General features: G+C 46.9%; 11 protein-coding genes across 11 annotated transcripts in view; 8 read left to right on the top strand and 3 right to left on the bottom strand.

The window, feature by feature from the left end:
* Nucleotides 1-28287: 28287 nt before the first annotated feature.
* On the top strand, nt 28288-31548 carry LOC308155739 (histone H3.2-like; the record flags this gene model as incomplete). Its single annotated transcript, XM_080529113.1, has 2 exons — nt 28288-28305; nt 31153-31548. 2 exons carry the CDS (start codon nt 28288-28290, stop codon nt 31546-31548), a joined length of 414 nt encoding a protein of 137 aa, XP_080385239.1.
* Nucleotides 31549-42337: 10789 nt separating this feature from the next.
* On the top strand, nt 42338-42712 carry LOC308175738 (histone H2B-like; the record flags this gene model as incomplete). Its single annotated transcript, XM_080550286.1, has 1 exon — nt 42338-42712. One exon carries the CDS (start codon nt 42338-42340, stop codon nt 42710-42712), a length of 375 nt encoding a protein of 124 aa, XP_080406412.1.
* Nucleotides 42713-46367: 3655 nt separating this feature from the next.
* Nucleotides 46368-47000, top strand: LOC308175694 (histone H1-like; the record flags this gene model as incomplete). Its single annotated transcript, XM_080550258.1, has 1 exon — nt 46368-47000. The coding sequence occupies one exon, from the start codon at nt 46368-46370 to the stop codon at nt 46998-47000; it is 633 nt and encodes a 210-aa protein (XP_080406384.1).
* Nucleotides 47001-48032: 1032 nt separating this feature from the next.
* On the top strand, nt 48033-48419 carry LOC308175723 (histone H2A-like; the record flags this gene model as incomplete). The annotated part of the gene is made up of 1 exon (XM_080550271.1): nt 48033-48419. The coding sequence occupies one exon, from the start codon at nt 48033-48035 to the stop codon at nt 48417-48419; it is 387 nt and encodes a 128-aa protein (XP_080406397.1).
* An 810-nt stretch (nt 48420-49229) lies between these two features.
* Nucleotides 49230-49640, top strand: LOC308155728 (histone H3.2; the record flags this gene model as incomplete). The annotated part of the gene is made up of 1 exon (XM_080529102.1): nt 49230-49640. One exon carries the CDS (start codon nt 49230-49232, stop codon nt 49638-49640), a length of 411 nt encoding a protein of 136 aa, XP_080385228.1.
* A 5325-nt stretch (nt 49641-54965) lies between these two features.
* Nucleotides 54966-55340, bottom strand: LOC308155717 (histone H2B-like; the record flags this gene model as incomplete). Its single annotated transcript, XM_080529091.1, has 1 exon — nt 54966-55340. The coding sequence occupies one exon, from the start codon at nt 55338-55340 to the stop codon at nt 54966-54968; it is 375 nt and encodes a 124-aa protein (XP_080385217.1).
* A 671-nt stretch (nt 55341-56011) lies between these two features.
* LOC308155706 (histone H4) lies at nt 56012-56323 on the bottom strand (the record flags this gene model as incomplete). The annotated part of the gene is made up of 1 exon (XM_080529080.1): nt 56012-56323. One exon carries the CDS (start codon nt 56321-56323, stop codon nt 56012-56014), a length of 312 nt encoding a protein of 103 aa, XP_080385206.1.
* A 1764-nt stretch (nt 56324-58087) lies between these two features.
* LOC308175605 (histone H1-like) lies at nt 58088-58741 on the top strand (the record flags this gene model as incomplete). The annotated part of the gene is made up of 1 exon (XM_080550248.1): nt 58088-58741. The coding sequence occupies one exon, from the start codon at nt 58088-58090 to the stop codon at nt 58739-58741; it is 654 nt and encodes a 217-aa protein (XP_080406374.1).
* Nucleotides 58742-59475: 734 nt separating this feature from the next.
* On the top strand, nt 59476-59862 carry LOC308175729 (histone H2A-like; the record flags this gene model as incomplete). Its single annotated transcript, XM_080550277.1, has 1 exon — nt 59476-59862. One exon carries the CDS (start codon nt 59476-59478, stop codon nt 59860-59862), a length of 387 nt encoding a protein of 128 aa, XP_080406403.1.
* Nucleotides 59863-60663: 801 nt separating this feature from the next.
* LOC308175719 (histone H3.2) lies at nt 60664-61074 on the top strand (the record flags this gene model as incomplete). The annotated part of the gene is made up of 1 exon (XM_080550267.1): nt 60664-61074. The coding sequence occupies one exon, from the start codon at nt 60664-60666 to the stop codon at nt 61072-61074; it is 411 nt and encodes a 136-aa protein (XP_080406393.1).
* A 10284-nt stretch (nt 61075-71358) lies between these two features.
* LOC308155695 (histone H2B-like) overlaps nt 71359-71402 on the bottom strand; it is a gene marked incomplete at both ends in the record, with an annotated part of 375 nt that continues 331 nt past the window's right edge. The window contains one exon of the mRNA XM_080529069.1: nt 71359-71402. This exon is cut by the window's right edge and continues 331 nt beyond it. Coding sequence (XP_080385195.1) covers nt 71359-71402 — 44 coding nt within the window.

The following is a 71402-nucleotide window of genomic DNA, read 5'->3' as shown; positions in this document are numbered from 1 at the left end:
CTCAGCAACCGTAAGTGCCACAGACACGGTTCAGATATTTTCCGAATCGGCTCGGGCCCGCCGAACACATATCCGAGCCCCGACTCGGTTGCGGCGCCCCCTGTGGCCAGAATTCATAACTCCGCTCCTAGCTGTGAGCTAGAGGTCTGGTTTTCACATATGTGGAACATCTTGGTGAGACAAGTGTTTACCCAACGTTTCGGCTTGATCGGCCATTCGTAAGTGCAGAGAATTCATAACACCCCTCCTAGCTGTGAGCTAGAGGTCTGGTTTTCACATATGTGGAACATCTTGGTGAGACAAGTGTTTACTGAACGTTTCGGCTTGATCGGCCATTCGTGGCCCAAACGGGGAGCTTTGAAGTAAGTGCACATATCTTCAAATCATGTCAGACACACACTTTGTCTGACAGGGCTGTGAAAAAGGCCTTTCTTAAAGGGACAAAAAAAAGTTTCTTAAGAGACTCAAAACTTTACGAAACTTTGCAGGATGGTAGAAGGTCATAATAATTCATATTAGGCAAAGTTTATAGGTTAGGGTTGTTAGGGGCCAATACGATACTTGTAACCAGGGAGTAGCTAAAAGGACTGTAGAATTTAGGAAGGGGCTGGTTATCTAACTAACTCTGAGCTAAATAGGCAGTGTAGGAGGATACAGGCAGGGGGCGCCAGCAAACCGTTAGACTAGCAGTTACTATCGTTAGCATTAGCATTAGCATTGGAATTAGCATTAGCATTAGCCTTGGAATTAGCATTAGCCTTAGCATACAAACAACTAAACACACGGTAACGGTATCCCATATGAACAACACATTTATTTACATAACTGATGTATACATCCCCAGATATATACACTCCCTCCCCGCCGGCCACACACACACTCAATCACTCACTCATAGTATCTGGCCTGAACAGGCTTATAGTCCCGGACTGTGGTGCGCGTTGAGGCCTGGTTGGATGGCATGTGCGTCGAGGAAGGTAGCAGACAAAAGGGGGGGGTGACGTAGCAACGCGGAGGGAAAGGGCCTTCTTCGTAGTCCGCGCCGAGGTGTGAAGGGCTCAGGTCCGGGTGGTTCACGGTAAACTCCGATGGAGTCAGCGTTCGGTCGCAGTCCGCTCGTGGAGGCGATGGTTCTGTCCAGTTTGGCGTCTCGCGTGGTCCAACGTTAACAGCCGGCTGCTGGCAAGGCTGTCGAACGGGGACACAACTAAACGGGCTATCACAGCTCTGAACTCGATAATCACTCTTGGTCTTCAGCTTCAGCACGGGGTGCGTGTTACTGAATCCGCCATCTTAGATTGACTTTTCGTTGCTTCTCTCTCGTTACTCTCTCTCGTTCCGATTCTCATCACACACTGACTCACAGACCACTTCCGTCTCTATATATACACCACCGAACCTAGCATCCGGGTCACGGACACACCCCGGATATACTACGTCATCAAACATATACATAAACATTACAATAACAATACATACACCTTCATAAACGTACAGGAATAGTATAGAAAATAATAAAGAAATAACAGGGGCAAAAATAGGGCTGGTTTGGGGAAACTAAACTGGCTCTAAACTGTGGGCCTTCACAACAATACTATTGGACTTCATGCTATCTTCGTATTACAGAAGCTGGACTCCATTGATTACATTGGCGACCTCCTGAACTTTAGGCTCACTTTTGGGACACTTCCTATCTAGCCAGGGGAACAGAAAAAGACACACACCATCAGTGGGATGCCAGCTTTCAGCCAAAAGTGATTTCAAGTCTCTAGCCCAATGTATCACCAAACAGCACTCAATTTAGTCACTCACTACCCCTCCCCACTCAGCCGTTTAACATTGGCGACCTCCTGAACTTTAGGCTCACTTTTGGGACACTTCCTATGTAGCCAGGGGAACAGAAAAAGACACACACCATCACTGGGATGCCAGCTTTCAGCCAAAAGTGATTTCAAGTCTCTAGCCCAATTTATCACCAAACAGCACTCAATTTAGTCACTCACTATTCGCCTACCCCTCCCCACTCAGCCGTTTAACATTGGCGACCTCCTGAACTTTAGGCTCACTTTTGGGACACTTCCTATGTAGCCAGGGGAACAGAAAAAGACACACACCATCAGTGGGATGCCAGCTTTCAGCCAAAATTGTTTTCAAGTCTCTAGTCCATTGTATGGCCCCCTGTGGCCAGAATTCATAACTCCCCTCCTGAGTGAGCTAGAGGTCTGGTTTTCACAAATGTCGAACATCTTCGGTCGCGCCTAGCAGAAAAAACTCGACAGAGTACGGGTGCCAAGCCCCTTACGAATGACCTCGTCGAAAACGGTGCGTCTCTGCGCCTCGGAACGGCCGCGCTGACCGAAAAGCATTTAAAAATAACTCAAATTCAGGCTTCTCGGCCTAGGCACTTCAGGTCAAAGTACCGCTGCGTCGCAACCGTACGAGCCACAGACGCCGTTCTAATATTTCCTGAATCGGCTCGGGCCCGCCGAACACATATCCGAGCCCCGACTCGGTTGCGGTGCCCCCTGTGGCCAGAATTCATAACTCCCCTCCTGAGTGAGCTAGAGGTCTGGTTTTCACATATGTGGAACATCTTGGTGAGACAAGTGTTTACTGAACGTTTCGGCTTGATCGGCCATTCGTGGCCCAAACGGGGAGCTTTGAAGTAAATGCACATATCTTCAAATCATGTCAGACACACACTTTGTCTGACAGGGCTGTGAAAAAGGCCTTTCTTAAAGGACTTTAGCTCAGCAACCGTAAGTGCCACAGACACGGTTCAGATATTTTCCGAATCGGCTCGGGCCCGCCGAACACATATCCGAGCCCCGACTCGGTTGCGGCGCCCCCTGTGACCAGAATTCATAACTCCCCTCCTAGCTGTGAGCTAGAGGTCTGGTTTTCACATATGTGGAACATCTTGGTGAGACAAGTGTTTACCCAACGTTTCGGCTTGATCGGCCATTCGTAAGTGCAGAGAATTCATAACACCCCTCCTAGCTGTGAGCTAGAGGTCTGGTTTTCACATATGTGGAACATCTTGGTGAGACAAGTGTTTACTGAACGTTTCGGCTTGATCGGCCATTCGTGGCCCAAACGGGGAGCTTTGAAGTAAGTGCACATATCTTCAAATCATGTCAGACACACACTTTGTCTGACAGGGCTGTGAAAAAGGCCTTTCTTAAAGGGACAAAAAAAAGTTTCTTAAGAGACTCAAAACTTTACGAAACTTTGCAGGATGGTAGAAGGTCATAATAATTCATATTAGGCAAAGTTTATAGGTTAGGGTTGTTAGGGGCCAATACGATACTATTGGACTTCATGCTATCTTCGTATTACAGAAGCTGGACTCCATTGACATTACATTGGCGACCTCCTGAACTTTTGGCTCACTTTTGGGACACTTCCTATCTAGCCAGGGGAACAGAAAAAGACACACCATCAGTGGGATGCCAGCTTTCAGCCAAAAGTGATTTCAAGTCTCTAGCCCAATGTATCACCAAACAGCACTCAATTTAGTCACTCACTACCCCTCCCCACTCAGCTGTTTAACATTGGCGACCTCCTGAACTTTAGGCTCACTTTTGGGACACTTCCTATGTAGCCAGGGGAACAGAAAAAAACACACACCATCACTGGGATGCCAGCTTTCAGCCAAAAGTGATTTCAAGTCTCTAGCCCAATGTATCACCAAACAGCACTCAATTTAGTCACTCACTACCCCTCTCCACTCAGCCGTTTAACATTGGCGACCTCCTGAACTTTAGGCTCACTTTTGGGACACTTCCTATGTAGCCAGGGGAACAGAAAAAGACACACACCATCACTGGGATGCCAGCTTTCAGCCAAAAGTGATTTCAAGTCTCTAGCCCAATTTATCACCAAACAGCACTCAATTTAGTCACTCACTATTCGCCTACCCCTCCCCACTCAGCCGTTTAACATTGGCGACCTCCTGAACTTTAGGCTCACTTTTGGGACACTTCCTATGTAGCCAGGGGAACAGAAAAAGACACACACCATCAGTGGGATGCCAGCTTTCAGACAAAATTGTTTTCAAGTCTCTAGTCCATTGTATGGCCCCCTGTGGCCAGAATTCATAACTCCCCTCCTGAGTGAGCTAGAGGTCTGGTTTTCACAAATGTCGAACATCTTCGGTCGCGCCTAGCAGAAAAAACTCGACAGAGTACGGGTGCCAAGCCCCTTACGAATGACCTCGTCGAAAACGGTGCGTCTCTGCGCCTCGGAATGGCCGCGCTGACCGAAAAGCATTTAAAAATAACTCAAATTCAGGCTTCTCGGCCTAGGCACTTCAGGTCAAAGTACCGCTGCGTCGCAACCGTACGAGCCACAGACGCCGTTCTAATATTTCCTGAATCGGCTCGGGCCCGCCGAACACATATCCGAGCCCCGACTCGGTTGCGGTGCCCCCTGTGGCCAGAATTCATAACTCCCCTCCTGAGTGAGCTAGAGGTCTGGTTTTCACATATGTGGAACATCTTGGTGAGACAAGTGTTTACTGAACGTTTCGGCTTGATCGGCCATTCGTGGCCCAAACGGGGAGCTTTGAAGTAAATGCACATATCTTCAAATCATGTCAGACACACACTTTGTCTGACAGGGCTGTGAAAAAGGCCTTTCTTAAAGGACTTTAGCTCAGCAACCGTAAGTGCCACAGACACGGTTCAGATATTTTCCGAATCGGCTCGGGCCCGCCGAACACATATCCGAGCCCCGACTCGGTTGCGGCGCCCCCTGTGGCCAGAATTCATAACTCCGCTCCTAGCTGTGAGCTAGAGGTCTGGTTTTCACATATGTGGAACATCTTGGTGAGACAAGTGTTTACCCAACGTTTCGGCTTGATCGGCCATTCGTAAGTGCAGAGAATTCATAACACCCCTCCTAGCTGTGAGCTAGAGGTCTGGTTTTCACATATGTGGAACATCTTGGTGAGACAAGTGTTTACTGAACGTTTCGGCTTGATCGGCCATTCGTGGCCCAAACGGGGAGCTTTGAAGTAAGTGCACATATCTTCAAATCATGTCAGACACACACTTTGTCTGACAGGGCTGTGAAAAAGGCCTTTCTTAAAGGGACAAAAAAAAGTTTCTTAAGAGACTCAAAACTTTACGAAACTTTGCAGGATGGTAGAAGGTCATAATAATTCATATTAGGCAAAGTTTATAGGTTAGGGTTGTTAGGGGCCAATACGATACTATTGGACTTCATGCTATCTTCGTATTACAGAAGCTGGACTCCATTGATTACATTGGCGACCTCCTGAACTTTAGGCTCACTTTTGGGACACTTCCTATCTAGCCAGGGGAACAGAAAAAGACACACACCATCAGTGGGATGCCAGCTTTCAGCCAAAAGTGATTTCAAGTCTCTAGCCCAATGTATCACCAAACAGCACTCAATTTAGTCACTCACTACCCCTCCCCACTCAGCCGTTTAACATTGGCGACCTCCTGAACTTTAGGCTCACTTTTGGGACACTTCCTATGTAGCCAGGGGAACAGAAAAAGACACACACCATCACTGGGATGCCAGCTTTCAGCCAAAAGTGATTTCAAGTCTCTAGCCCAATGTATCACCAAACAGCACTCAATTTAGTCACTCACTACCCCTCTCCACTCAGCCGTTTAACATTGGCGACCTCCTGAACTTTAGGCTCACTTTTGGGACACTTCCTATGTAGCCAGGGGAACAGAAAAAGACACACACCATCACTGGGATGCCAGCTTTCAGCCAAAAGTGATTTCAAGTCTCTAGCCCAATTTATCACCAAACAGCACTCAATTTAGTCACTCACTATTCGCATACCCCTCCCCACTCAGCCGTTTAACATTGGCGACCTCCTGAACTTTAGGCTCACTTTTGGGACACTTCCTATGTAGCCAGGGGAACAGAAAAAAGACACACACCATCACTGGGATGCCAGCTTTCAGCCAAAAGTGATTTCAAGTCTCTAGCCCAATGTATCACCAAACAGCACTCAATTAAGTCACTCACTACCCCTCTCCACTCAGCCGTTTAACATTGGCGACCTCCTGAACTTTAGGCTCACTTTTGGGACACTTCCTATGTAGCCAGGGGAACAGAAAAAGACACACACCATCACTGGGATGCCAGCTTTCAGCCAAAAGTGATTTCAAGTCTCTAGCCCAATTTATCACCAAACAGCACTCAATTTAGTCACTCACTATTCGCCTACCCCTCCCCACTCAGCCGTTTAACATTGGCGACCTCCTGAACTTTAGGCTCACTTTTGGGACACTTCCTATGTAGCCAGGGGAACAGAAAAAGACACACACCATCAGTGGGATGCCAGCTTTCAGCCAAAATTGTTTTCAAGTCTCTAGTCCATTGTATGGCCCCCTGTGGCCAGAATTCATAACTCCCCTCCTGAGTGAGCTAGAGGTCTGGTTTTCACAAATGTCGAACATCTTCGGTCGCGCCTAGCAGAAAAAACTCGACAGAGTACGGGTGCCAAGCCCCTTACGAATGACCTCGTCGAAAACGGTGCGTCTCTGCGCCTCGGAACGGCCGCGCTGACCGAAAAGCATTTAAAAATAACTCAAATTCAGGCTTCTCGGCCTAGGCACTTCAGGTCAAAGTACCGCTGCGTCGCAACCGTACGAGCCACAGACGCCGTTCTAATATTTCCTGAATCGGCTCGGGCCCGCCGAACACATATCCGAGCCCCGACTCGGTTGCGGTGCCCCCTGTGGCCAGAATTCATAACTCCCCTCCTGAGTGAGCTAGAGGTCTGGTTTTCACATATGTGGAACATCTTGGTGAGACAAGTGTTTACTGAACGTTTCGGCTTGATCGGCCATTCGTGGCCCAAACGGGGAGCTTTGAAGTAAATGCACATATCTTCAAATCATGTCAGACACACACTTTGTCTGACAGGGCTGTGAAAAAGGCCTTTCTTAAAGGACTTTAGCTCAGCAACCGTAAGTGCCACAGACACGGTTCAGATATTTTCCGAATCGGCTCGGGCCCGCCGAACACATATCCGAGCCCCGACTCGGTTGCGGCGCCCCCTGTGGCCAGAATTCATAACTCCGCTCCTAGCTGTGAGCTAGAGGTCTGGTTTTCACATATGTGGAACATCTTGGTGAGACAAGTGTTTACCCAACGTTTCGGCTTGATCGGCCATTCGTAAGTGCAGAGAATTCATAACACCCCTCCTAGCTGTGAGCTAGAGGTCTGGTTTTCACATATGTGGAACATCTTGGTGAGACAAGTGTTTACTGAACGTTTCGGCTTGATCGGCCATTCGTGGCCCAAACGGGGAGCTTTGAAGTAAGTGCACATATCTTCAAATCATGTCAGACACACACTTTGTCTGACAGGGCTGTGAAAAAGGCCTTTCTTAAAGGGACAAAAAAAAGTTTCTTAAGAGACTCAAAACTTTACGAAACTTTGCAGGATGGTAGAAGGTCATAATAATTCATATTAGGCAAAGTTTATAGGTTAGGGTTGTTAGGGGCCAATACGATACTATTGGACTTCATGCTATCTTCGTATTACAGAAGCTGGACTCCATTGATTACATTGGCGACCTCCTGAACTTTAGGCTCACTTTTGGGACACTTCCTATCTAGCCAGGGGAACAGAAAAAGACACACACCATCAGTGGGATGCCAGCTTTCAGCCAAAAGTGATTTCAAGTCTCTAGCCCAATGTATCACCAAACAGCACTCAATTTAGTCACTCACTACCCCTCCCCACTCAGCCGTTTAACATTGGCGACCTCCTGAACTTTAGGCTCACTTTTGGGACACTTCCTATGTAGCCAGGGGAACAGAAAAAGACACACACCATCACTGGGATGCCAGCTTTCAGCCAAAAGTGATTTCAAGTCTCTAGCCCAATGTATCACCAAACAGCACTCAATTTAGTCACTCACTACCCCTCTCCACTCAGCCGTTTAACATTGGCGACCTCCTGAACTTTAGGCTCACTTTTGGGACACTTCCTATGTAGCCAGGGGAACAGAAAAAGACACACACCATCACTGGGATGCCAGCTTTCAGCCAAAAGTGATTTCAAGTCTCTAGCCCAATTTATCACCAAACAGCACTCAATTTAGTCACTCACTATTCGCATACCCCTCCCCACTCAGCCGTTTAACATTGGCGACCTCCTGAACTTTAGGCTCACTTTTGGGACACTTCCTATGTAGCCAGGGGAACAGAAAAAAGACACACACCATCACTGGGATGCCAGCTTTCAGCCAAAAGTGATTTCAAGTCTCTAGCCCAATGTATCACCAAACAGCACTCAATTAAGTCACTCACTACCCCTCTCCACTCAGCCGTTTAACATTGGCGACCTCCTGAACTTTAGGCTCACTTTTGGGACACTTCCTATGTAGCCAGGGGAACAGAAAAAGACACACACCATCACTGGGATGCCAGCTTTCAGCCAAAAGTGATTTCAAGTCTCTAGCCCAATTTATCACCAAACAGCACTCAATTTAGTCACTCACTATTCGCCTACCCCTCCCCACTCAGCCGTTTAACATTGGCGACCTCCTGAACTTTAGGCTCACTTTTGGGACACTTCCTATGTAGCCAGGGGAACAGAAAAAGACACACACCATCAGTGGGATGCCAGCTTTCAGCCAAAATTGTTTTCAAGTCTCTAGTCCATTGTATGGCCCCCTGTGGCCAGAATTCATAACTCCCCTCCTGAGTGAGCTAGAGGTCTGGTTTTCACAAATGTCGAACATCTTCGGTCGCGCCTAGCAGAAAAAACTCGACAGAGTACGGGTGCCAAGCCCCTTACGAATGACCTCGTCGAAAACGGTGCGTCTCTGCGCCTCGGAACGGCCGCGCTGACCGAAAAGCATTTAAAAATAACTCAAATTCAGGCTTCTCGGCCTAGGCACTTCAGGTCAAAGTACCGCTGCGTCGCAACCGTACGAGCCACAGACGCCGTTCTAATATTTCCTGAATCGGCTCGGGCCCGCCGAACACATATCCGAGCCCCGACTCGGTTGCGGTGCCCCCTGTGGCCAGAATTCATAACTCCCCTCCTGAGTGAGCTAGAGGTCTGGTTTTCACATATGTGGAACATCTTGGTGAGACAAGTGTTTACTGAACGTTTCGGCTTGATCGGCCATTCGTGGCCCAAACGGGGAGCTTTGAAGTAAATGCACATATCTTCAAATCATGTCAGACACACACTTTGTCTGACAGGGCTGTGAAAAAGGCCTTTCTTAAAGGACTTTAGCTCAGCAACCGTAAGTGCCACAGACACGGTTCAGATATTTTCCGAATCGGCTCGGGCCCGCCGAACACATATCCGAGCCCCGACTCGGTTGCGGCGCCCCCTGTGACCAGAATTCATAACTCCCCTCCTAGCTGTGAGCTAGAGGTCTGGTTTTCACATATGTGGAACATCTTGGTGAGACAAGTGTTTACCCAACGTTTCGGCTTGATCGGCCATTCGTAAGTGCAGAGAATTCATAACACCCCTCCTAGCTGTGAGCTAGAGGTCTGGTTTTCACATATGTGGAACATCTTGGTGAGACAAGTGTTTACTGAACGTTTCGGCTTGATCGGCCATTCGTGGCCCAAACGGGGAGCTTTGAAGTAAGTGCACATATCTTCAAATCATGTCAGACACACACTTTGTCTGACAGGGCTGTGAAAAAGGCCTTTCTTAAAGGGACAAAAAAAAGTTTCTTAAGAGACTCAAAACTTTACGAAACTTTGCAGGATGGTAGAAGGTCATAATAATTCATATTAGGCAAAGTTTATAGGTTAGGGTTGTTAGGGGCCAATACGATACTATTGGACTTCATGCTATCTTCGTATTACAGAAGCTGGACTCCATTGACATTACATTGGCGACCTCCTGAACTTTTGGCTCACTTTTGGGACACTTCCTATCTAGCCAGGGGAACAGAAAAAGACACACCATCAGTGGGATGCCAGCTTTCAGCCAAAAGTGATTTCAAGTCTCTAGCCCAATGTATCACCAAACAGCACTCAATTTAGTCACTCACTACCCCTCCCCACTCAGCTGTTTAACATTGGCGACCTCCTGAACTTTAGGCTCACTTTTGGGACACTTCCTATGTAGCCAGGGGAACAGAAAAAAACACACACCATCACTGGGATGCCAGCTTTCAGCCAAAAGTGATTTCAAGTCTCTAGCCCAATGTATCACCAAACAGCACTCAATTTAGTCACTCACTACCCCTCTCCACTCAGCCGTTTAACATTGGCGACCTCCTGAACTTTAGGCTCACTTTTGGGACACTTCCTATGTAGCCAGGGGAACAGAAAAAGACACACACCATCACTGGGATGCCAGCTTTCAGCCAAAAGTGATTTCAAGTCTCTAGCCCAATTTATCACCAAACAGCACTCAATTTAGTCACTCACTATTCGCCTACCCCTCCCCACTCAGCCGTTTAACATTGGCGACCTCCTGAACTTTAGGCTCACTTTTGGGACACTTCCTATGTAGCCAGGGGAACAGAAAAAGACACACACCATCAGTGGGATGCCAGCTTTCAGACAAAATTGTTTTCAAGTCTCTAGTCCATTGTATGGCCCCCTGTGGCCAGAATTCATAACTCCCCTCCTGAGTGAGCTAGAGGTCTGGTTTTCACAAATGTCGAACATCTTCGGTCGCGCCTAGCAGAAAAAACTCGACAGAGTACGGGTGCCAAGCCCCTTACGAATGACCTCGTCGAAAACGGTGCGTCTCTGCGCCTCGGAATGGCCGCGCTGACCGAAAAGCATTTAAAAATAACTCAAATTCAGGCTTCTCGGCCTAGGCACTTCAGGTCAAAGTACCGCTGCGTCGCAACCGTACGAGCCACAGACGCCGTTCTAATATTTCCTGAATCGGCTCGGGCCCGCCGAACACATATCCGAGCCCCGACTCGGTTGCGGTGCCCCCTGTGGCCAGAATTCATAACTCCCCTCCTGAGTGAGCTAGAGGTCTGGTTTTCACATATGTGGAACATCTTGGTGAGACAAGTGTTTACTGAACGTTTCGGCTTGATCGGCCATTCGTGGCCCAAACGGGGAGCTTTGAAGTAAATGCACATATCTTCAAATCATGTCAGACACACACTTTGTCTGACAGGGCTGTGAAAAAGGCCTTTCTTAAAGGACTTTAGCTCAGCAACCGTAAGTGCCACAGACACGGTTCAGATATTTTCCGAATCGGCTCGGGCCCGCCGAACACATATCCGAGCCCCGACTCGGTTGCGGCGCCCCCTGTGGCCAGAATTCATAACTCCGCTCCTAGCTGTGAGCTAGAGGTCTGGTTTTCACATATGTGGAACATCTTGGTGAGACAAGTGTTTACCCAACGTTTCGGCTTGATCGGCCATTCGTAAGTGCAGAGAATTCATAACACCCCTCCTAGCTGTGAGCTAGAGGTCTGGTTTTCACATATGTGGAACATCTTGGTGAGACAAGTGTTTACTGAACGTTTCGGCTTGATCGGCCATTCGTGGCCCAAACGGGGAGCTTTGAAGTAAGTGCACATATCTTCAAATCATGTCAGACACACACTTTGTCTGACAGGGCTGTGAAAAAGGCCTTTCTTAAAGGGACAAAAAAAAGTTTCTTAAGAGACTCAAAACTTTACGAAACTTTGCAGGATGGTAGAAGGTCATAATAATTCATATTAGGCAAAGTTTATAGGTTAGGGTTGTTAGGGGCCAATACGATACTTGTAACCAGGGAGTAGCTAAAAGGACTGTAGAATTTAGGAAGGGGCTGGTTATCTAACTAACTCTGAGCTAAATAGGCAGTGTAGGAGGATACAGGCAGGGGGCGCCAGCAAACCGTTAGACTAGCAGTTACTATCGTTAGCATTAGCATTAGCATTGGAATTAGCATTAGCATTAGCCTTGGAATTAGCATTAGCCTTAGCATACAAACAACTAAACACACGGTAACGGTATCCCATATGAACAACACATTTATTTACATAACTGATGTATACATCCCCAGATATATACACTCCCTCCCCGCCGGCCACACACACACTCAATCACTCACTCATAGTATCTGGCCTGAACAGGCTTATAGTCCCGGACTGTGGTGCGCGTTGAGGCCTGGTTGGATGGCATGTGCGTCGAGGAAGGTAGCAGACAAAAGGGGGGGGTGACGTAGCAACGCGGAGGGAAAGGGCCTTCTTCGTAGTCCGCGCCGAGGTGTGAAGGGCTCAGGTCCGGGTGGTTCACGGTAAACTCCGATGGAGTCAGCGTTCGGTCGCAGTCCGCTCGTGGAGGCGATGGTTCTGTCCAGTTTGGCGTCTCGCGTGGTCCAACGTTAACAGCCGGCTGCTGGCAAGGCTGTCGAACGGGGACACAACTAAACGGGCTATCACAGCTCTGAACTCGATAATCACTCTTGGTCTTCAGCTTCAGCACGGGGTGCGTGTTACTGAATCCGCCATCTTAGATTGACTTTTCGTTGCTTCTCTCTCGTTACTCTCTCTCGTTCCGATTCTCATCACACACTGACTCACAGACCACTTCCGTCTCTATATATACACCACCGAACCTAGCATCCGGGTCACGGACACACCCCGGATATACTACGTCATCAAACATATACATAAACATTACAATAACAATACATACACCTTCATAAACGTACAGGAATAGTATAGAAAATAATAAAGAAATAACAGGGGCAAAAATAGGGCTGGTTTGGGGAAACTAAACTGGCTCTAAACTGTGGGCCTTCACAACAATACTATTGGACTTCATGCTATCTTCGTATTACAGAAGCTGGACTCCATTGATTACATTGGCGACCTCCTGAACTTTAGGCTCACTTTTGGGACACTTCCTATCTAGCCAGGGGAACAGAAAAAGACACACACCATCAGTGGGATGCCAGCTTTCAGCCAAAAGTGATTTCAAGTCTCTAGCCCAATGTATCACCAAACAGCACTCAATTTAGTCACTCACTACCCCTCCCCACTCAGCCGTTTAACATTGGCGACCTCCTGAACTTTAGGCTCACTTTTGGGACACTTCCTATGTAGCCAGGGGAACAGAAAAAGACACACACCATCACTGGGATGCCAGCTTTCAGCCAAAAGTGATTTCAAGTCTCTAGCCCAATTTATCACCAAACAGCACTCAATTTAGTCACTCACTATTCGCCTACCCCTCCCCACTCAGCCGTTTAACATTGGCGACCTCCTGAACTTTAGGCTCACTTTTGGGACACTTCCTATGTAGCCAGGGGAACAGAAAAAGACACACACCATCAGTGGGATGCCAGCTTTCAGACAAAATTGTTTTCAAGTCTCTAGTCCATTGTATGGCCCCCTGTGGCCAGAATTCATAACTCCCCTCCTGAGTGAGCTAGAGGTCTGGTTTTCACAAATGTCGAACATCTTCGGTCGCGCCTAGCAGAAAAAACTCGACAGAGTACGGGTGCCAAGCCCCTTACGAATGACCTCGTCGAAAACGGTGCGTCTCTGCGCCTCGGAATGGCCGCGCTGACCGAAAAGCATTTAAAAATAACTCAAATTCAGGCTTCTCGGCCTAGGCACTTCAGGTCAAAGTACCGCTGCGTCGCAACCGTACGAGCCACAGACGCCGTTCTAATATTTCCTGAATCGGCTCGGGCCCGCCGAACACATATCCGAGCCCCGACTCGGTTGCGGTGCCCCCTGTGGCCAGAATTCATAACTCCCCTCCTGAGTGAGCTAGAGGTCTGGTTTTCACATATGTGGAACATCTTGGTGAGACAAGTGTTTACTGAACGTTTCGGCTTGATCGGCCATTCGTGGCCCAAACGGGGAGCTTTGAAGTAAATGCACATATCTTCAAATCATGTCAGACACACACTTTGTCTGACAGGGCTGTGAAAAAGGCCTTTCTTAAAGGACTTTAGCTCAGCAACCGTAAGTGCCACAGACACGGTTCAGATATTTTCCGAATCGGCTCGGGCCCGCCGAACACATATCCGAGCCCCGACTCGGTTGCGGCGCCCCCTGTGGCCAGAATTCATAACTCCGCTCCTAGCTGTGAGCTAGAGGTCTGGTTTTCACATATGTGGAACATCTTGGTGAGACAAGTGTTTACCCAACGTTTCGGCTTGATCGGCCATTCGTAAGTGCAGAGAATTCATAACACCCCTCCTAGCTGTGAGCTAGAGGTCTGGTTTTCACATATGTGGAACATCTTGGTGAGACAAGTGTTTACTGAACGTTTCGGCTTGATCGGCCATTCGTGGCCCAAACGGGGAGCTTTGAAGTAAGTGCACATATCTTCAAATCATGTCAGACACACACTTTGTCTGACAGGGCTGTGAAAAAGGCCTTTCTTAAAGGGACAAAAAAAAGTTTCTTAAGAGACTCAAAACTTTACGAAACTTTGCAGGATGGTAGAAGGTCATAATAATTCATATTAGGCAAAGTTTATAGGTTAGGGTTGTTAGGGGCCAATACGATACTATTGGACTTCATGCTATCTTCGTATTACAGAAGCTGGACTCCATTGATTACATTGGCGACCTCCTGAACTTTAGGCTCACTTTTGGGACACTTCCTATCTAGCCAGGGGAACAGAAAAAGACACACACCATCAGTGGGATGCCAGCTTTCAGCCAAAAGTGATTTCAAGTCTCTAGCCCAATGTATCACCAAACAGCACTCAATTTAGTCACTCACTACCCCTCCCCACTCAGCCGTTTAACATTGGCGACCTCCTGAACTTTAGGCTCACTTTTGGGACACTTCCTATGTAGCCAGGGGAACAGAAAAAGACACACACCATCACTGGGATGCCAGCTTTCAGCCAAAAGTGATTTCAAGTCTCTAGCCCAATGTATCACCAAACAGCACTCAATTTAGTCACTCACTACCCCTCTCCACTCAGCCGTTTAACATTGGCGACCTCCTGAACTTTAGGCTCACTTTTGGGACACTTCCTATGTAGCCAGGGGAACAGAAAAAGACACACACCATCAGTGGGATGCCAGCTTTCAGACAAAATTGTTTTCAAGTCTCTAGTCCATTGTATGGCCCCCTGTGGCCAGAATTCATAACTCCCCTCCTGAGTGAGCTAGAGGTCTGGTTTTCACAAATGTCGAACATCTTCGGTCGCGCCTAGCAGAAAAAACTCGACAGAGTACGGGTGCCAAGCCCCTTACGAATGACCTCGTCGAAAACGGTGCGTCTCTGCGCCTCGGAATGGCCGCGCTGACCGAAAAGCATTTAAAAATAACTCAAATTCAGGCTTCTCGGCCTAGGCACTTCAGGTCAAAGTACCGCTGCGTCGCAACCGTACGAGCCACAGACGCCGTTCTAATATTTCCTGAATCGGCTCGGGCCCGCCGAACACATATCCGAGCCCCGACTCGGTTGCGGTGCCCCCTGTGGCCAGAATTCATAACTCCCCTCCTGAGTGAGCTAGAGGTCTGGTTTTCACATATGTGGAACATCTTGGTGAGACAAGTGTTTACTGAACGTTTCGGCTTGATCGGCCATTCGTGGCCCAAACGGGGAGCTTTGAAGTAAATGCACATATCTTCAAATCATGTCAGACACACACTTTGTCTGACAGGGCTGTGAAAAAGGCCTTTCTTAAAGGACTTTAGCTCAGCAACCGTAAGTGCCACAGACACGGTTCAGATATTTTCCGAATCGGCTCGGGCCCGCCGAACACATATCCGAGCCCCGACTCGGTTGCGGCGCCCCCTGTGGCCAGAATTCATAACTCCGCTCCTAGCTGTGAGCTAGAGGTCTGGTTTTCACATATGTGGAACATCTTGGTGAGACAAGTGTTTACCCAACGTTTCGGCTTGATCGGCCATTCGTAAGTGCAGAGAATTCATAACACCCCTCCTAGCTGTGAGCTAGAGGTCTGGTTTTCACATATGTGGAACATCTTGGTGAGACAAGTGTTTACTGAACGTTTCGGCTTGATCGGCCATTCGTGGCCCAAACGGGGAGCTTTGAAGTAAGTGCACATATCTTCAAATCATGTCAGACACACACTTTGTCTGACAGGGCTGTGAAAAAGGCCTTTCTTAAAGGGACAAAAAAAAGTTTCTTAAGAGACTCAAAACTTTACGAAACTTTGCAGGATGGTAGAAGGTCATAATAATTCATATTAGGCAAAGTTTATAGGTTAGGGTTGTTAGGGGCCAATACGATACTATTGGACTTCATGCTATCTTCGTATTACAGAAGCTGGACTCCATTGATTACATTGGCGACCTCCTGAACTTTAGGCTCACTTTTGGGACACTTCCTATCTAGCCAGGGGAACAGAAAAAGACACACACCATCAGTGGGATGCCAGCTTTCAGCCAAAAGTGATTTCAAGTCTCTAGCCCAATGTATCACCAAACAGCACTCAATTTAGTCACTCACTACCCCTCCCCACTCAGCCGTTTAACATTGGCGACCTCCTGAACTTTAGGCTCACTTTTGGGACACTTCCTATGTAGCCAGGGGAACAGAAAAAGACACACACCATCACTGGGATGCCAGCTTTCAGCCAAAAGTGATTTCAAGTCTCTAGCCCAATGTATCACCAAACAGCACTCAATTTAGTCACTCACTACCCCTCTCCACTCAGCCGTTTAACATTGGCGACCTCCTGAACTTTAGGCTCACTTTTGGGACACTTCCTATGTAGCCAGGGGAACAGAAAAAAGACACACACCATCACTGGGATGCCAGCTTTCAGCCAAAAGTGATTTCAAGTCTCTAGCCCAATGTATCACCAAACAGCACTCAATTTAGTCACTCACTACCCCTCTCCACTCAGCCGTTTAACATTGGCGACCTCCTGAACTTTAGGCTCACTTTTGGGACACTTCCTATGTAGCCAGGGGAACAGAAAAAGACACACACCATCACTGGGATGCCAGCTTTCAGCCAAAAGTGATTTCAAGTCTCTAGCCCAATTTATCACCAAACAGCACTCAATTTAGTCACTCACTATTCGCCTACCCCTCCCCACTCAGCCGTTTAACATTGGCGACCTCCTGAACTTTAGGCTCACTTTTGGGACACTTCCTATGTAGCCAGGGGAACAGAAAAAGACACACACCATCAGTGGGATGCCAGCTTTCAGACAAAATTGTTTTCAAGTCTCTAGTCCATTGTATGGCCCCCTGTGGCCAGAATTCATAACTCCCCTCCTGAGTGAGCTAGAGGTCTGGTTTTCACAAATGTCGAACATCTTCGGTCGCGCCTAGCAGAAAAAACTCGACAGAGTACGGGTGCCAAGCCCCTTACGAATGACCTCGTCGAAAACGGTGCGTCTCTGCGCCTCGGAACGGCCGCGCTGACCGAAAAGCATTTAAAAATAACTCAAATTCAGGCTTCTCGGCCTAGGCACTTCAGGTCAAAGTACCGCTGCGTCGCAACCGTACGAGCCACAGACGCCGTTCTAATATTTCCTGAATCGGCTCGGGCCCGCCGAACACATATCCGAGCCCCGACTCGGTTGCGGTGCCCCCTGTGGCCAGAATTCATAACTCCCCTCCTGAGTGAGCTAGAGGTCTGGTTTTCACATATGTGGAACATCTTGGTGAGACAAGTGTTTACTGAACGTTTCGGCTTGATCGGCCATTCGTGGCCCAAACGGGGAGCTTTGAAGTAAATGCACATATCTTCAAATCATGTCAGACACACACTTTGTCTGACAGGGCTGTGAAAAAGGCCTTTCTTAAAGGACTTTAGCTCAGCAACCGTAAGTGCCACAGACACGGTTCAGATATTTCCTGAATCGGCTCGGGCCCGCCGAACACATATCCGAGCCCCGACTCGGTTGCGGCGCCCCCTGTGGCCAGAATTCATAACTCCCCTCCTAGCTGTGAGCTAGAGGTCTGGTTTTCACATATGTGGAACATCTTGGTGAGACAAGTGTTTACTGAACGTTTCGGCTTGATCGGCCATTCGTGGCCCAAACGGGGAGCTTTGAAGTAAGTGCACATATCTTCAAATCATGTCAGACACACACTTTGTCTGACAGGGCTGTGAAAAAGGCCTTTCTTAAAGGGACAAAAAAAAGTTTCTTAAGAGACTCAAAACTTTACGAAACTTTGCAGGATGGTAGAAGGTCATAATAATTCATATTAGGCAAAGTTTATAGGTTAGGGTTGTTAGGGGCCAATACGATACTATTGGACTTCATGCTATCTTCGTATTACAGAAGCTGGACTCCATTGATTACATTGGCGACCTCCTGAACTTTAGGCTCACTTTTGGGACACTTCCTATCTAGCCAGGGGAACAGAAAAAGACACACACCATCAGTGGGATGCCAGCTTTCAGCCAAAAGTGATTTCAAGTCTCTAGCCCAATGTATCACCAAACAGCACTCAATTTAGTCACTCACTACCCCTCCCCACTCAGCCGTTTAACATTGGCGACCTCCTGAACTTTAGGCTCACTTTTGGGACACTTCCTATGTAGCCAGGGGAACAGAAAAAGACACACACCATCAGTGGGATGCCAGCTTTCAGACAAAATTGTTTTCAAGTCTCTAGTCCATTGTATGGCCCCCTGTGGCCAGAATTCATAACTCCCCTCCTGAGTGAGCTAGAGGTCTGGTTTTCACAAATGTCGAACATCTTCGGTCGCGCCTAGCAGAAAAAACTCGACAGAGTACGGGTGCCAAGCCCCTTACGAATGACCTCGTCGAAAACGGTGCGTCTCTGCGCCTCGGAACGGCCGTGCTGACCGAAAAGCATTTAAAAATAACTCAAATTCAGGCTTCTCGGCCTAGGCACTTCAGGTCAAAGTACCGCTGCGTCGCAACCGTACGAGCCACAGACGCCGTTCTAATATTTCCTGAATCGGCTCGGGCCCGCCGAACACATATCCGAGCCCCGACTCGGTTGCGGCGCCCCCTGTGGCCAGAATTCATAACTCCCCTCCTAGCTGTGAGCTAGAGGTCAGGTTTTCACATATGTGGAACATCTCGGTGAGACAAGTGTTTACCCAACGTTTCGGCTTGATCGGCCATTCGTAAGTGCAGAGAATTCATAACACCCCTCCTAGCTGTGAGCTAGAGGTCTGGTTTTCACATATGTGGAACATCTCGGTGAGACAAGTGTTTACCCAACGTTTCGGCTTGATCGGCCATTCGTAAGTGCAGAGAATTCATAACACCCCTCCTAGCTGTGAGCTAGAGGTCTGGTTTTCACATATGTCGAACATCTCGGTGAGACAAGTGTTTACTCAACGTTTCGGCTTCATCGGCCATTCGTGGCCAGAACGAATTCATAATTCCCCTCCTGAGTGAGCTAGAGGTCTGGTTTTCACATTATGTCGATGTGGGATGTCCCATAATGCACTTTGGCAACGTTTTTAGGTTAGGGTGGTTAGGGACTTATACCATAGTGTTGTACTTCCTTACCATGATGTGGGATGCCCCATAATGCACTTTGGCAAAGTTTTTAGGTTAGGGTGGTTAGGGACTTATACCATAGTGTTGTACTTCCTTACCATGATGTGGGATGCCCCATAATGCACTTTGGCAAAGTTTTTAGGTTAGGGTGGTTAGGGACTTATACCATAGTGTTGTACTTCCTTACCATGATGTGGGATGCCCCATAATGCACTTTGGCAAAGTTTTTAGGTTAGGGTGGTTAGGGACTTATACCATAGTGTTGTACTTCCTTACCATGATGTGGGATGCCCCATAATGCACTTTGGCAAAATTTTTAGGTTAGGGTGGTTAGGGACTTATACCATAGTATTGGACTTCCTTACCATGATGTGGGATGTGGGGGACTCTCTGGCGCCACTAACAGGTCATCGGGTCTTCCTGCACAAGAATCCAGCTTGCACTATAAAAGATACGAAACAGTTCTGTGTCTTTTAACATGGGCGCGGAGCTCTGCTGTCAGGAAACACTATATGGAATCCCGCTTTATGTATATGCCTATGGGAAAAGTCCAACTTTTAGGTACGAAATCCTCGCCGCGCCCGGCTGCTTGCCATTGGCCCGCGGCACACTTAGCGCTGCCGAGTTGCATACAGAGATGGGTAACCTATATCTAATCGTGCACCCCGTGTTACGTCACAAGCTAAAATCCAATGGGGTTGCGGAACGACCTGCGGGGCGGAAGAACAAGATACAGAGAACACCCCTACATATTCCAGAAGTTGGCGTGGTCTACCCCAACTCGGGGCGTGGTCTACCCCAACTCGGGTGGGAATCGTTAGGACGCGGCCGGGAGATTAGAATAGTCACATGATTTCTTTTAACAGCATCAATGATGTGTAATACAACCTTCCACCTGTAGAGGGCGCTCTGACCACAGAGACGCACCACGGCTCTGTGTGTGTGTGTGTGTGTGTGTGTGTGTGTGTGTGTGTGTGTGTGTGTGTGTGTGTGTGTGTTGCTTCTCTCCAGGGGACTTTCCAGTCCTTGATTCATCGCCTGATAACTGTTGTTGTGGTAATCCCTCCATACACACACACCAACACACATACCAACAACTGCAGTTTTATTAATGTGTTAGTTGTTGAGAAATGCACTTTTATGAAAACTAAACTAACACAGAATATGACTCCATGTCATACTATTTTTTATTTATTTCTATTTTTGTCATTTAGCAGACGCTTTTAATCCAAAGCGATTTACAATTACGAATTACAGGGACATTCCCCCTGGAGTAACTGAGGGCTAAGTGCCTTACTCAAGGACACACTAGTAGTGGTGTGGTTTCAGGCGGGATTTGAACTCACAACCTTACACCTTTACGACGTTTACATTCTCATTAGATACACACACACATACACACACACACACACACACACACGCGCACACACACGTGCTCTCACGCACACATGCACACACACATGCGCACACATGCTCTCACACACACACACACACACGCACACGTACGCATACACACACACACTCTCTGAGCCACTCTGTCTGTGTCTGAGTGAAGGTGTGACATCACTGTGTTTTATTACTGCTGATTGACCCTGTCTGACTGAACCTCTCTCTCTGTCTCTGTCTCTCTCCCTCCCTCTCTCTCTCTCCCTCTCTATCTCTTCCCCTCTCTGTCTCTCGTCTCCGTCCCCCTCTCTCCTCCCCCTCTTTCTCTCTCTCTCTCTCTCCCTCCCTCCCTCTCTTTCTCTCTCTCTCTCTCTGTCTCTCTCTCTCTCTCTCTCTCTCTCTCTCTCTCTCTCTCTCTCTCTCAGATGTACACATTGCCCAGTGGATGCTTAGCTGTAGTTGGGATGAGGAGACTGGAGTCTCAGAGGGGTTTAGTCAGTATGGTTATGATGGACATACTGTAGATGGACAGCTAGATGATAACAAGCACTTCCTCACCCAGGAGTGCAACGAGTGGCTGAAGAAGCTCCTGCAGTACGGGGAGAGCACTCTGAAGAGGACAGGTACACACTGACACGTCACCTGACACATCACCTGACACATCACCTGACACATCACCTGACACATCACCTGACACATCACCTGACACAACATGTTCATATTCAACTACGTTGAAGTGGAACAATTACATTGCTTTTATTTCCTGCCCTATTTACTGCTGACCTTTCCCCCTCTCTCTCCCTCTCTTTTATTTTCTCCTCTTTTTTTTTCACCTTCCCACCTCTCTCTCTCTCTCCACCTCCATCTCTCTCTCCCCTGCCCCCCCTCCCTCCTCCCCACCCCTCTTCCCCTCCCTCTCTTCCCTCCTGCTCTCTCCCCCCCCCCAGTCCCTCCCTCAGTGTCTCTGCTCCAGAAGACCCCCTCCTCTCCAGTCACCTGCCACGCTACAGGTTTCTACCCCAGAGAAGTTGTGATGTTCTGGAGGAGAGATGGACAGGAGGTGTATGAGGATGTGGACTACGGAGAGGTTCTCCCCAACCACGACGGAACCTTCCAGATGAGGACTCGCCTCCTTGTGAAGCCTGAGGACTGCGAGAAGAACCAGTATGACTGTGTGGTTCAGCTCTCTGGGATGGAGGACGACATCGTCATCAGACTGGAGCGCTCCGTGATAAAGACCAACAGAGGTAAGAAGATACAACGTGATCATTCTCAGTGACTCAAAATACACACAGCAGAGCACCATGGACTCCCTCACTAAACGTCCTCATGTTCTCCATCTCTCAGTGGACCTGGTCAGCGTACCCCTCTCTGACAACATGTTCACTCTTCACATTCACAAAGTCCCTTCAGGAACTCTTACTGAGTGACTGAGAAAGTGTCTTGGTTGAGAGGAAACCAAACTGTGACCTTCAGTTCCAGTCTGACTGCTCTGTGTTGGTTACAGATCCCACTGCCCCCCTGGGCGTCATCATTGGAGCTGTGGTCGGACTCCTCCTCCTGGCTGCCATCATCATCATCACCACTGTGTTCTTCATCATGAAGAAGAACAGATTCCTGAACCAGTGGTTTAACATTCAAGCTGTTAGACTCTTTTCTCCAAAGCCACTGACAGTAAGGACAGTCTGTCAGTATGTGAATCACATCAGTCATCAGTGCCATCGGCAGTCTACAGTTCCATAGAACTCATCCAACCTTCCATAGAACTCATCCAACCTTCCATAGAACTCATCCTCCATAGTTCCATAGAACTCATCCAAAATCTCATTAATGTTTTGGGGGATGAGAAACTTCCTTGATACAGATTATCTGCGCTCTTGTCACAACCAGAGATGGGACCCTAAAGCAACAAGAGAGCAGGGTTAGGGTTAGGAGTTCAAACTAAGTGTGTTTATTTAGCTTCCAAAAGTGCGCTGACGCGGTAGGTAGGCAGGTAGTCAGACAGGTGAGGGTCAGGCAGGTAGGCAGGCAGGTAGGCAGGCAAGTAGGCAGGCAGGCAGGTAGTCAGATAGGCAGGTAGGCAGGTAGTCAGACAGACACACGTACAGGGGCAGAGACGCATGTGGTACGGAGGAGCTGTGTTTTCTTGTGTAGTATATTTCTACTTAAACACACACAGATGCATGGATTGTATAATAATGGGCCTGTATGTATGCTGTGGGGGAGTGTTGTGGAATGGCTCTTGTGGTCTGTGACCTGCCCCCTGACTTAGGGCCAGGTGACATCATATGTGGCATGACGTCATCGAAGTGCGAAACGGGCGCAAAGGGCAAAGGCTTCAAAGTAGCGTTTTTGTAAAAAAAATTTTTTTTATCTGATTTCGTTTTTTTGTCACCAGACACAAGTTAAGGTTTTGAACTACCCACTCGTTATTTTTTCGAGCAGTTTTACGATAGTTAAATACGTGCACTTAATCAACAAAATAAGCTTATTTTTCGCCTGAATGTTTCTGAGAACTTGGGGGCGGGAACGTGAGCCCAGCTAACAACAACAATCGGTGTGAATGGCTGTGAGCTCAATCGGCGTAGCCAATAGCTGGGCGAGGGGGAGGGATAAAAAGCCACATGCTGGTCTGTGTACTGTATTCTGCTTACTGCTGTGTGACTGCAAGATGGAATCACAAATGCTCGCCGATGAGATCAACCGAATTTCTGCTGCCGGTAGAAGGATCGACAATGGAGAATTGATGACCTCGTTCATTGCTGACTACATGCACGGAGGCAATTCAGATCCTCTGTCCTCCTCGGATTCCGATAGCGAAGAAGAAGACTCGCTTCAACCACGATCTGAGATAAGTGATCTCGCCGAAGAATGGTCTGACGAGAATGTTGAAAATGAGTTTACCGAGCAAGACTCAGAATTGGACAAAATCAAACGATTTGAGTGCAAATGCCAGCGTAGACGCACAGACAATGCTCGCCCGAGAATCTCTTGCAGCAAAAGACTGTCTTCTGAACTGATCTACGAGACGCGGTTGAATACAGCATCTTTGGATCCAGAGAACAAGGACTTGCTGGTTATGGGTGGTCTCTTGACTTCTATGAATCGTTCTATTTTGACTCAAGGTCTCAAAAAGCTGCCTAAAAAAACGCAAGTTATCCAGGGTATCATACTCCATTCAGGGGACGAACGTCTGCCGTGACACCTACTGCTTCGTATTGGGGTAAGCTTTTTAAAATGTATACGTTCTGTTACTGTTAGTAGTTAACATGACCTAGTATGTATCGTGGCGTTAGCCATGCTAGCAGACATCAGATTCTACTGTGCTGTTATTTATACGTTCTGTTACTGTTAGTAGTTAAAATGACCTAGTATGTATCGTGGCGTTAGCCATGCTAGCTAGCAGACATTATCTATAGCTATTAGTCTATTATTTATACGTTCTGTTGTTTTTTCTGCTCAGGATAAGCAGCCGAACTCTCCATACCATTTCCCAATGGTACCAGGAGCACGGTGCTCTGCCACGCGAGAGAAAGACATGTCGAAAAAACAAAAACTTTCACACAAAAGATGACATCGATGCAGTCGTGACATTCATCAACAACTACGCTGAAGATCACGCCATTATTCTACCTGGCAGACACCCTGGACACAGGGACTACAGTGCTAAACTGCTGCCGTCCAATGTCACCAAAACCTCCGTCTGGCGTCTCTACAATGATGCTCTGCAAACATCTGGTATGTAAAATGTGTGTGTGGGACTACAATCCAAGATTACAGAAATGTAACATAATGTAAAATATGTTACATTGTGTTAAATATGCTAAAACAACTTTTTAAAATGACTTGACTGATGGCTGTGTTAACAGCCAGGCCCTGTGTATACACTGTGATAGCCATGCTAATGTGCAATTAACAAATTCAGATTCATGAGCCTGAAGTTGCTATTGCCAATACAATGGGGGGGTTTGTTTAAAAAAAGGCACATTCATTGAGACTCATACTCATACTCATACTCATAAAATCTTCTTTTGCAGAGCAACGTGTTGTTAGTGCGCAAGGCTTCCGAAAGCTGTGGAAGGAATTGCTCCCTCAAATAACCAGCACCAAACCCCGGACAGATCTGTGCTGGGAGTGCCAGAGGAACAACTACCAAGTGTTACGAAGTGCCAATCTGCCGGATGTGGTGAAATCAGCCAAGCTGAAGAAGCAGGAGAAGCATCTAGACCGTGTTGCAATGGAGCGTTCTTTCTACCAGAAAATGAATACTGCATGTGCGGAGGTCTGTGAGGAATTGCAGCTCTCTCTTGGCCCCTCCACACCAGCAAGCAAGGAAATCACAATGCACTACAGTTTTGATTTTGCACAACAGGTGAGAATAACTTCATCCTATGACACTGTTGATTTGGTTGATTGAATTTCATTTACCCACACACACACCTCTGTGATGTTACTTTTCACTGCATCTAATCTTTTTCTTCTCTTCCTCTTTTGCCTCTCTTTCTTAGGTCCACTACCCCTCTGACCCTCATCAACCAGGGCCCATGTACTTTCTGACTCCACGCAAGTGCGGCATCTTTGGTGTCTCCTGCGAAGGGATGCCTAGGCAGGTGAACTACCTCATCGATGAAGGGATGTCATCAAGTAAGGGCAGCAACGCAGTCATCAATTACCTGCATCACTTCTTCGAGAAGTATGGAGTTGGAGAAACATACGTGGACCTGAACTGTGACAACTGCAGTGGCCAAAACAAGAACAACTTCATGCTGTGGTACTGTGCGTGGCGGACCATGCATGGCCTTCACAAGACACTGGCCCTCCACTTCCTGATTGCAGGCCACACCAAGTTTGGCCCCGACTGGTGCTTTGGCCTTATCAAGCAGTGCTTCAGGAAGACCAGAGTGGACACTTTGGATGACATTGTTAAAGTCGTGAGGGCCAGCTCTCCAGTGAAACACGTCAACATCCCCCAGCTTGTAGGCCTGGAGAATGGCACCGTGCTGGTTCAAACCTACGACTGGCAAAAGCATCTGGGTGCCTACTTCCGAAAGCTCCCACAGATTAAGAGTTACCAGCACTTCAGGTAATTCATTGTCATGTATTTACCTATTTCATTTTATGAACATAGTATGGCGGTCATATAATATCATTTACTGTGGGCAATCATTTAATGCATTATCTTCATTCTGTTGCAACTTTGATGCTCGGAAACCTGGCGTGGTTATAGCCTGGGAACACGACGGGGCAGTACCAGTCGAGTTTCAGCTACTGAAACACACTGATGTCAAGCCCCCCAGAGGTGATCTTCCTGTGCAAGCCCCACCCGGACTTGACGTGGCCAGACAGAAGTACCTTTTTGACAAGATCAGAGAATTCTGTACTGATGAGGCGAAAGACACTACATGCCCCTGCCCACCAGACTCCACAGCACCTCTGAAAAAGGCACCTCAGAAAAAGGCTGTCCGTTTGTAGCTGCAGGACAAACACAGGAGGAATGCAGGAATTGCACACTGATTGTACTTTGCACAGCTTGCCGCAGTATTGTTCTGCTTTTTCCTCCTTAATATTAGTCATGCCTGATGTTATTTTATAAAGTCTAGATTTGAGCTGTAACTCTGTGCCTCGGATAGGAGCATTTTATCACTGTAATAACGTGCCACTTTTTTACTCCTACTTTTTTTACATGGTTCATTCTGATTGCAGTACTGTGATTTGGTACACTTTTTTTGTGCTTTGGTCGACATGACGTGACGTGCAATATTGGTGTGAAGTGTGCCCATATATTTTTATTTTTATTAGATGTGCTTTGGTCGACATGACGTGACGTGCAATATTGGTGTGAAGTGTTTGTGAAGTGTGCCCATATATTTTTATTTTTATTAGATGTGCTTTGGTCGACATGACGTGACGTGTTTGTGAAGTGTGCCCATATTCTGTGTATGACACAATATTTACAGTGATATCTTTATCCTACCTATGCTTGTGTACTGTAAAATAAATTCTGATTCTGATTGAATACTTTTTTGTATCATTACAAGACTAACTATAACAGTTACAACAACCATAAATAATAATAAGCTGGGTAATTAGCTTAGGTAATACCTTGCTAGGTAATAATGTTATAGCTGTATAACTATAGCTGTCTGACCCAGTGACCAGTATTGACAGCTGATAGCTGTCAAGCTAGAGGGGGAGTGGTTGGGGGTGGGGTTGACCAGCTATTGTTACCGCCCATTACCTGCCTGTGTGAAGGTGTGAAAAAGTCCCAAATCTTTGAAGGGCTTTTTCTCAGGATTTAGTTTTCAGGGTTAACAAGTTTCAAATACTCATGTTGTCTTACATTTTTTCCCGATGTCTATGTATGACATATCATTTGAAAGCTTACAATCTGTAGTTTAAGCATATGTAAAAAACAGAAAAATGACTTTGCCCCCTCTTTGATCATTCCACCAGATCGCGTCACATATTGGGCTCTCCCTTTTCACATCTTGACCATCTCTACAGTGAAGGTGATAGGCCATTGCCTGTGACTGTATTTGCATATTGTGTATAAATAAGGGTGTGGGGCCCAAGGGGGGCTCTCTTAACCACCCCAGCCCAGCAGAGCAGACCAGACCAGAATCCAGCTTTGGTATCTGTATACTTACTTTTATACTTTAAATAAATCGTCTTAAACTCAGAATTGATTCTTTGATCCATAACCAACAAGGTAATATACTACACTTGTCAAGGTGAAAATACTCGTAGGGCCCCGCGGTGGTGTAGCGGTCTAAGCACTGGCCACTAGTGCATGCTGCCCACTGGGGCCGGGGTTCGTATCCCGGCTCGCCAGACCCGGATATGGCCAGGGCACACACGGGGAACGGCATATTGGGCGGCCGCTCCCGAGGGGGGTATAGGAGTAGTTCCGGACAAGGATCCGTCGCGCAACAGCGCCCCCGTCTGGTGCTGGAATAACGGTGCTGGGCTCGAGGAGCCAGTCAGCTAGTCTGCCTGGCGGCCTCCTCTGGGACTGCCGGCCGCGGGGTCGTGCGGCGGATCCCTCGCAATAGGCAGGGGATAATTGGATGCTAGGTTGGGTTCAATTGGCTACCAAATTGGGTGAAAAAAGGGATAAAATCTGAAAAAACAAATAAAACAAATAATAATAATACTCGTAGACTGAAATACTGTTCAAGTGTTGGCACAAGTATTACTGTGAACAGAGGACACCCACTCCTAGTTACACACAAACACACACCTGAGCTTACACACAAAAAAAAGGAAATTACAATTACAGCTAATAAAGTGTGACTAGTAGTTCCACAGTGGAGGCACCGCACTATTATTTAATTGGTTATTTGCTATAAGATATAACTACATACATGTATCCGTGTCATTCAAACCTGTACTGACATCTGTTGGTAAAATGGAAAATGTAGCCAGCTCAACATCAACCCCCCTAACTCTAACCCTAACACTCAGGATCCTGTTAATGTAAATGTGAAGTAGAAGCTCTTTATAATCCTCAGCAGGGGTACATGGATAGGGAGAACAAGGTGAGGCAGGTAACACAGGTAACAGGCTGGACACTGAGACATCTACTACCCCCCTGTACTGTCCCTCCTGAGACATCTACTACCCCCTGTACTGTCCCTCCTGAGACATCTACTACCCCCTGTACTGTCCCTCCTGAGACATTTACCACCCCCCTGTACTGTCCCTCCTGAGACATCTACTACCCCCTGTACTGTCCCTCCTGAGACATCTACTACCCCCCTGTACTGTCCCTCCTGATCAGGTCATGGTATGGCGGCTGTATCGACTAATTCACCAGTCAGGAATTTGGGGCAAAATACAATAAGCCCACCGTCATCTGTGATGTCTTGTTCAATAAAGGTGCTGTGACAAACTGTGTCGATGTGTATGTGGCCATATACGTATGCGGTCTTAAATGTTGGTGTGTCTAGTAGACTGCAGCCTAGTAGAAAGTTTAGCTTGTTTGAATTGATGACCTGTCATAAATGTGTCTGTAGTCAATATGACGTCATTCTGATTGGCATGAAGGATGACAAATAAATGCAAATGTTGTTTTACATTTCTGATATGTAACAATACAAACCTGAACGACATTTAGGCATGTGTGGGACATGGCTGTGTGACAATTGGGGCAGATATAGATGGTCAACATGTCATAACAGGGCCACAGTGTTGGGATGTGCTGAGTGGTCGGTGCCGGTGTCAGAATCAGAAAGCTCTGATGAGAGCGAGCGGCAGGTAGAGGCTCACGAGCTCCCCGCCCTCGCCGCCCCATCTCGGTGCGCAGGCGGCGGCAGCGGCGAATAACATCGCCGTGTTTAACGCCGCCATTGCGAAAATCACCACAGACCGACCCAACGGTCTGTCTGCAGCGGAGGCGGAGCTTCTGAGCAAGCTCCACCTCTTCTTCTTCCGCCGTGGTGACGAATAGACCGTCAACGACTGCGAAACGGAGGTTTTGGCGTGATGCGGCACTGGCTCTACCTCTAAACGACGGAGCCATGCCCCACTCGGCATCCCCAGCCCCCGCCGCTGACCACTGGGAGGGCCAGCTACGGCCCCCCACGGCAGCGTGGCCCGGTTTCACTGGCGGAGGGGTCGGTAATGACCCCACCACCGGTTTCCTCTTCATGGCTGCTACCTCATAAAGAGGCAAAAGAAGGAAAATCCCCACCTTACTTTTTCAGTAAAGGAGATTTTTCCCATGTTATCTACCGGAGCGGAGACCCACCTGACTTGTCGGAGCGTGGTCCAATCGCTACCGGTTAGAAACAAGGCGGAGACTGGCCCAGCTTACCAGCGTGTGGCCAGCTCTCTGCCTAGCGGACTAACCCCTATCACGACACAAAGGGGGTTAAACACCCCTGTCTGTAGCCGTATGGAGGGACCGTTATTTACATCAAAAATTCCTCCATGTCTATCAAGACCTGGCCCAGCTCATGAGCGTGTGGCCGGTTTTTTGGTTATCAAGCATAATAAACCTACGTCGATAAAGGGCATTGTTACTCAAAACAAGCACTCTTTACAGACGGCAAACCATCCCTAAGGAGGATTTTCCATGGTATCTACCAGAGCGGAGACCCACCTGCCTTGTCAGAGTGTGGTCGAATCGCTACCGGTTAGAAACAAGGCGGAGACTGGCCCAGCTTACCGGCGTGTGGCCAGCTCTCTGCCTAGCGGACTTACTACTATCACGACACGAGGCGGGTTAAACACCCCTGTCTGTAGCCGTATAGAGGGACCGTTATCTACCAGAGCGGAGATCGACCTGCCTTGTCAGAGTGTGGTCGACTCGCTAACGGTTAGAAACAAACCGGAGACTGGCCCAGCTTACCGGCGTGTGGCCAGCTCTCTGCCTAACGGACTTACCCCTATCACGACACGTAGCGGGTTAAACACCCCTGTATGTAGCCGTATAGAGGGGTCGTTATGTACATCAAAAACCCCTCCATGTCTATCAAGACCTGGCCCAGCTCATGAGCGTGTGGCCGGTTCTTTGATTATCAGGCATAATAAACCTGCGTCAATAAAGAGCATTGTTACACATAACACTCTTTACAGACGGCAGCCCATCCCTTTCGAAATGACCCCACCTTGGGCTGTGCCACCTCCTCGGTGTGCAGCGGCGGCTGGGATCATACAGAAATTCAAGTTTTTTCTGTCGACTGCACCACAACAGACGGTCCAGCCGCTGTCGTTGCGTTATGCAGAATGACTAGAAGGGACAGGTATTCTGTCGGGCTGGCTAGACAGGACATTGAGGAGGGGATATGCACTACAGTTCATTCAGCCTCCTCCGCCCTTCAGGGGCGTGAGAGAGACTGTTTTTTGTCCTGCCCGATAAAGACACGTGCGCTCCAGGAGGAGATTACGAATCTCCTAACAAAGGGCGCAGTGACATTGGTTCCGAGGGACCAGTGGGACATGAGATGGTACTCCCCGTATTTCCTTGTCCCAAAGAATTCGGGAGACATGAGACCCATACTAGATTTCAGGGTCCTCAACGAGAGAGTGGCGAAACGCCCCTTTCGTAGATACCTGAGGGTCGCGTATTTCGTGTGCCAATCACAGAGTGGCACAGGAAATTCCTAAGTTTTGCTTTCCAAGGGAAGGTTTACGAGTACACGCGCCTGCCCTTCGGGTGCACGCTTGCTCCTCGTTTTTTCTCCAAATGCGTGCAGACAGCACTCGAACCACTGAGGCGAAACGAGATACGCATATCAGCATATCTCGACGACCTACTGGTCTTGGCCCAATGCCCAAATCGAGCCATTCGGGACGCAACCTCACTGGTGCAGCACCTCACTCAGCTGGGGTTAGCTGTAAACTGGACAGAGAGTGCTCCGTGGCCGGCTCCACCAACCAAGCAAACCGCTCGTAAATCCACCGGCGGCAAAGCCCCAAGGAAGCAGCTCGCCACCAAGGCTGCCCGTAAAAGCGCCCCGGCCACCGGCGGCGTGAAGAAGCCTCACCGTTACAGGCCCGGCACCGTGGCTCTGAGGGAGATCCGTCGTTACCAGAAGTCCACCGAGCTGCTGATCCGCAAACTGCCCTTCCAGCGCTTGGTGAGAGAAATCGCCCAGGATTTCAAGACCGATCTGCGCTTCCAGAGCTCTGCTGTGATGGCCCTGCAGGAGGCTAGCGAGGCTTACCTGGTCGGTCTGTTCGAGGACACCAACCTGTGTGCCATCCACGCCAAGAGAGTCACCATCATGCCCAAGGACATCCAGCTGGCTCGCCGTATCCGTGGAGAGCGCGCCTAAGATGACCACACCGATCTGAGAGGAAATCCCCAAAGGCTCTTTTAAGAGCCACCTCAATATTTCCCTCAAAGGCGTGTTTCCATTTACCACCCGTGTAGGGCGTTAATCTATAACTTATACGACTCAAATGAGTAGCCTGCAGGGATGCTGACCGTGCCATCTCGGTAACCGAAATACATGTAGGCCAATTCACAGCAGCATAAGGCCTTAATGTGTGAATTCGTTGTGATTGTCCTTGTAAAATAATCCGAAGTAAATCAGGGTCAGTCAGTGTATTCTGTAGATCACGGATTTTCTCCACACAAGGTCTGATTTACTTCAGCTAAAGCTTAGGGAGGACATCAAAATGCGGTACCCCCATAGGCTGTTCTTAAAATAGATAGTATATGTATATATACAGTGTTCAGACCCCTTCAATTTTCCACATTATGTGGTGTTATAGACTCAATTTAAAATGGATTAAATTAGAAGAATTTGCCATAAATCCACACACAATGAGCACATTATAAAAGCATGTTGTATTGTATTAAATATGTCAGGGTTATTAAAACATGTTAGACTATACTGCATATGTGAATGAAATGTGCCACAGTATGTATTGTAAATAAAGTTTAATCTGATTTGATGGTTAGGGTCATTTACATTGTACAAGGAAAACATTTAAATGTAGAAAATAATAATAATAATCTCTCAAAAAAAAAAACTTCTCTTTGACAGTTTATTGAGAAAACATTGAAAACAAATGTCCTATTTGCAATCATTGGATCATTCAAATGAAGATGACCTGACCCCAGGAATATGTAATAGAGGTCCAACCTCACCAGACATGAACCCTGGAATATGTAATAGAGCTCCAGTATGACCAGATATGAACATCCTCTGACTGTTGACACCATCACAGGATTGGGATTCAATAATCTCAGATTCTAGACTTCACAGAGAGAGCTCAATCTGAGAGTCAACCCTCTGAGATTCATTGAAGTGGGAAATAATTACATATAAACTCTTAAAACCAAATCACAGAGAAATATATTTCTACAGAATAGTAGCTTATAATAAAGCATCACTCACTTATGGGGAGCTCTAAGATCACACAGCTCAGCACTGTCACCCCAATGAGGCCCAAACCCAGGATAGAGGGGCTGAGAGAATGTGGTCTGGACTCTGTGGAGGAGGGTCATTGTGTCAGAGGAGACGCTGTAGAAGGACAGAGTACCTGACCTGTGATCCAGGTACACTCCTACTCTGGAGGACAGAGGGCCTGATACTGCAGTAGGAACATTATTGTGATGGAAACTGTAACCATTACTACAACAACAAAATCAAATCATGATACAGGTGATGGTACTCCTGCTGGGCATTGCTGCCTGACGCACCTCCAACAGTGCCTTTAGAACAGGTGTGCTGTGACACCTCACTGAACACCTATGTGGGCCTAACTGGGTCATCAGCTGGGGACCACCAGTCATTGACGTTTCGCTCCTTTAACCCCAGTACATCTCCTGGTGGCGGAGCGATGGCAGGGATCTCTCCCTGCCACCCCCTGCTGATGCCCTAGGTCTTGGGCTCTGGTGGCAGTAAAACATCCACTGCATTCACTACAGACACACAAACACATTCACAGAGAGAGAAAACATTCGCATCATGTCATATTACACACACATCATGTACTGTACACAAAGTGATGATTAGGACCGTGGTCTGAAGTTAAAGGGACCAGAGCAAAGTGATGATTAGGACCTTGGTCTGAAGTTAAAGGGACTAGAGCAAAGTGATGATTAGGACCTTGGTCTGAAGTTAAAGGGACTAGAGCAAAGTGATGATTAGGACCTTGGTCTGAAGTTAAAGGGACTTGAGCAGACGTGGTCCAACTAAGGCCCATGGACCGGATCCGGCCCGCCACAAGAACACAGATCTCAAGCAAAGGAAGAAAAATCGGGACCAACTCGAGCAGTCATAACTGAGCCTGATCTTTGCCATGAAAAAGGCATACGTATGGCCACCAGAACCGGTCCACTTATAATAATAATAATAACTTTTATTTGTATAGCGCTTTTCCTGCAAACGTTGCAGCTCAAAGTGCTCCAATCATTATATAATCATCATTTAATCATTTAGTCATTTAAAGGCAATATTAAAAATATGGGTTTTTAGTCTTGACTTGAAAATATTTGCTGAGGTTGCATCCCTAATGTAAACTGGCAGTGCATTCCACAATTTGGGAGTATAAAATGAGAATGCAGCCTCACCAAATCTCTTCTTTTGTACATGTGGTACACAGAGAAAACCAGCGTCAGAAGACCTGAGAGCTCTATTGGGCTGATATACTAGCAAAAGATCTTTCAGATATTCTGGTGCTGTGCCAGTGAGAGCTTTATAAACAAGCAGAAGGATCTTGAAATTTATTCTGAACTTAACAATAAAATTATTATTAATTAAATTATTAACAGGAAGCCAGTGTAGAGTTTCTAAATGCTGCTACACACACACACACACACAAACACACACACACACACACACACACACACACACACACACACACACACACACTCTCTCTCTCTCCCTATCTCTCTTTTACCTTTGCTATGTCTTTTTCTCTCTCTTTCCTTCTCACTCCCTCTCTCCTTTACTTTCCTTTCTCTGATTTCCCTCTCTCCCTCAGTTGTTAGAAGCAGGAAGGACTCCTGACCTCAGTGCCTCATAAACCATAACCATAAAAAAGACAAGTACAACACCAAAGAAAGTCCCCTCTGTGCTGTGTTCCAGGTAAAGGTGTGTGTGTGTGTGTGTGTGTGTGTGTGTGAATGACCTCTGTGTCCGAGCCGGGGTGTCCCTGGAGTGGGTGCGGTCTGACTCTGAGACTGTTCGGGTCTCAGAGAACTGTATATCTGACCCTCTCACACAGGTCAGGGCAACAGCCTCCTTTGCTGCACAGAGCCACCAGCTAACATCTAGAGGGGCCAGACGGACTCTCATGGACCTTCATCAACATCAACAACAACAACACTGGACTGGTCTGAAACTCCAGGGAAAACTGGCATGTCTTCCCACAGCTGATCACTCTGTTTCCCATTCTTTTCTAAAAAACACTGCACTCGATGAGGACATTGTCATATTCACAACCAAGGCCAGATTACAAGTCCTTCCTACCAGACTCAACCTCTCTATTTGGTTTCCCTCCACTCAGGTTCCTCATTGCTTGCACCACACCACAGAACAGGTTACAGAAACACTATCACATATCTTGAATGGCTGTTATGTTTACAAAGGAATGTATATAGCACGTCATGACAGAATTGTGAGCCTTATAGTAAAGGACATATCACTCCACTTCCCAGTTACAGTGAAAATGTATACACATGCTTGTGTCAATGCATCCATGTTCAATTTCTGTAATGACCAATGTCACTTTTCACAGTTGTCTGCTAACACACCAGATGTTGTTGTTGTTAATGAAGAGTCCAGAGAGGTGTCTGTATTAGAGGTAGCATGCACCTTTGATATAAGCCTAGAGGAAGCCTTCATGACTAAGGTCATGAAATACCAGCAGCTTGTAGACACCATCTCAGAGCTAGGCTATAGGTGTACGCTATTAGTCTTTATATTTGGCAGTCTTGGACATGTGCACAGATTGGTTGTCAGAGGACTACGTCTACTGGGAATGTCCAAGGGAGAAGCAAAAAGGCTCAGCAAGTATTGCTCTGTCTCTGCGATTATTGGCAGCCGCCATATATGGCGGAGACGGTGTTACTTGTACCCGTGAGTCTTGTCCTGTTGTATGTGAAAGACATTGTCCATGTCTGTTTGTGAATGCATCCCATCTGTGCCTTCAGTATTTGTGTCCCTGTATACTTGTTTCTATGTGGACAGAAATAAATGATTAAAATGTGTGTGTGTGTGTGTGTGTGTGTGTGTGTGTGTGTGTGTGTGTGTGCGCGTGCGCCTCACAAACATAGTTTCATCTCCCAGGAAATCCCCCCTCCCCTCTCTGCAGCAAAGGTGTCAGGTAATCAAGAGGTATAATTGTTTTAGGTTTTTATTTTCAAATGATCAATGTGGATCTCAATTGTACCTACAAATACTTAAATACACAATTAGTTCGACCCAGGTCTGATCTGCAATACATTTACATTTACATTTACAATACCAAATATTGGGAATTTGCATTTACAATAGGCCCTGTACTGAAGAACGTGGGCTCATGTTGACCTCACAAACACTGAGACAAAGCGGGTACATTCATGTAAGGTGCAGTCAGCTGTCTGTGTATCTATTAAATGTGTATCTGAAAGGTATGGCTATTTGAACTGATAACAGAGCAGGATGCACACAGACCATAAAAAGTTGGATAACAGCTTATAACGGCAGCTGTTACCTGCACAGCAGTTTAGTAAATCCTTAAATTGTCCTTGTAGGAGCCGTACAATAAGATATTTCAGTGTGTGCTTTCCCCCTCCTCTAATGGTCAGCTATGACAGGTTTAGGCTAGTTAAGGATGACTCCAGGGTGCAACTGGTCTGAGTGACTTTTAATTAGTACATCTCTATCTCTCTCTCATTTTGGGAGGAGAAAGAAGAGATCAGAAGAGATAAAGTGGGAGAGCCATATAAGGCGTGTGCAAATAGGCGGGAAATTAAGTGTAGGTGGGAAGTTTTTTTTTTTTGCTGTTGAGCTGAGCAATCAGTCTGACTGCCTCAAGCTCCAGCAGATTGAGGGGGAGTACAAACCACTGGTCCCTGGGGACTAGGACCATTGCACCCTTTGCCAGCAGATTCGCAATCTCCTCTCGGAGTGCCCTTGTCTTTACCGGGCAGGGCAAAACAGTCTCTCTCACCCCCCCCTGAATAAATCAATAAATAATTCAGTCATTGGCTACCTATAGGAGTAAACCAATAGGAGCAGAGCTCTCCTATGGGGCAGAGCTCCACACAATAGAACAGTTGAGCCTACATTTCCTACTACAACATTGAAATGGTTGAAATGGTTGCAGTCATAATAGTGTCTAAATTTGACCATGTGCTGTTGTAAGGAGTCAATCTTACCATTCAAAATATCTTGATTAATGTTATGTTATTTTACTGATTATGAGTGTGTGTGTGTGTGTGTGTGTGTGTGTGTGTGTGTGTGTGTGTGTGTGTGCGATGTCCTTTTGCTTCAATAATGCCCATAATGCCAAACGTTGTCCCTAGCAGAAGCTCCTCCCTCGACAAAAATCCCCCACAAGAAAAAAGAAAAAAAGAGGCAAGCGATAGCGCTAGATCCAATGATCTCTGACGATTAAAGTAGAGCTGGTTTGAAACAACCACAAAGTCATCTGGTGGCGAGGAGAGTTCTAGCAGCCAGAATGATTCTCATGAGGTCTTAGACACACAAAAATATTGTCTTAGTTTTGCCACAATACATACAAAAAAGGGTAGTGGTTTAAATCTTCCCCAATGAAATGGGACAACACTTCAACACCCTGATACATCATCAGTAGTTACATTTCAGGCGTCATATGCCATCAAAGGGGGGAAATGTGACATGGAAACATGTCAAAATGCAGGACTGTTATGCACAAATCAGCCTTAAGTGAATGTGCAAAATGAAGGGGTAGGCTAAATTGTAAGGGGTGTATTGGGATTGGGCCAGAGTGTGTATGGAGTATGTAATATCTACCAGAGCTTGAGAGAGAGAGAGGGAGATAGATAGATATAATTAAATAACTACAAAAAGGAGCTCCCAACCTTCATAGCAGTGAGATACTGCTGCTTGATATATACTATGTGCAATATGATCAACCCTAGTCGTCTATCTGTACAGTATAGTATAGTGGATAGTGTACATAGCCTCTATTTATGTAAACCAGCTCCTTCCCTTCTTGTGTTTTTTTTCCAGTTTTTTTTTTCTTTCCTAACACCAGGGGAGCCACCCCTCCTAAATTTCGTTGTTTGGTACCTGTACTATAGCAATGACAATAAAGACCATTCATTCATTCATAATGACATCATGGGGGTGATATAAAAGCATGTTATCGATAGATAAGTGGGCATGTCTTGGCGGTAGTGGTAGGCTAACTTCTTGATTGTACTAGATTATCCACATGTGAACGCCGTTTAAACCATTATTATATTTATATGCTTGAGAAAGCAACACAAGAAGAAAGAGCGAACGAGGACTGCCTTCTACAGAGATCCCTACAAGTTCGTCAAAGACCTCTTTGTCAAGGAGAAAACGGGTACCCTCAAAGTACCCATAAGGGAACTAGAGGAGCACCTGAGGAAGACCTACTCTGACAACCAGAGGCATGTGCCAGCCAGCATTCCGGATGACATGCCACCAATCCAACCACCTGAGCACCAGATGGAAACAAGGCCCCCTACATGGAGCGAAGTTGAGAGCACAGTAAAACGGGCAAGAACAGCCTCAGCCCCTGGGCCCAACGGTGTTCCATACAGGCTATATAAGAACAGTCCAGGCGTCTTGAAATACCTCTGGAAGCTAATGAAAGTGGCATGGGAAAAGGGAATCATACCAAAGGCATGGCGAAGGGCAGGAGGGATCCTGATTCCCAAAGAGAAGAATTCCTCAACCATCGACCAGTTCCGCCAGATCAGTCTACTGAATGTGGAAGGAAAGATTTTCTTCAGTGTTGTGGCCCAGAGGCTCTCAGTATTCTTGCAGAAGAACAACTTTGTCGACACCTCAGTGCAGAAGGCAGGGATAAGTGGATTCTCAGGATGCCTGGAACACACAAATGTTATCTGGCACCAGGTACAAACGGCCAAGAAGGAGAAAAAAGACCTGCATGTGGTTTTCTTAGATCTTGCCAATGCCTTCGGGTCAGTGCCTCATGAGATTTTGTGGACAGCGTTCAACTTCTTCCAAGTCCCAGAGGGCATCACAAGGCTGGCAAAAGCCTACTTCCAGGACCTCCAGTTTTGTGTTACAGCACAAGCCAGTACAACTGCATGGCAGCACCTCGAGATAGGCATAATGGCGGGCTGCACCATCTCTCCACTGGCGTTTACCATGGCAATGGAGCTCATTATTCGAGCATCCCGATGGGTCGTTGGAGGGGAACGGTTGAAGAGCGGGCTGCGTCTTCCTCCAATCAGGGCGTACATGGATGACATGACGACAATAACAACAACAAACGCATGCTCCAAACGCCTGCTGGATAAACTCCAGGGAAACATCAAATGGGCACGAATGGAGATTAAACCCAGCAAGTCCCGCAGTATCTCCATTGTCAAAGGCAAGCTCGCCAATGAGAGGTTCCACGTCAACAACGAGCCAATACCAACAGTTCTGGAGAAGCCTATCAAAAGCCTTGGCCGCTGGTATAGCGCAGAACTCAAAGACTCGAAGCAGGTGGAACAACTCAGGCAGGATACAATCAGTGGCCTCAAGCAGATCAACAACACTGCTCTCCCTGGGAAGCTGAAGCTGTGGTGCTTTCAGTTTGGGCTGCTGCCCCGTCTCATGTGGCCAATTTCCATCTACGAGGTCACACTATCCCATGCCAACCGGCTGGAGAGACTGGTGAATGCACAAGTGAGGAAGTGGCTTGGACTGCCGAGAGGCCTTAGCAGCATAGGCCTGTATGGCAACGGAGCCCTCTCCCTACCAATCTCAAGCCTGGTGGAGGAGTACAAATGTGCCAAATCAAGGCTGGAAATGACTCTCACAGAATCCCGGGATCCATTCGTCAGAGGTGCTGCTCCGATCCTAGCAACGGGGAGGAAATGGAAGCCATCTGCAGCAGTTGCGGTGGCAAAGACCGCCCTCAGACACCGGGATATAGTGGGGCATGTCCAACATGGCAGAGGGGGCCTTGGTTTGGAAACAACAACACCCACATGGCAAAAGGCTACTCCAACCGAACGGCGGAAGATGGTGGTTGAGGAGGTGTGCCACCAGGAGGAAGCAGCCAGGTGCGCCAAGGCAGTCTCCCAAGCCCAGCAAGGCCGCTGGATGAAGTGGGAGAGCGTGGAGAGGAGGAAAATCACATGGAACGAGCTGTGGAGCATGGAGTCTAATAGGCTAAGTTTCATCATCAGAGCCACATATGATGTCCTGCCCTCTCCTACCAACCTACATCTCTGGTATGGAGAGGACCCAGCCTGTCTCCAGTGTGCAGCCCCAGCAAGCCTCAAACACATCTTGGTGGGTTGCAAGACCAGTCTAACTCAAGGAAGATACACCTGGCGCCACAACCAAGTGCTAAAGTGCTTGGCTGCCGAACTTGAGCACAAGAGGGTAACCACCAACGCCATGCCTCTAAATGCCCAGACTACCTTTCCACGGAAAACAATCTTCATCCGGGAAGGGGAGAAACAGCGGACCAAGCCATCACCTCCAGACTCAGGCCCACTGAACGCAGCCCGGGATTGGGAAATGCGGGTAGACCTCAGCCAGAGGCTCACCTTCCCACCCGAAATTGCAGCGACCAACCTGCGCCCAGACCTAGTCCTCTGGTCCAAGTCCTGCCGGCGTGTCTTCATCGTAGAACTGACGGTCCCATGGGAGGAGGCCATCGATGAGGCATTCGAACGGAAGAGGCTGCGGTATGCCAACTTAGCAGTCGAAGCAGAGGGGCGGGGCTGGAACGTGAAGGTGTGGCCAGTGGAGGTGGGCTGCAGAGGCTTTGTAGCCAGCTCCACCACAAGGCTCCTGAGGGCAGTAGGGATCAGTAAAGGTGTGTGTGTGTGTGTGTGTGTGTGTGTGTGTGATGTCCTTTTGCTTCAATAATGCCTATAATGCCAAACGTTGTCCCTAGCAGAAGCTCCTCCCTCGACAAAAATCCCCCACAAGAAAAAAGAAAAAAAGAGGCAAGCGATAGCGCGCGCTTCCTGTACAGCCTGGTCTCAATCACGTCCTCGTAGCTGAGATAAATTCAACCCACAACTTCATCGAAGCCATAATCTTACTGAACTCAATATGTCTGGAAGAGGGAAAGGAGGAAAGGGACTCGGAAAAGGAGGCGCCAAGCGTCATCGCAAGGTTCTCCGTGATAACATCCAGGGAATCACGAAGCCCGCTATTCGCCGCCTGGCTCGCCGTGGGGGCGTCAAGCGTATCTCTGGTCTGATCTACGAAGAGACCCGTGGTGTGCTGAAGGTGTTCCTTGAGAACGTTATCCGTGATGCCGTCACCTACACCGAACATGCCAAGAGGAAGACCGTCACCGCCATGGATGTTGTATACGCTCTGAAAGTTTAATTAAGTGGCTCGTCATAAAATTAACGATGTTGTTACCAGCCGAGAAAATGAGTTAAATTCAATATTTAAAGGCAACTGGTGTTTATAATTGTATTTCAGTCTTTCTTTATATCCCTCCGGAGCTGTCTATCTCTCTTCAACATGCCTATGCCTTGCCCGGCCACGCGCTAAATGATACTGGATTTCGAGTTGAGTCGGGATGAGGGGGAATGGCACCCCCCCTGAAATAAAAACAGTCCAAATCATCCCCCTTCTAAAACTGCCATCCCCCCTTTGCATCCCTTATGTCATTTTATCAATGAACGTGGTATTACTGCCCTCTCCCGCTTCCAGACGCACGCCTACCCTAAGTTCTGGGCCCAGGACAGTCCGGACGGATTGTATGGCAGCTAGTGCTGAGGCACAAACATGTACATTTCAAGCCTGCAAACTGTGACACTTTAAAATAACGTGAAAAAATACTTTTGTGCAATATGACAACCCTAGTTGACTATCTGTGCAGTATAGTACAGTGGATTGTGTACATAGCCTTTATTTATGTAAACCAGCTCCTTACCTTCTTGTGATTTTATGCTTTTTCTAAAATGTTTTTTTTCCCCCTTTCCTAACACCAGGGGAGCCACCCCTCCTAAATTTCGTTGTTTGGTACCTGTACTGTAGCAATGACAAATAAAGTCCATTCCATATAGTATTAACGCCCTGTGATAGCGGCTCAAATAGCGGCTGAATGAAGCCAAGTGCTATAATATAATATAATACAGACAGTATATAATATTGTCAGTATTGTCTGTCTGTATTATATTATATTATAGCACTTGGCTTCATTCAGCCGCTATAATTGAGCCTCACAGGGCGTTAATACAAACCTCATTCACCTGCGTTCAATTCCAAGTATGTTTGGTATTTATAGAAGGAAGCACGTACGCAGCTTTAAACCATCTCAGCCCGTTTTATAAATAATGCTTACGTCCGTTTAGAAAACTGCTTACGTGAAAGTCAAAGATGACGTTCAAGTACTTCTTTATGAATGAGGCCCCTGTACATTCAACGGGTTTAGCTGTCATGAATAAAAACATAGGTTGCCAAATCAATGTCAACGCAAGTAAATGCGTAGTCTTGGCATTCCACGACTAGAAATGACCATCCCACATGCGCATGGTTATTATGGATTATTACGCACACAACACAGTGCAGCCCCTTTTTCTATTGCGCATCTAGTGATAATAATAATGCATGCCCTTGTCGTACCATCCCAAAAGGACAATTCCTGGTAGTAATCGCTAGGCTGGTTGGGAGTTTGGGGGACTTGGTGTTCTATGTATATCATTCTCAATCTTCCTCTTGACGCTTTCATGTTCATATCGCCATCGGAAACAAGGCAACCCGACAGCCGGGTGAAAAAGTAAGGAAGGGGTGGGGGGAGGAGCCCGCGCGTGCGCAGATAATGTATTTACCCGCGAGGCAGACTAGAGCTTTGGAAGTGGATGTCAGCAGCCGCCTAATTTGCATAGCCCCACCTTTATATTACGGGTGTGCGTTTGCCGCCTCTTCATTCGTTTCTGAGAAGTAACGAGCCACTATCAACATGCCTGAGCCTGCGAAGCCTGCGCCCAAGAAGGGCTCCAAGAAAGCCGTCACCAAGACCGCCACCAAAACCGGCAAGAAGCGCAGAAAGTCCAGGAAGGAGAGCTACGCAATCTACGTGTACAAGGTCCTGAAGCAGGTCCACCCCGACACCGGCATCTCCTCCAAGGCCATGGGAATCATGAATTCCTTCGTCAACGACATCTTCGAGCGCATCGCCGGCGAGTCCTCTCGCCTAGCCCACTACAACAAGCGTCGTACCATCACCTCCAGGGAGATCCAGACCGCCGTGCGTCTGCTGCTCCCCGGTGAGCTGGCCAAGCACGCCGTGTCCGAGGGCACCAAGGCCGTAACCAAATACACCAGCTCCAAGTAAACTGATTTTCGTCTGTACTGCTTACCCCAAAAGGCTCTTTTAAGAGCCACCCAACCTATCAAAAAAGAAAGCAATTCCATAGTGAGATGACCTCGCGTGCTACAAATCAGTCGAATGTATATGCTGTACTGATTGTGTGTATTGTAACAAGTAAGTAAAATTATACAGTATTTATACAGCACCTTTCCCAGACCAAGGGTCTCAAAGTGCTTTACATAACAAGGAAGAAAACACAAATAAAACATAGTAATACAGGAGTGAAAGCCACAGCAGGTTAAAACAGGCAGAAAGCATACATAACATAACAAGCATGTATAAGGCATATGTATCAATTACTCGATGTTACAATTTTCAAAGACTCCAGTCCTTGAACGCGCCGGAGGTTTTGCGCGCCTTTTTTTGTTCCTCACTTGTTTGTTGCTCACTAGTTGTCTAAAACGGTTTCCTCTATTAATATAATGGACAGGAGTGACTACACTGCATACATACGCATGGCCAATTTCTCGGGACAGGTGGATTTAAAATAAATAATAAAATATAATAATAGTTTAAACGGCGTTCACATGTGGATCTACCATCACCTCCAGGGAGAATCAGACCGCCTGCTACTGCTCCACAGCAGATGAATGTGTGTATCTTGAACGGCGAAGACAAATGTAATCTTCTTGCACTTGAATAGCATTAAGGTTGATGCAGGCTCACTAGTCAGCTACCTGGACAGAACCTCAAGAACCAATGATGTGAACGAGTTCGGTCATGCATGTATTTGAATTGTAATAATACCACTAGGTAGCGGGTTTTGTTTATGTAGTAGGGCTTTATATACAAAAATGAGTTATGAATAGATCTACAGGATTTAACGGTCCAGCCAGCCATTTATACAGAATGCAATGATGAGGATAACAACTATCATCTATGATAAAGCGATAATCAAACACCGCCATGAACGAACTGCCCAGGTAGCGGGACACACCCAAGATGCAAACATGAATCAAATAAAAACAACTTGTGATATGGTAGAACATAGATTTTTATCTTTCCAACATTAAGTATCATTCTCATTCTCAGCCCAACAAATGCTCTCTGCAGGACAGTGAATGCAGACTGTAGCTCAGAAAGAGCCTGGTCAGTCGTGGGGGCAATAGCATACTGTACAACAGTGTCATAAGCATATATATTATTGTATTATTGGTGAATATTAATACGATTAATACGAGGCTCAAGGACAGCCAAGCAGCGGCAGAACCATTATATTATATTATATTATGTTACATTACAAATGTGATGTAATTTAAACACCCCGGTCCACAAAGACCCACAAACACATGGAGAGAGGAGGCAGGCTGACTACGTCACCATCGATAAACAACACATACATAAGCACATTTAATTTATTGAATTTACTTATTACTATTATTATTTATTTATTTACAGACAAAGTTATGATTGCAATTTCAGCTAGTTACCAACTAGTTTAGTAGCCGAACATATTCATCATAAGGCTGCTGATGTCCTCATTTACATTTACATTTTTGGCATTTAGCAGACGCCTTATTCCAAAGCGACTTACAATCAATATATTTGAATACTAAGCATGTGAATCAGCAGTCCACCATTCGTTGCAGGAAGAGTACTCTAGCTCGGGCCCGGGGCCACTGATAGAAGGAAAAACCTTCTCTCTATTATCGCCTTCTACTAAAACTTTTTTTATTTTATTTTTTAATTACTGGAGAAACTGAGAAACAGTACAAGGGGGGCAATAGAAGTTCTTAGGGACACAGTAGAGGGGAAAGCGGGTGTCTTTAGGAGACGTAGTGGTGAGGGTCAGAAGATGTCTCAGGAGGAGCAGTTAAGATGTAACCTGAAGAGATGGGTCTTCAGTCTACGACGGAAGATGGGTAGTGACTCTGCCGTTCTGACAGCCGTGGGGAGCTCATTCCGCCAGCGGGGAGCCAGTGTTGTGAAGAGACGTGATCGGGCAGCCCGACTGCTGTGTAGAGGAGGTGGGGCCAGTCGGCCAGCCGAGGTGGAGGAGCGGAGTGAGCGGGCAGGGGTTTGGGGGGTTACCATTTCCTTCAGGTAGGCAGGGGCTGTCCCTTTAGCTGCCTGGTATGCAAGCACCAGGGTCTTGAATCTGATGCGAGTTGCTATCGGGAGCCAGTGCAGGGTGCGAAGGAGAGGGGTGACATGCGAGTATTTGGGGAGGTTGAATACCAGCCGGGCAGCAGCATTCTGGATGAGCTGCAGAGGTCTAATGGCTGAAGCGGGGAGCCCAGCCAGGAGTACATTGCAGTAATCCAGGCGGGAGATGACCAGTGCCTGGGTCAAGAGTTGCGCTGCCTCTCTGGTAAGGAATGGTCGTATCCTTCTGATGTTGTAGAGGAGGAATCTGCAGGAGCGAGCCGTTGCTGCAATGTTCTCCGCACAGGATAGTCGGTTATCCAGGATCACTCCAAGGTTCTTGGCTGTCAGGGAGGGGGTTACAGTAGAGTTCTCCACTGTGATGGAGAAGTCTTGGAGAGGGCAGGCTTTCCCGGGGATGAAGAGGAGCTCGGTCTTGTTAAGATTAAGCTTGAGATGGTGGTCAGCCATCCAAGTTGAAATGTCAGCGAGACATGCTGAGATACGGGTTGCCACGTGTACATCAGACGGGGGGAAGGACAGGAAGAGTTGAGTGTCGTCTGCGTAGCTGTGGTAGGAGAGCCCATGTGAAGAGATTACCGAGCCAAGAGACTTGGTGTAGAGGGAGGAGAGTAGGGGCCCTAGGACGGAACCCTGGGGAACTCCAGGGGAGAGGGTTCGTGGAGAAGATAGCGATTCTCTCCAGGTCACCTGGTAGGAGCGGCCCGCCAGGTAGGAAGAAAACCAGGAGTGTGCGGTGACAGAGATGCCCAGGTCTGAGAGGATGGAGAGAAGGATCTGGTGATTGACTGTGTCGAAGGCAGCAGACAGGTCAAGGAGACACAATTCTGGTGATAATATCGCAATTGATTCCTCAGAGTCGACATGCAGCAACCATAGTCTATCTATGGCTTTCACCTGTCTTGTCTCGATGTAATAGGAGGGAGAGGGACACCATGAAAAATCACCTATAGGGACAAGCTCTCAGCCCCATCCCCGCGACTGTGTTTCACGACCACCAAAAGAGCTCATATTTATAACACCCCGCACCACATCGGGGGACCCTCAACCTTTGTACTCCCTTGCCAGACAACCTGGCTACCTGGACAACGAGTGCTGGTCGCAATCATATGCACTTTTAGCCACTTTAGGAGACAAATAACACAGGAAAAGCTGTGCGCACCGCTCCCTCCGACGGTGCAACGGTGGGGTTTTGATCGAGTCACAACAAAACTCACGAGGCCTTCGCGGCTCACATGACTTTATTCTAACCGGAGGCAAGTCTGCTCGCTGGCCCGTTTGCATTTGGACCTCAACTCGGCACCACCGGTGACTTTTGGCCCGTTATTCGCGAGGAGAAAACACAGGCGCCCAAGTATTTCGGCAGCTACGACTGCTGAGCAGGGATGGTTGAGTCTGCACGGTTCTCATGCCGCGTTTAAGGACAGCCCCCTGCTCCGGGTTGAGCTTCATTCTCACAGAGCAGCTTTGCAGACTAGTTGGTTTACCGGAACGAACGAGACTTTCTACAGACATGGCAGAAGTCGCACCAGCAGCAGCCCCCGCGCCGGCCAAGAGCCCCAAGAAGAAGGCAGCAGCCAGGCCCAAGAAAGCTGGCCCCAGCGTCGCCGAGCTCATCGTGACGGCCGTGTCCGCATCCAAGGAGAGGAGCGGCGTGTCCCTGTCCGCGCTCAAGAAGGCGCTTTCGGCCGGTGGCTACGACGTGGAGAAGAACAACTCCCGCGTCAAGGTCGCCGTCAAGAGCCTCGTCATCAAGGGCACTCTGCTCCAGCTCAAGGGCACCGGGGCCTCCGGCTCTTTCAAGCTCAACAAGAAAGCCACCGAGGCGGTCAAGAAGCCGGCGAAGAAATCCGCCGCCCCGAAACCCAAGAAGGCGGCCGCAAAGAAGCCCGCCGCTGCCAAGAAGTCTCCGAAAAAGGCAAAGAAGCCCGCTGCTGCGGCCAAGAAGTCTCCCAAGAAGGCAAAGAAGCCCGCGGCAGTCATCAAGAAGGCCACCAAGAGCCCCAAGAAGGCGAAGAAGGCCACACCGGTCAAGAAGGCTCCGGCTAAGAGCCCCAAAAAGGCCGTCAAGGCAGCCAAGCCCAAGGTAGCCAAACCCAAAACGGTGAAGCCCAAGGCAAAAAAGGCAGCCCCAAAGAAGAAGTAAACATTCAAAGTGTTCTTTCCGACACAATTTGTACCACTAAAAGGCTCTTTTAAGAGCCACCCACATTTTCGTAAAAACGCATTATCATCCACGACGACAGAAAAAGTCGAGTGTTTATTTTAGAAAGTATTTTACACCAGTGTAAATGGACTGACTTATATAGCGCCTTTATCCAAAGCGATTTACAACGGCCTCTCATTCACACACCAATGGCGGCAAGCTACCATGCAAGGCGCCGGCCGGCTCACTGGGAGCAATTTGGGGTTCAGTGTCTTGCCCAAGGACACTTCGACATGTGGCCAGCTGGGGCTCGAACCGCCGATCTGCCAAACTTGTGATCATTAGATAGCGGCTCTACCTCCGCCACAGCCGCCCCCAGTGTCAGTGTCAAGCACGGACTTACAAACACGACAATCATGTTTTTACTTATTGAGTAAATAATGAGCAGTAATGAGAGATTTGACATCAAGGTCTAGTTTACACTTTGACACTATAAAGTGTCACTCGGTAGATCTGTGTGCGGGAGAGGATGGTGGGGGTATGACAGTGTCCATAAAGTTGCATATAATATCAACATATACAGATAGTTATGAGATACTCTTTCCGTTACACCATTACGTTATATTTGGACAGAAAGGCGGGAGATAACAGACAACTTTTCGCTCAGTCAGGAGTAACGAACTACAGAGAGCTGGGAATGCACTTCACAATGTACATATTATATACGTATCAATTATATATTATTATTATTATTATTATTATGACATATACTAGTTTTAGTACACTGAATATGTCACGTGGGGCGAGTTTGATTTGAACTTCGATTTCTGGCGCGCGAGGGAAACTCACAAAGACAATCTTCAATATTCACAATGTATCCACAATCTCTGTCTCTTGATTGGATGAGGTGACGTCGACCCAGTGGCCAATGAACGCCGTCAAGGCGAGCTATAAGAACAACGCTCCAAGCGGCAGAACCGTTATTTGAAATTATTTTCTTCAGCTTCTTTGAGATCCCGCTAAACCGTCACCATGTCAGGAAGAGGCAAAACCGGAGGCAAGGCCAGGGCAAAGGCAAAGACCCGTTCTTCTCGTGCTGGGCTTCAGTTCCCAGTGGGCCGTGTGCACAGGCTTCTGCGCAAAGGCAATTATGCCCATCGTGTTGGCGCTGGCGCACCGGTCTACCTGGCCGCCGTGCTCGAGTACCTGACTGCTGAGATCCTGGAGTTGGCCGGCAACGCCGCCCGCGACAACAAGAAGTCTCGTATCATCCCCCGTCATCTGCAGTTGGCCGTCCGTAACGACGAGGAGCTGAACAAACTGCTGGGCGGTGTGACCATCGCTCAGGGTGGTGTGCTGCCCAACATCCAGGCAGTGCTTCTCCCCAAGAAGACAGAGAAGCCCGCCAAAGCCAAGTAAAACCTCTACTCCGGTTTTCACCCAACTACTTAACCCCAAAGGCTCTTTTAAGAGCCAACCACTTGTCTCTCAAAAAGTGCTTTCATCTCTAAACGGTGTTTGTCCGCTATGTGTACCGTAGTGTGCCTCATGTTGAAGCCTACAATCACTAAGTTAAACAGTCATCATACACCTTCGTGAGGCTGAGAACGCACCCACAACAACACACTTCTGTTTTGGCCACGTGGTGTTGCCAACCAATGTTCCCTTCATGATGAGTGCTGGCTATAAGCATAAACACATTTTAACGGTACCTTACAGGGATATTGTGAAATTACATTAGCAGTCTTGTACGGCCATAAGCTCACATTCATTCATATTCAGCCTCAAACCTAATGCATCTGAGAATAGCGTAAAAGCTATAGCTGGGGTCGTTGTCCTTAAGAAAGTGGTATCACAACAGTGGTATCATCTGCCAGTTGACTAATAATTATGGATTTTCCCATAACACCGATTTTTACAAATCTTCATATTATGTTTATTATTATAATTCACATGGGCGGGGCGGGTGGACAAGGGAAGCGCGCAATGGAGGGAGCAGGAGGGGTTTACAGTTTTAATTTATGGCGGGAAGGGTGCACGGGGCTCGTGTCCAATGACAGCCTGAGAAGGAGGTGACAACGGGCCAATGAGCTCGTCTACATTCGCGGGCCAATGAGCTCGTCTATATTCGCCGGCCAATCGGAGCACGACGGCTCCGGCTTTATAAACGTGGCAAGTTGTCTTGTGAAGAATATCTACACTTTGACTCTACAAGAAGAAGGTAGCATAATGGCCAGAACCAAGCAAACCGCTCGTAAGTCCACCGGCGGCAAAGCCCCCAGGAAGCAGCTCGCCACCAAGGCTGCCCGCAAAAGCGCCCCGGCCACCGGCGGCGTGAAGAAGCCTCACCGTTACAGACCTGGCACCGTGGCTCTGAGGGAGATCCGTCGTTACCAGAAGTCCACCGAGCTGCTCATCCGCAAACTTCCCTTCCAGCGCCTGGTGAGAGAAATCGCCCAGGATTTCAAGACCGACCTGCGCTTCCAGAGCTCTGCTGTGATGGCCCTGCAGGAGGCCAGTGAGGCTTACCTGGTCGGTCTGTTCGAGGACACCAACCTGTGCGCCATCCACGCCAAGAGGGTGACCATCATGCCCAAGGACATCCAGCTGGCCCGTCGCATCCGTGGAGAGCGCGCCTAAGATGATGAGTGTCGGACTATGATCATGAACAAAAACCAAAGGTTCTTTTAAGAGCCACCTCAATATTTCTCAAAATGATTTTTTCCATTAACTACTCTTATTTATATGACGATAGATGGGTTAAAGTAGAATGAGATCGCAGAATGCCAGAGGGTACCATATGACAAGTCATAGCAGAACAGTTTTACTGACACAAATAGGAAAGGACTTGAAATCCCTCGCTGTAATGTGCGGAATGAGCTTTTAGTTGGGCTCCAGCCGTTTTTTTGGGGGGGGCAGGATATCCATATGACGTATACACATTTTACATGATAAGCGCACTGTTGCAATTTCGACGGCTTATGTCATATTATTAGGCTATTTCTAATCGTTAAAGAGGCAACACACACATCCCCCCATTTCCACTCCCCACCCCCCAAAACACACAACCCCACTACCCAACACACACACACACACACACACACACACACACACACACACACACACACACACACACACACACACACACACACACACACACACACACACCTCCCAACTATCCCCCCTTCACCCAAACACACACTCCCAACACATACAAATAATATTTTTTTAAAGTTATGGGTTCTGTCTTTTTTTATGCATACCAATATGATTTGGATATAGTGAGCCCACTCAATACAACAAACAACAGTTTTAGGATCACTAAATACTTATGTCCTAACCAGAATACTTGAGTATTGGGTAAAATTGGGCTTTATATATATTGGGTTATATATTATATAGTTGAAAGCCAGGGCCCTTTCCCTGTTAGAAACTTGATTCCTCGTTTCCTCTGTTGCGTGTCTCACTTGCTGCTTCTCAAATAGCATTGGAGGAGAATAGGGGAACAACCTAGATATTCTCCTCCAATGCATTTTAATTATGATGCGACGAGGGGACAGGAGATATGACGCGAGGAATGGAGTTTCTACAATTGAGAAAGGGCCATCGACTTTTGTCTACCACGGAGCACTAGTACTGTTACTTGTGCGTCAACGGAACTATATACTTAATTCGTGTTGTCCTACGGAGGATTCTAACTGGCTGGACCAAAGAAAAATGTTTTAGCCGATTCAGCATAATTCAAGTTAAATGGTTATCTTGGCTTTAGGCTTTCTTTTATCACTATGTTTTCACAAACTTTCACTTCTCGACTGAATTCGAGAAAACGTACGTGTATCTATTATTCCAAGACATAATCAGATATGCACACAGGTTGAAGAGGCATGGCTAGGTTTCAAAACCAAATTCCTAAATATTATTGACAGTATAGCCCCCATGAGAACCACCAGGGTTAAAGCCCGATCGGAACCATGGATGAATTCGGACATTCTAAATGCTATGAAAGTCAGAGACCTAAAATGCTCTGAAGTTCAAAAATGCAAATCAAAATTAGTGAAACACTTAAACGAAGATCTCAAAACCCACTTTGAGAAAATTAAAAAACAATGCAACAAACTAAGCAATCAGGTAATTACCATGACCAAATCTGCTAAGAAAGAATACCTCGATAACAAAATCGAAGAAAACTTAAACAAACCACGTGACCTTTGGAAGCTACTTAATAGCCAACTAGGTTGCAGTCAAAAACTCAAAACCAGGTCTACAAACAACAGCATAAAATCTGGAGATTCTCTCCTTACAGACAAGCTGGATGTGGCTAAGTGCTTAAACACTTTCTTTACAACCATAGCCACTAAATTAGTTAACAATCTACCACCCCACTCAGGGCGTTATGGTGTAGAGCACATCCGTGCGTTCTACAATAAACTGGGTGTACGCAAAGATGATTTTAAACTCTCCATGGTGTCAAACGATGAGGTGTTTAAAAAGCTGGGCGCTCTACACTCAGAAAAGGCCACGGGCCATGACAATATTCCAGCCAGATTTCTAAAAGACTCAGCTGCCTCCATTACCCCAATCATCACCCACATAATAAACCTCTCCATCAAACAGGGACATGTCCCCCTTGACTTTAAAATAGCAAGGGTAACCCCACTGTATAAAAAAGGAAGCAAATTAGACCCAGGCAACTACCGACCTGTTTCTATTCTTAATTCCATCTCGAAACTTATGGAAAAAATAGTTTATGAACAGGTTGATAGGTACCTTACCGAAAAAAAATCTGATGTATGAATTTCAATCAGGATTCAGAACATCCCATTCCACTGACACATGCCTTCTCTATTTGAACGACCACATCAACCATGAGGTGGACTCGGGCAAGTACTGCGGCATGGTCATGCTGGACCTCCAGAAGGCCTTCGACACAGTAGATCACCACATATTGTTAGATAAACTGAAAGCAATTGGGTTCGATAGAACATCGGTGAGCTGGATGCAATCCTACTTAGAGGGGAGGGAACAGGTGGTTAGTGTGAACGGAACACTGTCCCCCCCCCTCCCAGTGACCTGCGGCGTTCCACAAGGAAGCATATTGGGACCTTTACTGTTCCTAATATATGTGAATGACATGTCATCAGCATGTGATTGCAATTTGTTCCTGTTCGCGGATGACTCGGCTCTGCTGGTCTCTGACAGGGACATATTGCAGGTGGAAAAAGCGCTAAGCACTGAACTGAGTAGAATCTGCATCTGGCTAGCTGACAATAAACTATCAATACACCTAGGTAAAACTGAAACCATCCTATACGGATCCCCATCTAAACTCAGAAAGGCTGAAAATTTTAAAATAAAAGTGGGTAACATTAATATCACAAGAAAAGAGGATATTACATACCTGGGCTCCATCTTAGAGGCAAATCTTTCCGGAGATAAAATGGCAGCAAAAGTAATCAAAAAAGTGAACCATAGAACTAGATTCTTGTACAGGATATCCTCACTTGTCAGTAAAAACACACTGAGGACCCTATCAGGAGCTCTCATTCAATGTCACTTCGACTATGCCGTAACATCATGGTACTATAGAACCACAAAGGCCCATAAAACAAGACTCCAGACAGCCCAAAATAAACTGGTTAGGCTTCTGCTAGGCCTCAACCCTAGGACACATCTAACCGCTGCTCATTTTTTGAGCCTTGATTGGCTACGAGTAGTTGACAGAGTGCAGCAGCTTGCACTGGGCCTGGTCTTCAAGATACGCTACACCACAAAGACACCCAAGTACCTGTCAACATACTTCCAAAAAGTGAACAACGTCCACACATACAACACCAGAGGAAGCTCCACGAACCACGTTCAACCGCGGTGCACCACAAACAAGGGGTTAAACTCGTTTGCAAAGTAAAAATGTGGAACGCCCTTCCTATAATCTTAAAGGAGTGCAAAACACTGCCCACCTTCAAAACCACTCTCAAAAAACATTTACAGGAGGCTGCAATCCGTAACGGGACCCTCTAAATCAAAAATCAGATTAAAAGACCCGACCCTCTAAATCAAAAATCAGATTAAAAGACCCGAACTACCCACTGTACATACTTTGTGTTTTGTCCCCCGCCCCCACCTGTGGTGTATGTCCCCACCTGTCCTACCCGCTGTACATACCTTATGTTTTGTTGTACTGTTCTTCCCATGATGGATGTATGTTTATCTTGTAGATAGTAATAGTTATTTGTCTGTATTATCTTGTAGATAGTACTAGTTTTTTTGTCTGTCTTACATGTAACGATGAATTGAGAATCAAGGACCCCAATTGAAATAAGCCAGTGGCTTTCTTGGGTTTTTATCCTGTTAGTTGACCTTGTATGTAATATGTACTGTCATGTACCTACTTCTGCAAATCTTCTAATAAAGTTTTCAATCAATCAATCAATGGTAAAACCAGAGCTGCCAAGTCACACGCAATCACCGTGAGACTCACGCATTTCAACCAGTTCTCACGCTCTCAGACAAAACACTTTTGGTGAAACTTGGCAGCCCTGGTAAAACCAAGCGACAATTGAAACGAGACAACTGGCTGCGTGTGTTTGATGTCCCCAAAAGGTGACAGGGTATTAGAAATCTTTTAGACATTTTTAGATTACCCTTTCCTCTAAATATAGGCATTGTTGCTACTATTTAACGTAAATGTTGGTCCCAGCACACACGATTGATAGCTTTCAGGGATGATTGAAACATCTAGCCTTGAGAATGAATGACAGAAAAGCAGAGGTCTCAGGAAGGCCTCCAAGATCTCCAGAGACCCAACCCACCCTGGGTACGAACACTTTGCCCGGCTGCCCTCGAAAAGGCGGTACGGGACCATGGCCGCAAGGACAAACAGACTGAAGCACAGCTTCTACCCCAGGGCCATCCTGTCCCTGAACACAGCAAAGACCTAGGTTCTGGGCCCTGGACAGTCTGGACGGATTGATGGCAGTTGCTGGACTGAAAAAAAATCTAGTGTAGTGCTGAGGCACAAATATGTACATTTCAAGCCTGCAAACTGCGACACTTTAAATGAATGTGCAATAACACTATGTGCAATATGACAACCCTAGTCGTCTATCTGTACAGTATAGTATAGTGGATAGTGTACATAGCCTTTATTTATGTAAACCAGCTCCTTCCCTTCTTGTGTTTTTTTTTTTTTTTTCTTTTCTTTCCTAGCACCAGGGGAGCCACCCCTCCTAAATTTCGTTGTTTGGTACCTGTACTATAGCAATGACAATAAAGACCATTCATTCATTCATAATGACATCATGGGGGTGATATAAAAGCATTTTATCGATAGATAAGTGGGCATGTCTTGGCGGTAGTGGTAGGCTAACTTCTTGATTGTACTAGATTATCCACATCTGAACGCCGTTTAAACCATTATTATATTTACGATTTATGTTTAAATCCACCTGTCCGGAGAAATTGGCCATGCGTATGTATGCAGTGTAGTCACTCCTGTCCATTATATTAATAGCGGAAACCGTTTTAGACGACTAGTGAGTACACTACTCCAGCAGTTGAAAGAAACAATGGCAGAGTGGAAAAACAAAAAAGGCGCGCAAAACTTCCGGCGCGTTCAAGGACTGGAGTCTTTGAAAATTGTAACATCGAGTAATTGATACATATGGCTTATACATGCTTATGTTATATATTCTTTCTGCCTGTTTTAACATGCTGTGGCTTTCAGTCTTGTATTATGTTTTATTTGTGTTTTCTTCCGTTATGTGAAGCACTTTGTGACCCTTGGCCTGGGAAAGGTGCTGTATAAATACATTTTACTTACTTGTTACAATACACACAATCAGTACAGCATATAAATCGACTGATTTGTAGCACGTGAGCTCAACTCACTATGGAATTGCTTTTTTTGATAGGGTGGGTGGCTCTTAAAAGAGCCTTTTGGGGTAAGTAATTCAGACGAAAATCTGTTTACTTGGAGCTGGTGTATTTGGTTACGGCCTTGGTGCCCTCGGACACGGCGTGCTTGGCCAGCTCACCGGGGAGCAGCAGACGCACGGCGGTCTGGATCTCCCTGGAGGTGATGGTACGACGCTTGTTGTAGTGGGCCAGGCGAGAGGACTCGCCGGCGATGCGCTCGAAGATGTCGTTGACGAAGGAGTTCATGATTCCCATGGCCTTGGAGGAGATGCCGGTGTCGGGGTGAACCTGCTTCAGGACCTTGTACACGTAGATGGCGTAGCTCTCCTTCCTGGACTTTCTGCGCTTCTTGCCGGTTTTGCTGGCGGCCTTGGTGACGGCTTTCTTGGAGCCCTTCTTGGGCGCAGGCTTCGCAGGCTCAGGCATGTTGATAGTGGCTCGTTACTTCTCAGAAACGAATGAAGAGGTGGCAAACGCACACACGAAATATAAAGGTGGGGCTATGCAAATTAGGCGGCTGCTGACATCCATTTCCAAAGCTCTAGCCTGCCTCGCGGGTAAATACATTATCTGCACACGCGGGAGCTCCTCCCCCCCACCCCTTCCTTACTTTTTCACTCTGTTGTCGGGTTGCCTTGTTTCCGATGGCGATATGAACACGAAAACGTCAAGAGGAAGATTGAGAATGATATACATAGAACACCAAGTCCCCCAAACTCCCAACCAGCCTAGCGATTACTACCAGGAATTGTTATTTTGGGATGGTACGACAAGGGCATGCATTATTATTATCACTAGATGCGCAATAGAAAAAGGGGCTGCACTGTGTTGTGTGCGTAATAATCCATAATAACCATTTTCTTTCTAGAGTGCACGTGTGGGATGGTCATTTCTAGTCGTGGAATGCCAAGACTACGCATTTACTTGCGTTGACATTGATTTGGCAACGTATGTTTTTTTCATGACAGCTAAACCCGTTGAATGTACAGGCCTGACAAAATGTGTTATAATAATGGAATCAACTCTCTTGTGAGGAGATGGGTGGCTCTTAAAAGAGCCGTTGTTTTTTGTAGGGGGTGGTTGAGTTTACGAATAGTTTAGCCGCCGAAGCCGTACAGAGTACGTCCCTGGCGTTTCAGAGCGTATACAACATCCATGGCGGTGACGGTCTTCCTCTTGGCATGCTCGGTGTAGGTGACGGCATCACGGATAACGTTCTCAAGGAACACCTTCAGCACACCACGGGTCTCTTCGTAGATCAGACCAGAGATACGCTTAACACCGCCACGGCGAGCAAGACGGCGAATAGCGGGCTTGGTGATTCCCTGGATGTTATCACGGAGAACCTTGCGATGACGCTTGGCGCCTCCTTTGCCGAGTCCCTTTCCTCCTTTGCCTCTGCCAGACATCTTTACGTTCAGAACAGTAAGAATGACTTCGATGAAGTTGTGGCTGTGAATTTATCTCTGGAACGAGGACGTGATTGAGACCAGGCTGTACAGGAAGCGCGCTGTCGCCTCTTGTGTCATTTTGTAGAGGGAGGAGCTTCTGCTAAGGACAACGTTTGGCATTATGTGCATCCCTTGAAGCTATGTCGACAGAAGCATAGATATTTCAATATAATATATATATATATATATATATATATATATATATATATGGACAGAAGGGCACGCACGCACGCGCTCTCTTAACGGTCACACAGACACACACAATCAGTAGAAGAACATAACATTGATCAAGATGTTTAGAATGGTCTGATAAGATTGACTCCTTACAACAGCACATGGTCAAATTTAGACACTAAGTAACCAGAATGGATATAAAAGAGAAGCAAAGGGAACAGATGACCGACATGACAAAAAACCCACATGATTTTAATTTTAAAAATAAAAAAATAGAAGATTTACCTTTTGTCCAAAGCGACTTACAACAATAAAAAAAACTTTAATCAAATAAAATAGTACTCGTTCAGGATACAACACCAGTAACATAATAAAACGGGATATAAGACCTGAAAAATAAAGTTTCGGTAGAATGCACAGCCGTATAGCCGGATTGGTGAGGGTCGAGGAAGTTATTTTGAAGGAGATAGTTGGCTAGATACAGCACGTTCAAGGGTTTTAGAATGGAAGGAGAGGAGGGATGCCGGTCTGTCGTTGTGGACAGAATATGGGTCAAGGGTTGATTTCTTGAGAAGAGACTTGACTCTGGCTGTCTTAAATTGATAAATAACGGTTTCATATACAGCATGCACATACGGGCAATCTAATACTTTCTAAATGAGGAAGAGGGAAATTAGGTTGGCCAAATCTGTGTGATTTGGAGTGGTCCTGTCAATCTGATTGCTGTACAAATATAGCCTATATTATAATATGTGGTATATCATTTGGAGCTGGTCTACAAGTATATGCGCCCCGGCGAGTTTGCCAAACACGCCGTGTCCGAGGTCACCAAGATCTTGACCAAGTACACCAGCTCCAAGTAATATACCACATATTATATATATATATATATATATATATATATATATATATATATATATATATATATATATATAAGAATTCTCGAAGTTTTTTTATAAGAAGAAGAAGAGGGACACCATCCAGAAAGCTCCCAGCCCCGTCCTGGCAACTGTGTTTTACGGCCCCCAAAATAGTTCACATTTACATCATCCCGCACAACATTGGGGGACCCTCAATCGTTTTACTCCCTCGTCAGACAATCTGGCTATATGGATAACGAGTGCTGGACGCAATCGTATGCACTTTAAACCACTTTAGAAGACAAATAGCACGGGAAAAGCTGTGCGCAACGCTCCCTCCGACGGACGAACGGTGGGGTTTTGAGCGAGTTACTACAAAATAAAGGAGGGCTTCGCGGCCCATACGACTTTATTCTGAACGGAGACAAGTCTGCTCGCTGGCCCGTTCGCATTTGGACCTCAACTCGTCTCCACCGGTGACTTTTGACCAGTTATTCACGAGGAGAAAACACAGGCGTCGGAGAATTTCGGCAGCAAAGATTTCCGAGCAGGGATGGTTGAGTCTACATGGTTCTCATGTCGCATTTAAGTACAACCCCCTACGGTGGGTTGAGCATCATTCGCACAGAGCAGCTTCATAGACTCACTTGTAGTGTGTATACCAGAACAAACGAGACTTTTTACAGACATGGCAGAAGTCGCACCAGCCGTCGCCGTCGCCGCTCCGGCCAAGGCCCCCAAGAAGAAAGCAGCAGCCAGGCCCAAGAAAGCAGCTGGCCCCAGCGTCGCCGAGCTCATCGTGACAGCCGTATCCGCATCCAAGGAGAGGAGCGGCGTGTCTCTGGCCGCGCTCAAGAAGGCGCTGTCTGCCGGTGGTTACGACGTGGAGAAGAACAACTCTCGCGTCAAGATCGCCGTCAAGAGCCTCGTCGTCAAGGGTACTCTGGTCCAGACCAAGGGCACCGGTGCCTCCGGCTCTTTCAAGATTAACAAGGAGGCGGTCAAGAAAACGGCGAAGAAAGCCGCCGTCGCAAAACCCAAGAAGGTAGTAGCAAAGAAGCCCGCCGCCGCTAAGAAGTCTCCCAAAAAGGCCGTTGCAAAGAAGCCCACCGCCAAGAAATCTCCCAAAAAGGCCGTTGCAAAGAAGCCCGCCGCCGCTAAGAAGTCTCCCAAAAAGGCCGTTGCAAAGAAGCCCGTCGCCGCTAAGAAGGTTGCCAAGAGCCCCAAGAAGGTTAAGAAGCCCGCACCTGTCAAGAAAGCCCCGACCAAGAGCCCCAAAAAGGTCGTCAAGGTAGCGAAGCCCAAAGCAGCCAAGGCAAAGAAGGCAGCCCCAAAGAAGTAAACTTGTGTTGACAGTGTTCATGTTGACACCACAAAAAAAGGTTCTTTTAAGAACCACCCACCTTTCCATAAAACGTGCATTTTCATCCATGTCGATAAACGGAACTTTCTCAAATAAGAAGGTCCGATTTACACCAGTCTCAATCACTGACCTATGCACACGAGAATAATAGCTATATTAAATATTGAAATGGCCTTAATGAGAGTTTAATACTTTACACAAACATGTTTTAACAAACGATATATTAACTCACTCGGTCTCTGCGGGAGGGGGGGGGTCTATGCTAGACTCCACAAAATACCTTTCAATATCGACATACGGTAGTTTTCTATATATAACGTTATTTGGATAGAAATGGTCAACTTTTCGCTCTAGTAGTAGCCTACTACATTGCGTATGGGGAGAGCTGTGAGAGCCTAATGCACTTCACTTTTCGCTGTAATGCCAATAAGGAGTATTGTTTCGCTATTTAGTATATTATTAGGAAATTGTTGGTTTGATTTGAACTTTGATTTCTGGCGCGCAAGGGAAACTCACAAAGGCCGAGTGAAACAGCGGCCAATCGCTGGGCGGCGGGAAGAGGCGCGCGTATCCGGGTTGCTGATTGGATGAGGTGTCATCGGCCCGATGGCCAATGAACGCTGGTCAGGCTGAGCTATAAGAACTGCACTCCAAGCGATAATCTAGTATCCGCTTTTTCTTTAACTAGCACAGAACTCGCTTTAAGTTTCAAGATGTCAGGAAGAGGTAAAACCGGAGGCAAGGCCAGGGCCAAGGCGAAGACCCGTTCTTCCCGAGCTGGACTCCAGTTCCCAGTGGGCCGTGTACACAGGCTCCTGCGCAAAGGCAACTATGCCCATCGTGTGGGCGCTGGCGCACCGGTCTACCTGGCCGCCGTGCTCGAGTACCTGACTGCTGAGATCCTGGAGTTGGCCGGGAACGCTGCCCGCGACAACAAGAAGTCTCGTATCATCCCCCGTCATCTGCAGTTGGCCGTCCGCAACGACGAGGAGCTGAACAAACTGCTGGGCGGTGTGACCATCGCTCAGGGTGGTGTGCTGCCCAACATCCAGGCAGTGCTGCTCCCCAAGAAGACCGAGAAGCCCGCCAAAGCCAAGTAAATGTTCTACTACGGCTTTCACCCCACTACTTAACCCCAAAGGCTCTTTTAAGAGCCAACCACTTGTGTCTCAAAAAGTGCAATTTGTATTTTCATCTCTAAACGGTGTTTGTCCGCTATGAGTACCGTAGTGTGCCTCATGTTGAAGCCTACAATCACAAAGTTCAACAGTCATCATACACCTTAATGAGGCTGAGAGAACGCACCCACAACAACACACTTCTGTTTTGGCCACGTGGTGTTGCCAACCAATGATGAGTGCTGGCTATAAGCATAAACACATTTTAACGGTACCTTACAGGGATATTGTGAAAATACATTAGCAGTCTTGTACGGCCATAAGCTCACATTCATTCATATTCAGCCTCAAACCTAATGCATCTGAGAATAGGGTAAAAGCTATAGCTGGGGTCGTTGTCCTTAAGAAAGTGGTATCACAACATCTGCCAGTTGACTAATAATTATGGATTCTCCCATAACACCGATTTTTTTAAACCTTCATATTATGTTTATTATTATAATTCACATGGGCGGGGCGGGTGGACAAGGGAAGCGCGCAATGGAGGGAGCAGGAGGGGTTTAGAGTTTTAATTTATGGCGGGAAGGCTGCACGGGGCTCGTGTCCAATGACAGCCTGAGATGGAGGTGACAACGGGCCAATGAGCTCGTCTACATTCGTGGACCAATGAGCTCGTCTACATTCGCCGGCCAATCGGAGCACGACGGCTTCGGCTTTATAAACGTAGCAAGTTGGCTTGAGAAAAACATCTACACTTTGACTCTACAAGAAGAAGGTAGCATTATGGCCAGAACAAAGCAAACCGCTCGTAAATCCACCGGCGGCAAAGCCCCCAGGAAGCAGCTCGCCACCAAGGCTGCCCGTAAAAGCGCCCCAGCGACCGGCGGTGTGAAGAAGCCTCACCGTTACAGGCCCGGCACCGTGGCTCTGAGGGAGATCCGTCGTTACCAGAAGTCCACCGAGCTGCTAATCCGCAAATTGCCCTTCCAGCGCTTGGTGAGAGAAATCGCCCAGGATTTCAAGACCGACCTGCGCTTCCAGAGCTCTGCTGTGATGGCCCTGCAGGAGGCCAGCGAGGCTTACCTGGTCGGTCTGTTCGAGGACACCAACCTGTGCGCCATCCACGCCAAGAGGGTGACCATCATGCCCAAAGACATCCAGCTGGCCCGTCGCATCCGTGGAGAGCGCGCCTAAGATGACCACCCTGATCCAACAGTAGATCCCCAAAGGCTCTTTTAAGAGTCACCTCAATATTTCCCTCAGAGGCGAGTTTCCATTTACCACCCGTGTCGAGCATGAGTCTCTATTATATGGAGTTATCTATTATAGGTCCTACTACGACTTCAAAGAGTATCCTACAGGGACACTGACGTACAACGTTCTTTTAAAAGCGCCAATGATGTATAATACAACCTTCCACCTGTAGAGGGCGCTCTGACCACAGTTCTCTCTGTGTGTGTTTTTCGCCAGGGGACTTTCCAGTCCTTGATTCCTCGCCTGATAACTGCACTTGTTGTGGTAATCCCTCCCTCCATCAATTTTTTTCATATCGTTCATTTCGGAACTGCGCTCCCTGTCTAACGTTATAGAAGGTAGCATTATGGCCAGAACAAAGCAAACCGCTCGTAAATCCACCGGCGGCAAAGCCCCCAGGAAGCAGCTCGCCACCACGGCTGCCCGTATAAAAAAAAAATATATATAAAAATGACATGTTATAAGGCTGATCTGTGCATGACAGTGCTGCATTTTCACATTTCATGTCGCATCTCCCCCCGTTGATGGTATATGACGCTATAGTCAGTCCCAAGGGTCCAAAAGTCAAGTGCTTCGTAACAAAGACGGGGTGAATTTATGAATGAAAGTGAAAGTTCTGTCACAAAACGCCGTTACGTATCCTCACACATGTTTAAGTGGGTATATGGAAATCCTTGGCCTTTCCTAGTGGGTATAAGGCGTAGTCCTGCGTATCACGTAGACTACACCACTGGTATAGTATATTAGGGCTCCACCGAGGGACAGACAGCACTTTTCTGTCAAAACTGGAGTTTATTTTCAGTAACAAATCCAGATGAGGGGTTTCCTGGGTTTGCTCCTCTGCGTTCACAGCGCATCTGCAGGTCAGTGAGCTACAACACATTTAATACATGGAAACAGGTGTTGTTTTGCCTCGTTCACTTAAGACACGCACTTCAGATTATTGTTACATTATTATGTTTGCTGTATCAAATCATTGGCCTGTTTGACCTTTCTTAAATTATTTAGCCTACAGAATGAAATTCAGTCACGTGGACGCTCCGACGCTCTCAGAGCGAATTTACGAACGCGGCCTAACTAAACTGAAACTAAACTAAACTAAACTAGTGTTTCTCTAGTCACTGCACCCTTTAAACGTAGGCAAAATCTTTATTGGCATCATGGGAAACATACGTTTTCATTGCCAAAGCAAGTGTGAAGATAAAAAACAAACACAAATAAAGTAATGTACGACTACAATAAAGAAATTGTTAACAAAGCTGTGTATAAATATAATATACAGGTAAATAAAGATATATTTAAAGAAAAATAGAAAAGCATGGAAATTGCAGTTTAAAAATATGAATACAAATGAATGAGAACAGTGTAAACATGATTATGTACAGAGAGCAGCCTGGTGCAGACATGCAGGTACTTATTTACAGTGTTTAGATGGTTGTGTTCCATGGGCGTTCAGCCCTTTGAAATATATATAATGACTATCTAATGGTATAACACAGCTACATTTGTGTGAACATTGAATGGAATGAACATAAAGCTACACTGCAAACTAGTTAAGTAAAGTGGCTTTGTAACTTTTCAAGTAATTCAAGTATTCAAACAGTCAAGTAATGCATTCAAAGCATCCCACCCTGGGTACGAACACTTTGCTCGGCTGCCCTCGAACAGGCGGTTCAGGACCATGTTCGCAAGGACAAACAGACTGAAGCTCAGCTTCTACCCCAGGGCCATTCAAGCCCTGAACACAGCAAAGACCTAGGTTCTAGGCCCTGGACAATCTAGACAAATTGATGGCAGCTACTAGATTGAAATCTAGTGTAATACTGAAACACAAATGTGTACATTTCAAACCTGCAAACTGCGACACTTTAAATGAATGTGCAATAACACTAGGTGCAATATGACAACCCTAGGGTACATAAGGTTCAGAGAATAGGAAATGTTAGAATAGGTATAGCATAGCATAGAGTACAGCACAGTGTTTTATTTGTACAGTATAGTATAGTGGATAGTGTACATAGCCTTTATTTATGTAAACCAGCTCCTTTCCCTTCTTTTTTTTCTTTTTTTTTCTTTTTCCTAGCACCAGGGGAGCCCCCCCTCCCAAATTTCGTTGTTTGGTACCTGTACTATATCAATGACAATAAAGACCATTCATTCATTCATTCATTCATTCATTCATTCATTGTTGTGGTAATCCCTCCATACACACACACCAACACACATACCAACAACTGCAGTTTTATTCATGTGTTAGTTGTTGAGAAATGCACTTTTATGAAAACGAAACTAACACAGAATATGACTCCATGTCATACATCCTGCAGCAACACAGATCTGACCAATCAGGTGTGAACGCTGTGTGTCTGTGTGTCTGTGTGTCGGCCATGTCAGGAGGACGGGGAGATGAAGACACAAAATGGCCGTCTGGGTTTCTAGTGACGAGTGCTGCGCTTGTACTACCTCAACAACTTGTTGTCTCCTCCCACACCCTAGTGTGTGTGTGTGTGTGTGTGTGTGTGTGTGTGTGTGTGTGTGTGTGTGTGTGTGTGCGTGCGTGTGCGTGCATGTTTGTGCGTGCGTGTGTGCAAACATGCGTGCGGTACTTTCCAAGAAATGCTTTGCCACACTGTGTGGTTTTATGAGTGTTTTGGTTGTGATGCTATAAAAGCGTTTCTTATCAAGAGGAGAAGCACCTCCTTCAGCGTGATGTCAAATATCATCAAAGTGATTCTGACAACTACAGGGAACTCTGTGTTTGCTGCCAGGCCCCCTGTACACACCTCGGTGGGTTAGGGTCAGGGTCAGGGTCAGAGTTAGGGTCAGGGTCAGGGTCAGGGTCAGGGATGTTTTGGTCTTAAATTCGTAACTCCGTCTCTGAGAGTGATGACATTCCTCCAGCTCCATCCCTCGGCTGTGGGACTCCAACTATTTAGAGAGTAGAGAGATATCTTATATCTCTGCATACTTTCATTCGTGTTTCTTCTAGTGATCCACTCCCTTCAGAATGTCTTCACTGAATCCTCTGGAGGTCCAAACCTCCCAGTGTCTGTGGCGATGGTGGATGTTGTTCAGGTGCTTCACCATAACAGCATCACCAAGGAATTGGTGCCCAAACAGGACTGGATGAACAACATAATTGAAGACGACCCGCAGAACTGGGAGAGGAACATTCAGAAGGCCGGGGGCATCCTGCAGACCTTCAAAGAATTCACTGATTTTGTGAAGCAGCGCTTCAACCAGAGTGGAGGTAAGAGCAACACCTTCTTTAACACTGTTACCTTTCTTTTTATGGTTTTACCATAGTTGATATTTCCGTGTTGTTCTCTTGGATTTGGGAAAGTTGTGACATGATCCGTCTCACATTGAAAACCACCAACATGATCCTACATGGGAGATGAAACACTGTTGAACTGAACTGACCAGAACAACCTAGTGGACCTTCTGCCATGTTGAGAGACCATCAGACCCAGAACCTTTCATTCTGGACCTTTACATTCTCATTAGATACACTCACACATACACACACACACATGCACACACACACATGCTCTCACGCACACATGCACACACACATGCACACACATGCTCTCACACACACACACGCACACGTACGCATACACACACACACTCTCTGAGCCACTCTGTCTGTGTCTGAGTGAAGGTGTGACATCACTGTGTTTTATTACTGCTGATAGACCCTGTCTGACTGAACCTCTCTCTCTGTCTATGTCTCTCTCCCTCCCTCTCTCTCTCTCCTCCCCCTCTTTCTCTCTCTCCCTCCCTCCCTCTCTTTCTCTCTCTCTCTCTCTCTCTCTCTCTCTCTCTCTCTCAGATGTACACATTGCCCAGTGGATGCTTAGCTGTAGTTGGGATGAGGAGACTGGAGTCACAGAGGGGTTTAGTCAGTATGGTTATGATGGACATAGATGGACAGCTAGATGATAACAAGCACTTGAAGCGCTTCCTCACCCAGGAGTGCAACTCTCTTCCCCTCTCTGTCTCTCACCCTCCGTCCCCCTCTCTCCTCCCCCTCTTTCTCTCTCTCCCTCCCTCCCTCTCTTTCTCTCTCTCTCTCTCTCTCTCTCTCTCTCTCTCTCTCTCTCTCTCTCTCTCTCTCAGATGTACACATTGCCCAGTGGATGCTTAGCTGTAGTTGGGATGAGGAGACTGGAGTCACAGAGGGGTTTAGTCAGTATGGTTATGATGGACATAGATGGACAGCTAGATGATAACAAGCACTTGAAGCGCTTCCTCACCCAGGAGTGCAACTCTCTTCCCCTCTCTGTCTCTCACCCTCCGTCCCCCTCTCTCCTCACCCTCTTTCTCTCTCTCCCTCCCTCCCTCTCTTTCTCTCTCTCTCTCTCTCTCTCTCTCTCTCTCTCTCTCTCTCTCTCTCTCAGATGTACACATTGCCCAGTGGATGCTTAGCTGTAGTTGGGATGAGGAGACTGGAGTCACAGAGGGGTTTAGTCAGTATGGTTATGATGGACATAGATGGACAGCTAGATGATAACAAGCACCCAGGAGTGCAACTAGTGGCTGAAGAAGCTCCTGCAGTACGGGGAGAGCACTCTGAAGAGGACAGGTACACACTGACACATCACCTGACACGTCACCTGACACAACATGTTCATATTCAACTACGTTGAAGTGGAACAATTACATTGCTTTTATTTCCTGCCCTATTTACTGCTGACCTTTCCCCCTCTCTCTCCCTCTCTTTTATTTTCTCCTCTTTTTTTTCACCTTCCCACCTCTCTCTCTCTCTCCACCTCCATCTCTCTCTCCCCTGCCCCCCTCCCTCCTCCCCACCCCTCTTCCCCTCCCTCTCTCTCCCCCTCCCTCTCTTCCCTCCTGCTCTCTCCCCCCCCCCAGTCCCTCCCTCAGTGTCTCTGCTCCAGAAGACCCCCTCCTCTCCAGTCACCTGCCACGCTACAGGTTTCTACCCCAGAGAAGTTGTGATGTTCTGGAGGAGAGATGGACAGCATGTGTATGAGGATGTGGACTACGGAGAGGTTCTCCCCAACCACGACGGAACCTTCCAGATGAGGACTCGCCTCCTTGTGAAGCCTGAGGACTGGGAGAAGAACCAGTATGACTGTGTGGTTCAGCTCTCTGGGATGGAGGACGACATCGTCATCAGACTGGAGCGCTCCGTGATAAAGACCAACAGAGGTAAGAAGATACAACGTGATCATTCTCAGTGACTCAAAATACACACAGCAGAGCACCATGGACTCCCTCACTAAACGTCCTCATGTTCTCCATCTCTCAGTGGACCTGGTCAGCGTACCCTCTCTGACAACATGTTCACTCTTCACATTCACAAAGTCCCTTCAGGAACTCTTACTGAGTGACTGAGAAAGTGTCTTGGTTGAGAGGAAACCAAACTGTGACCCTCAGTTCCAGTCTGACTGCTCTGTGTTGGTTACAGATCCCACTGCCCCCCTGGGCGTCATCATTGGAGCTGTGGTCGGACTCCTCCTCCTGGCTGCCATCATCATCATCATCATCATCATCATCATCATCATCATCATCATCACTGTGTTCTTCATCATGAAGAGGAACAGATTCCTGAACCAGTGGTTTAACATTCAAGCTGTTAGACTCTTTTCTCCAAAGCCACTGACAGTAAGGACAGTCTGTCAGTATGTGAATCACATCAGTCATCAGTGCCATCGGCAGTCTACAGTTCCATAGAACTCATCCAACCTTCCATAGAACTCATCCAACCTTCCATAGAACTCATCCAAAATCTCATTAATGTTTTGGGGGATGAGAAACTTCCTTGATACAGATTATCTGCGCTCTTGTCACAACCAGAGATGGGACCCTAAAGCAACAAGAGAGCAGGGTTAGGGTTAGGGGTAGGAGTTCAAACTTAGTGTGTTTATTTAGCTTCCAAAAGTGCGCTGACGCGGTAGGTAGGCAGGTAGTCAGACAGGTGAGGGTCAGGCAGGTAGGCAGGCAGGCAGGTAGGTAGGTAGGCAGATAGGCAGGCAGGTAGTCAGATAGGCAGGCAGGCAGGTAGTCAGACAGACACACGTACAGGGGCAGAGACGTATGTGGTACGGAGGAGCTGTGTTTTCTTGTCAAGGTGAAAATACTCGTAGACTGAAATACTGTTCAAGTGTTGGCACAAGTATTACTGTGAACAGAGGACACCCACTCCTAGTTGCACACAAACACACACAAACACACACCTGAGCGTACAAAATTATTATAAATTATAGCTTACACACAAACACACACATAGCATAGCACACAACATACACATATAGGCACTGATAAGCATACACACAGATCTAGGGTATTTTTAAAAATATGTTTCTGTAAGTTAAAAAAAGAGAAAAATAAGAGAATATTATTTTTGAGGCTCATAATTCTGAGTGGTATTTTGTTGATGTTGCTTTTATCTGTTACTAGGTCAATATAAGGTGACTGGGTAACTTGTTACCAGTTTCTGTTTGATCTTTTTGGTATTAATCTGGTATAAAATGTTTTGCTTGTTTAGTACTACAACAAAGAAAGTGACACTTTAGAGAATAAAATAAATGTATTTTTGTTATTTCGTCCTGAACATTTTCTTCTTATAAGGTTTATATACTTCATTTTGTTTCTGAGGAAATTACAATTACTGCTAATAAAGTGTGACTAGTAGTTCCACAGTGGAGGCACCGCACTATTATTTAATTGGTTATTTGCTATAAGATATAACTACATACACGTATCCGTGTCATTCACACCTGTACTCACATCTGTTGGTAAAAGGGAAAATGTAGCCAGCTCAACATCAACCCCCCTAACTCTAACCCTAACACTCAGGATCCTGTTAATGTAAATGTGAAGTAGAAGCTCTTTATAATCCTCAGCAGGGGTACATGGACAGGGAGAACAAGGTGAGGCAGGTAACACAGGTAACAGGCTGGACACTGAGACATCTACTACCCCCCTGTACTGTCCCTCCTGAGACATCTACTACCCCCTGTACCGTCCCTCCTGAGACATCTACTACCCCCTGTACTGTCTCTCCTGAGACATCTACTACCCCCTGTACTGTCCCTCCTGAGACATTTACCACCCCCCTGTACTGTCCCTCCTGAGACATCTACTACCCCCTGTACTGTCCCTCCTGAGACATCTACTACCCCCCTGTACTGTCCCTCCTGAGACATCTACTACCCCCTGTACTGTCCCTCCTGAGACATCTACTACCCCCTGTACTGTCCCTCCTGAGACATCTACTACCCACTGTACTGTCCCTCCTTAGACATCTACTACCCCCTGTACTGTCCCTCCTGAGACATCTACTACCCCCTGTACTGTCCCTCCTGAGACATCTACTACCCCCTGTACTGTCCCTCCTGAGACATCTACTACCCCCTGTACTGTCCCTCCTGAGACATCTACTACCCCCTGTACTGTCCCTCCTGAGACATCTACTACCCCCTGTACTGTCCCTCCTGAGACATCTACTACCCCCCTGTACTGTCCCTCCTGATCAGGTCATGGTATGGCGGCTGTATCGACTGATTCACAAGTCAGGAATTTGGGGCAAAATACAATAAGCCCACCGTCATCTGTGATGTCTTGTTCAATAAAGGTGCTGTGACAAACTGTGTCGATGTGTATGTGGCCATATATGCGGTCTTAAATGTTGGTGTGTCTAGTAGACTGCAGCCTAGTAGAAAGTTTAGCTTGTTTGAATTGATGACCTGTCATAAATGTGTCTGTAGTCAATATGACGTCATTCTGATTGGCATGAAGGATGACAAATAAATGCAAATGTTGTTTTACATTTCTGATATGTAACAATACAAACCTGAACGACATTTAGGCATGTGTGGGACATGGCTGTGTGACAATTGGGGCAGATATAGATGGTCAACATGTCATAACAGGGCCACAGTGTTGGGATGTGCTCGTGGAACAGGGAAAGAGTGCAACACAAGGCTGTACTGTGGGAACTGGACAGAGATTATGTGAACAATAACATATGTATTGCTTGTGAACATGAACAGGCAAAGTGTGGAAGGGACATGGTTGTGTGGGACAGATTCCAGATTTTAATTGTATTCATTATATTTATTTTTGTTTTTGATGTGTATCTATCAGGCTAGTCTATGTGTTCTGCAATAGGCTTGTTGCATTAACGGCGCGCTGCGGAACTTCCGGGTGCGTCTACTTGCATAAGAACTTCCGGTGTAGCCGGATGTTGACATCCTAGTCATTAGTTAGCCGTCATATTACATTAGTTATTATACAATACATTACTTATTAGCGGTCATGAGTGGAACAATTCAAAAACGTGGGTTCACGTACCAACGACGTGAATCAGGCTCCACTGACCACTGTTGTGTGCCACAATGTGTGAATTTGGCGCGCTATAATTCGCACTTAAGTTTTCATTCCTTCCCAAGCAACTCTGAGGCAAATGCTAAGTGGCTAGCGAAGATTCGGCGGGACGCATTTCGTGTCACCAAGAACAGCAAAGTGTGCAGTCAGTATAATATCTACTATACCATACTATAACGTGGACTTCATTGTAGCACGTCAGCTCAAAACTCAGCTCAGGCACCATCAAGAGGGCACAACAGCGGCTATACACCCTGAGATGCCTCAGGAAAGAACACAACAAGCAGGAGATACTGGTGGCCTTCTACCGCGGCGCAGTGGAGAGCATCCTCACCTACGGCATCTGCAACTGGTTCTACAGCTGCACAACAGCGGAGAGAAACGCGCTACAGAGAGTCGTGAGAACAGCACAGAAGATCACCGGCGCCCCCCTCCCCTCTCTGGAAGAGCTGTACAACACACGCTGCCTCAGGAATTGATTGATTGATTGAAAACTTTATTAGAAGATTTGCAGAAGTAGGTACATGAAAGTACATATTACATACATGGTCAACTAAAAGGATAAAAACCCAAGAAAGCCACTGGCTTATTTCAATTGGGGTCCTTGATTTTCAATTCATCGTTACATGTAAGACAGACAGGGAAGGCCTCCAAGGAAGACAAGGAAGGCCTCCAAGATCTCCAGAGACCCATCCCACCCTGGGTACGAACACTTTGCCTGGCTGCCCTCGAACAGGCGGTACAGGACCATGGCCGCAAGGACAAACAGACTGAAGCTCAGCTTCTACCCCAGGGCCATCCAGGCCCTGAACACAGCAAAGACCTAGGTTCTGGGCCCTGGACAGTCTGGACGGATTGATGGCAGCTGCTGGATTGAAAAATCAGGTGTAGTGCTGAGGCACAAATGTGTACATTTCAAGCCTGCAAACTGCGACACTTTAAATGAATGTGCAATAACACTATGTGCAATATGACAACCCCTAGGGTACATAAGGTTGCAGAGAAATAGGAAATGTTAGAATAGGTATAGCATAGCATAGAGTACAGCACAGTGTTTTATCTGTACAGTATAGTATAGTGGATAGTGTACATAGCCTTTATTTATGTAAACCAGCTCCTTTCCCTTCTTCTTTTTTTTTCTTTCCTAGCACCAGGGGAGCCACCCCTCCCAAATGTCGTTGTTTGGTACCTGTACTATAGCAATGACAATAAAGACCATTCATTCATTCATATGAAGGCATTCGATAGATAAGTGGGCATGTGTTGGCGGTAGTGGTAGGCTAACTTCTTGATTGTACTAGATTATCCACATGTGAACGCCGTTTAAACCATTATTATATTTATTATTTATTTTAAATCCACCTGTCCCGAGAAATTGGCCATGCGTATGTATGCAGTGTAGTCACTCCTGTCCATTATATTAATAGCGAAAACCGTTTTTGACAACTAGTGAGCAACAAACAAGTGAGGAACAAAAAAGGCGCGCAAAACCTCCTGCGCGTTCAAGGACTGGAGTCTTTGAAAATTGTAACATCGAGTAATTGATACATATGCCTTATACATGCTTGTTATGTTATGTATACTTTCTGCCTGTTTTAACCTGCTGTGGCTTTCAGTCTTGTATTGTGTTTCTATTTGTGTTTTCTTCCTTGTTATGTAAAGCACTTTGTGACCCTTGGTCTGGGAATGGTGCTGTATAAATACATTTTACTTACTTGTTACAATACACACAATCAGTACAGCATATAAATTCGACTGATTTGTAGCACGCGAGGTCAACTCACTATGGAATTGATTTTCTTTTTTGATAGGGTGGGTGGCTCTTAAAAGAGCCTTTTGGGGTAAGCAGTACAGACGAAAATCTGTTTACTTGGAGCTGGTGTATTTGGTTACGGCCTTGGTGCCCTCGG

Source organism: Nansenia antarctica (genome assembly GCF_963989245.1).
Source record: "Nansenia antarctica genome assembly, chromosome: 1".
NCBI lineage: Eukaryota > Metazoa > Chordata > Actinopteri > Argentiniformes > Microstomatidae > Nansenia > Nansenia antarctica.
This window is presented reverse-complemented; position numbering and strand designations above follow the sequence as displayed.